The 62,346-nt window shown below is 38.0% G+C and overlaps 3 protein-coding genes across 5 annotated transcripts; all 3 read left to right on the forward strand.

The window, feature by feature from the left end:
* The first annotated feature begins 547 nt into the window (after positions 1-547).
* Positions 548-10,360, forward strand: LOC115928660 (E3 ubiquitin-protein ligase RNF170-like). The gene is made up of 5 exons (XM_030996317.1): positions 548-724; positions 2,417-2,700; positions 4,348-4,421; positions 7,506-7,619; positions 9,040-10,360. Exons 1-5 carry the CDS (start codon positions 600-602, stop codon positions 9,304-9,306), a joined length of 864 nt encoding a protein of 287 aa, XP_030852177.1. The 5' UTR covers positions 548-599; the 3' UTR covers positions 9,307-10,360.
* Positions 10,361-20,952: 10,592 nt separating this feature from the next.
* On the forward strand, positions 20,953-31,418 carry LOC100890425 (mediator of RNA polymerase II transcription subunit 26). Of its 3 annotated transcripts, none has more exons than XM_003724196.3 (3): positions 20,953-21,390; positions 24,863-24,937; positions 25,667-31,418. In XM_003724196.3, exons 1-3 carry the CDS (start codon positions 21,328-21,330, stop codon positions 27,080-27,082), a joined length of 1,554 nt encoding a protein of 517 aa, XP_003724244.2. In that variant the 5' UTR covers positions 20,953-21,327; the 3' UTR covers positions 27,083-31,418. The 3 variants fall into 3 exon arrangements, with proteins under 3 accessions (XP_003724244.2, XP_011684242.2, XP_030852050.1); XM_011685940.2 differs by lacking the exon at positions 20,953-21,390 and adding an exon at positions 22,013-22,046; XM_030996190.1 differs by lacking the exon at positions 20,953-21,390 and adding an exon at positions 23,819-23,842.
* A 646-nt stretch (positions 31,419-32,064) lies between these two features.
* On the forward strand, positions 32,065-50,395 carry LOC115918080 (UV excision repair protein RAD23 homolog A-like). The gene is made up of 9 exons (XM_030996220.1): positions 32,065-32,288; positions 38,854-38,932; positions 40,234-40,313; positions 41,057-41,262; positions 42,470-42,629; positions 44,984-45,071; positions 46,146-46,285; positions 48,338-48,637; positions 48,842-50,395. The coding sequence occupies exons 1-9, from the start codon at positions 32,223-32,225 to the stop codon at positions 48,941-48,943; spliced, it is 1,221 nt and encodes a 406-aa protein (XP_030852080.1). The 5' UTR covers positions 32,065-32,222; the 3' UTR covers positions 48,944-50,395.
* The last annotated feature ends 11,951 nt before the right edge of the window (positions 50,396-62,346 follow it).

Genomic DNA, 62,346 nt, shown 5'->3' on the forward strand with positions numbered 1-62,346 from the left:
CTACTCTTTACCTTTAAATGCATCTTAATTCATCATCACATCGTCACCATCTTATCATCATTGTCGTCATATAACGATTATTTGTTTGGCAAATCAGCATTTACAATGTACACATAATGCCAACATATACTTTAATTAATTGGGAGAAGTTGAGAAGAAAAGAAAGTAAAGAGAGCAGAGAGAGAGAGAGAGAGAGAGGGAGTGAGAGACAGAGACAGAAAGGAAGAAAATGGATGATGCATGTGAAGATTTAATTTTTCTTGACCTGATTCCGACCCCCCCCCCCCCCCCCCCCCCCCTATAACGATGCCCTTTACATGTGTTTATATTATATATACTGGTATTGAATTTCTTTCGGTCTAAGGCTTTGGTGGGGGAAGGGGGAGGGGGATCAAGGTTATGTAAGCATGATGCGATGGACTGGAAGATGTGAAGGGAATCTCCCTGAACACCGCATTATATTTATAGATGATGTCATCGATACGTCATATATAGACACGTCACTCAATCATTAAACAGGGAACTCGATTTATCACCCGTAGACGACGTTGACCTGCGCCTTAGCTTGGCGCCTGTGTTTCATATTGTCATTTGTGTCTATGACATTAGAAATGAGCCAGCCTGAAAGAGGAACGATTGTTGAAGGTATAGGGGATGAGTTCTTTCAAATCCTTGGTTTAATCATCGTAGTTGCAGTGCCTTTTTTAGTCGCCTATCGAAACAGGTACGTATGGTGGAGTTACGGGCAACCGGGATGAAACTCACCCCCGATGGTTCGGGCGATGGCGATGGCATAGTTCCGCTCACTTGTACTTACACAAATTTGAACGTATGGGATAGCCTGAAGTCAAGGGCCAGGGCTAGGTTATGATATTAAGAGATATCATTTTGATATCACCTAGCAGTAAAATACAATCAATTCAAATCACGGATGTTGGGAAAATTACTCTGAAAATTTAATTTGGAAATCTATTGTCAATCCTGGACAAAATACGTCCTCAAAAATAAGGATCGTCTGCATTTTCGCAGACGTTTTTTTTCGTTGGCGGTCTGCAGGTTTCGGGATACCGAACCGCCCGCTGTCAATGCGAAAAATGGATTCGGCGTAAGAAAATAACCCTAGTTCACCGTCTACTTATATGGGTTGTCTGATTTCCCGAGGATTTATCGTTCATAATGTGAAACTCTCTGTACAAAGTCAAAGTACAATTCATCAAGCCAATCATCAAGGAATTCTTCTTTTGCATCGCCAATGCACCGATCAGAAATATGAAACGTCTGCGAAAATGCAGAACGATCTTTATTTTTTAGGACGTATCAGTCTGCGTTTACGAAAACGATCCTCCTTATTCTTGGACCAGCGCGCGCCCCTTCTGGTGAGGAGCTAGTACTTGTTGTAGGAACCGCTTTGTATTCATTGTGATTGTTTACCTTTCTTGGTCGCTACCAAAAAAATAAAAGTGCAAGCACTGAATCCCTGATATACACAAATTTGGTGGTAAAATGCCTTGTTTATACCTTACTATGTGGGGCATACATAAAAACCCGTAATTTTTGCATGGGCACGAAATGTAACGTAGGGACCGAGTTGTGGTGGTCGATTTTTGATTTGGGTAAATCATGTCTTTCATGAGATGAAGCTAGACGGTTCGACACCGCTAGTGAAGTAGGCCATGACCACAGAAGAAAATCAGCTACTTCTCTCCCAAGCAAGCCGGTCTAAATTGTGCTGAAGATCTTTCTGAACAGCAGGAGAGGATACTGTGTCGTAGGTGACAGTGTTATTTGCTAACAACCTGACGTGGGAAGAAAGCGGGTCCTGGATAATCATTGTTATAATATCCTGCATACTGAGAATCTTGCAATCTGATTGGTCTAAACGAGGTCACATGATCAACTCCCTGCGATAGTACTTTTGTACAGTATTTTTTTGCTGCTGCCCCACTTGTCCCTTGAAAGTAGGTTACGCAAAATGTCAGTTTTTTTGTTAAGGCCAAACTAGTACAAGTCAACGACGCTTAATTTTAAGCGTTGGAAAAGTCAAATGCTGGAGCTAAACTGTCTGCAGAATGAGGACACCGCAAGCGAAAACCTAGTTCTTTTAATTATGTAAAATTCACTTTGAATAGACATTGCCGATGTGGGATATTATAAAACAAATATTAACCTCGTAGTCTGTTAATATTTTCTTAATATATATAAGGAGTAGTCAGGAACAGGGTCCTAAAACACTGCCTTGCAGAACCCCTGACTTGACATTGACATAGTCAGATCTAGCCCCATAGATGAAAAAGCAAAGCTAAGATGGAGTTTGGAGGTGCGTGCAAGGTATATACTGATCAACTCATTTAGACCCTACTGACTGTAGCTGACTATGAATTTATGTTTTGTTTATTTTTATGCTTTTCACTTCCAGGTTAAGATCAATTGCGACAGGGGCTATACACCCTGAGAGTGAAGCCCATGTCCAGCATACACGCACCCAGCTCCGCTATGGCAGACCCAATGCTGATGACCATGCTGCATCAGCCAATGGGCAAGCTACGGGGGAGTCAAACGGTCAACAAAACGGTGAGGGGCAGAGCAGCGATGGACGGCATGGCATGAGTGCCCAGCCATATAACGGAGATCGACCTTGCCCTATTTGCCTTGATGAGAAAGAATGTGCAGCTGAGACGAACTGTGGACATGTGTTTTGTGGTAGGTTTCTGGGTTCTATAGATTCTATTGCAATTGTCATTTTTAAGTTCTAGCAATGGTTTAATGATAGAAAATTTGTTTGGATAATTTGCCCCCCAACACAAAGAGAAGGAGAAAAAGAGAAAAAGGAGAAAAATAAAGAAAAGAAGAATGAGAAGATGAAGGGAGCATAAGGAACGAAGGAAGTAAGGAAAGAAGAAGGAAGAAAATTAGAAGAAGAAAAGAAAAGAGAGACAGAGAGCTATAGATAGAAAAGCAGGATCAGTGATCACTATTTCACGGATACAGTACAGAAAGAGAGAGAGATAAAGAGAGATAAGGAGAGACTGACGGAAAAAGAGAGACAAAGATATGTAATCCTATTAAAGAAAAATCCAACCTTAATAGACAACTGCTCTAAAAGAAAGCAGACAAATCAGAGAGGCAGACTGGTGTAAATTTTAACGAAATTGGGTTAAAAAATAACAAAGATATGAATTTTCTAAAGCTGTAATCAATGTTCATATGAAATTGGCTGAAAAGATAATGTTACTGCGACAAAATGCTGGACTACTTTCCCATTTTCCCACAAAAAAAGACTAACATTTTTAGTAGTTCCCCCAGGGAGAAGGCACTTAGAAGAAAAACAGATATTAATGATATTTTTTGTACACAACAAACGGGAAAGTTGTCCATGACTATGTCACAATCCACTGAGACACTGACCAATTTGCAAATTTGAGATTGGCATAGATTTAGTGATCTCATATTTCAAACATACATAACTTTCTTATTAACTCATATCCTGCCATGAGACTGCTAGCGCACTATTGTTATAGTGCTTTGTGCACGCGAGCGTGCTATCGATTGATTGCTATGTTCATGCTAGCGAGCCACCGCTTGTCTGCTTTGTTCACACTAGCACGCATATGTAATAACAGTTATTGTTTATGCCCATTGCACCATGCTGAGTGCTTTTGCAGCGCTATTGAAAGTACCATCGCTTGCATCAGATTATCGCAAAATTACAAATTCATGATATGATGTTGGTATCAATGGAAAGAGGGTGAAATTTCCTACAACTTTTATGTACAATGTTTGTTTATATAACATAGGAATGAGAAGTTATAGTGGATCAAACATAGTAAAGATTTAAAAACCACGCACTTGAACCAACCCTAAAATTAACTTGGCATACAGGGGATTTGTGGCTGGCACAATAGGGATTAGCACTGTGGCACTGGGTGCATTGTATGAGTGGCAGCTTAAGAGTTAAGGGCAATCCAACCCTTGCAATGAGTTTGATTTGTATGAAAGCAGAAAAATAGAGATAAACAGAACAGCGAATCTATAAAATAAATCAGACCACTAATAAGAAAGTTATGAATGTTTGAAATATGAGATCACTATGATTATTTTTAGTCATATTTAATTCAAAGTTTCATCAGCCTGCTTTTCTATTTCTTTGCTTTCTTGATATTTAATAGTAGTCTATCAAGGTTGGATTACCCTTTAATGGTTGGATTTATTTCAAACTTTCGCCATTATGTTTCTTCTAATTTTCTGCTTTTATACAAATGAACGTTGTACAAATGATGTATTGCCTTTAAAGACTTGAGGATCAACTCTGTATTTTCACAATATGATGTGTTTCTTGTTTTTTGCAAGGTAACTGTTTAATTGCATACTGGAGACACGGTACATGGCTTGGTGCTATAAGCTGCCCTGTGTGTAGACAAATGGTAAGTATGGAACCAAACTAGTGTTTATTTATGTAGTTAATGAATATTTTGTTAAAGCCCCACTGCACTACTTTGGCTACTTGCGCCTTCTATACATATAGCAAACAATGCCTAATCGGTGACCATTGGTCCCCCATGGTCCCCTTTTTCTTATGTTAATTGAGAGCTGATTTGATGAGATAACCACCTGTCAGTGACCATGCAGGGAGGTCTAATCCCTCCTGTCCAAACTATTGCAGAGGGGATTTAAACCATGAATAGGGATATTTTGGAGGCTCTTTTTGTTTGTTTTTGTTATTAGTATTATTATTTCATTATTATTATTACGGTACTACTGTTGTTATTATTATCATTATAATTATTATCATTTTTTTTTTTTTTTTTTTTTTTTTACATTGAATATGAAGGAAGTCCCTTCGTTTATTGACCATTTAAAACAACAAAATATACAAAACAACAATACAATAGAAGAATGATATCAAATAACAACAAACAAAAGTAATAATGGTCAGGGTCCCTGAGAAGCAAGACTGCTTGTAGTCGGGACCCTATATACAAGTACATTATAACATTAATATAAATTTAAATGCACACGCACGCATAACAAGCAAGCAAGCACACGCACACACACACACACACAAACACACGACAGAATGGAGCAAAGATATAAGAGGAAGGAAAAATACAAGATAAAGAGCTACGAAGAGAGATCGAGATTATTTAAAGAACTGAATAAACGTAACTTACACAATACTTTAAATCTGGATAGTGTTGTGCTATTTGTAATGTTACTACTTAACAAATTCCATTCATACACCCCTGTGAATCTAATTGAATTGCGAACATAATTGAATCTAGAGAAGGGTTTATGTAAATCTTGATGTTGTCTAGTTAAATGAGTGTGGAATTTTGAGTTTGTTTGAAACATGTTAGAAAAAACTTCTGGAAGGGCGCCTTTATTATATTTATACATAAAAATCCAGGTATTAAATCTTATCAGTTCGAAAAGAGGCATAATTTTATATTTAACAAAAAGTGGCGCGCTTGGAGTCATATAATGAGAGTTGGTCAACAGACGAACTGCTTTCTTTTGTAAAATAAACAATTTTGATAAGTTTGATTTAAAAGTATTGCCCCAAATTATAGTACAATAGTTCAGATGAGGAAGTTTTAAAATTACGATATTATCATTCTTGTTGTTCATACTGTTAGATAGATAGATAGATAGATAACTGGTTTATTAATGAAAAAACATCATTGCGGCATAGCCGAATTGCGATTATTTTACAAATATTCCTTTTTAAAAATGACATAAATACATTTGTACAAACGTTTAAAATACATTTGGAAATATAGATTCAAAAACATATTGCATATATTCAGACTGTTTCAAAAATTGATATTATTGTTATTATGATAATACTGTGGAGTAGTAGGATATAAGTTTAGAGTTTAAATTTTAATAGATAAATACGGTAAAGAAAGTTAAGTAAAAAAAAAAAAAAAAAAAAAAGGTGTAGGAAGAAGATGAAGAAGAAGGGGAAAAGGGAACAGGAGAAAAAGAAGGAGGAGAACAAGAATAAAAATAGGAGAATAAGAAAAGGGGAAGAAGAATAAGAAAGGAAAGTAAAGAAAAAGAAACAAGAACAACATATTGCCTGGATATTGGTTAACCTCCCTCCACAGAAAATAACAGTGTATCTATTACTCATCCCCCCCCCCCCCCCCCCCCATGTGCACACACATGCATGCACAAATGCACAATCTGGCTGAGTGTCGACCGCAAAACATACTGATACTAAACATGCTAAAGGGACCTTTGACAGTTACATGTCAGTTACATGAAAAAGAAGGCGAAAAAATTATTCAACATTTTGTTTACGTTTACTTAGAGTTCATTTCACATGTTTATTTAGAGTTCACTTCACATGTTTACTTAGAGTTCATTTAACATGTTTACTGAGTATGGGATAGGGCTGTCCCTGAGCCTGTTTGTTCTGAATTTCATTTGCGGGACTTTCATTCTCTTTCTTAGTCTCATTTGAAAGGCAGTTTCCGGTGCCTGAGGCATCAGGTGATGGCAGGGTCCTGTTGGTTTGTTCAACTCCTTAGCAAATTGAAGACAGATCTGTTTTCGTCGATCAACAAGGGTACAAATATTCAGCAGGGTGAGAGCGTCATCATAATGTGTGAATTCACGTCCAAGGATGATTTTCAGTGCCCTTTTCTGGATGTTCTCAAGTTTTCGGGCGTGTTCCTTGGTGAGGCCTGGATTCCAAACAGGGACGGCGTATTCAACCGTTGGTCTTATATAACTGTTGAAGACGGTCAGGAGATCACTTGTGGGGACGTTGTGATGCTTCAGTAGTCGAAGCATATGGAGTTTTCCATTTGCTTTCCTCAGCATCTCATTTACATGTTGGTCCCACTTGAGGTTCTGCTGAATGAACACTCCAAGGAGTTTTACACTCTGCTGTTGCGCTATCACTCCATCTCCAAGGACAACATTTGAAGGGGGAGGCGCATCTCTCATGAAGCACACTTCCATAGATATACATTTCTGGGGGTTAAGTCTCATTTGATTGCGTAGTGACCAATCTCTCAAAGATGTTACGGCTGCTTGGATGTTGGAGTCGTTCCTTTGATCACGACACTCCAGGAGAGTGAGGTCATCCACATATTTGTACCTCCTAACGGGATCGACAATATCTAAGGAAGCATCATTGATGATGGCTAAAAACACAATTGGGCCGAGTTTTGTGCCTTGGGGAACACCGGCAGAGATTTCAGTCCATTCAGATATGGCTGTGTTGTACCTCACACACTGACGTCTACCCATCAGGAAGTCTGATATCCACAAGACAAGAGATGGATTCACATTGAGAGACAAAAGCTTTTTTACAGCTATGTTTTGATCGATGCGATCGAACGCTTTGCTGAAGTCAGTTAGTATCAACGTGGATGTTGTTTTTGGTTTGTCCGAGTTCAGACATAGATGGTGAAGGATGTCAACAAGACAATGGACATTCATTAATATAATTTTCAGTATTATTTCCCATGAATTCATGTCGTGCTTTCTTTCAGGTAACAATCATCCTACCAGTCTTCCAAGAAGATGAACAGAATAGCGGTGATGGGGGAAGAATTATGGCCGAAATCAGGGACTATAATCGAAGATTCTCAGGAGAGCCCAGACCGGTGAGTTGGTGGAGGAGATTTTCAAGATTCTGGCAGAAGTTTTAGATTAGTTTGATAAAAACCATAGAAGAGCAAGCTTTGAAACGCCAAAAATTGCATCCTGTAGTACCCTATATTTGCCTCATTCTTCATAGAGAAAATCACAAATAAAAATATTCAATTCAATTCATTTATTTTTCATTAAAATTCAAAGTTAACAATACATCACAAATGAACAGCAAATCGGAAGGACCCCGAAATGAGCAAAGCTTGTGAGAATGGGGACCTGTACAAAAATAAACGTACAAGCAAATTAAATAACAAATATTGTAAAACTGATCAAAACAAACATAAACCCGCCCTCATACATTTACATGCAAACTGACACATCAACACACACTGCAGGCAAAACACATATATCATTATAGATCATAGCCCAGTTTCATAAAACTTGTTATCAATAACAAGTTACATGTAACTGTTATAAGCTACTGAAATCATGGCATCTGATTGGCTTAGAGCAAATTGTCTTAGATATTTAGCATTTGTTATTTAAAACAAGTTTTATGAAACAGGGCCCAGCTGTTGCAACTGACTGATGATTGAATTGAATTTATTCACCATTGAAACCAAGATACATATAAATTTACGATGACAATGTCAATATAACATAAATACATGACATGAATTATAAAAATACATGTTCTACACCGATATACATGTACATTATGAAACTATTAAAAAATAGTTATAAGTAATATTAGTGTCAAGAGTAAAACAATAAATGACTATTTATAATGAGTTTGTGATACACTGGGTAACTATCTATAGACTCTCGGCAAGACTTTTCATGTTGCATATGTTTTTGTTGTACCTGTGTTGAAGTCAGAGGCTAATAAAAGTATTCTCCTAATCCAGGTCTAAACCACAACTAAATTGGTAGATTTGTTTCACTGTTTTATGTATCGCCAAGAGTCGACCTTTTCATCCTGTACAAATTACCATCATTCTGTTTGTAAATAAATAAACGAACATCGTGTAAATATGACACATCATTTTCTCATATTCATTTATTGACTGATTTCATTTTGTCATAGTAATTTAATTTTGTATAGAATAAAGAGCTTGAAAATGATCTCAGTGGAACTAGTTAAACCAGGGCCCCGTTGCATAAAACTTATCATTGATGGTAACTTTGCCATCAATGGCAACTACATGTACCATGGTAACAGGGCTCAACAGCCAATTCAAAATCAAGGTTTCCATGGTAGTTACCATTGAAGACAAAGTTACCATCAATGGTAAGTTTTGTGCAACGGGGCCCAGGTCCAACTTTGCCACCTTTATGAATGAGCCAATGTTCATTGAAAGACATCATAATTTTTTTTGTTGGTCATATCCCCAACTTCCTTTTTTCTTCTTCTCTCATTGCCGTTTTTAGTTTATGGACTACATCTATGATCTTCCAACCCTGCTACGTCATACGGCCCGTGACTTCTTCTCGCTCCACGGGATCGTCTGGATGTTCCGTCTGAGGATCGTCTTCTGCTTCGCGGCGGCCCTCCTGTACCTTATCTCCCCTCTGGACATCATTCCCGAGGCTGTCTTTGGATTTTTTGGATTCTTTGACGACATCTTTGTGGTCCTTATCTTGGCTATCTATGTCACGGGCATATACAGGGGCATCGTGGCACAGAGGATGGAATAGAGGCGATGTCAAAGGTCATGAATTCTGCACGATGCACTGCTTAGCGTTGTGACGTTTGAAGGAACTTCTGGTGAGACCTGAAGGTTTAAGGGAGTGTAGCATGACGAGACTACATGTCTTTCTAGTGGCCTGACTCCAGGCCAATCCGGTATAATACGACCACGGACAAAGCAACCGCAGCAATCACATGCATTCAACATACGCGAAACCGAAGCGTCCATATAGAGATTAAGTCGCTGACTACTGTTAATATGCAGTTGTCCAAAAGAAGACGTAGATAACCAGTATTTGCCAAGCTACACTCCATTTAAAGGAAGGCAGATGGAATGAGTGGACCCAATATTCTTCAGGATACTCTAGGCCTATGTAGTAGCCAGGGTCCTTGCCTGTATGTAACACACTGGTTCTACAAAACTTCTTCCGTCGACACTTGCTATGCTTTCAACAACCCACACTCATCAAATTCCTGCCTTCAACCCTTGATCAAACACTATACCTGATCTTATCTCTGAAGACCTGAAACCTGATTGCATAAAGTACAGGCTGGAGCAATGATCGTGTCAAACTTGGTGATAATACCAGGCATGGGAGACTCCAAACAGAGAAATGACAAAAGATACTTGACAAGTTGATATACAGTTAACAGCTAAATTATTCATACCCTTACCAAGTTTACATAAAGGAAATGGGGCACTAACAAGGAATACAGCACTTATTAGAAAGAAAAAGGGGCACTTATCAGAGGTTTAAAAAAGGACCAGCCCGCACCTGAGAAAGGGCACTTATTAAGAAAGGGTAAGGGGCATTTATTACAAAGGAAAAGGGGCACTTGTTGATGTAAAAAAGGTACTTATCAGAAAGTGCTAAGGTTCACTTATTAGAAAGAAAAGGGGGCACTTTGGGGATACTTGAAATAGTAGGGGCACTGTGCCTCAGCACCCCCTCCCCTCCTCCATGAGTGCTGCCTCTGGCTTGTTCGTAATAAAAGAAAGGGACAATTTGTGGGAAATAGTAAGTGATAGGTTGAAAGATGAGCAGCAGTCAAGGAGACACATAATCAAAGGCATCTACCTGATTTTTTTTTCTTTTTCTAAAGTCACATTTATACCTCCACTCAGTTCTTTTTTTCTCAAAATCATGGCCTTATATATCTCTATGGAGTGCCTTAACAATCGTTAAAGACTATATGAAAATGGAAAGCAATGCCGTTATTTACTAATTACTTACATGTTTCAGTTACAGTGTTTAGTGAAACTTGATAATACATTGCCTAGTTAGCAAGCAATCCTGTGATGTCCTGGGGGGCGTTTCACAAAACTTGTCATCAGTGACAAATGACAGTCTTTGTTAAAGCTACTGAAATCCTTGCTTCTGATTGGTTATCAGCAGATTTGTCAGTGATTTTTGTCATTTGTCATTGAAAAAGGGCTTTGTGACACGGGCCCCTGGTCTGTTTAACTGCTTTGATGTACATGTATATCTCATTGTATATTCATGGTGATGTTGACCATGGGATGACATGGGGAAAAAAGGGCTCTGTTTTTTTATTTTTGTGGTCCACCTCGTCACCCCACCTAAAAATTTGTGTAGCAGGGTAATTTGTGGTGCTGAATTAAATTTCATATGATAATGCAGGTCATAGTAAGCTTCGCACACAAGGAAATTAATGCATTGTGTTAATGTTAGATTATACAAATATTGCATGTTTGGGCTTTCAATGTATGAAATTATATAAACCAAGAAGGAGGTTGAAATATAATGGTATGAGGGGAAGTATAAATAATTATGGTCATATATGTTAAAACAAGGAATGCACTTAATATTTAGGATATTACAGTGAAAGTATATTTGTGATCTCATACATTTCTCCATTGAAGTTGTGCCCTCTCAAATACATTCAGTCTGCATTTGCGTCAGATTATACAAATATTGCATGTTCCGGCTTTCAATATATGAAATTATAAAACCCAACAACAGTTGAAATATAATGGTATGAGGGGAATTCTAAATTTGTTCATATATGTTATATTAAACAAGGAATGCACTTAATATTTAGTATATTAAATTGAAAGTATTTGTGATCTCATACATTTCTCCATTGAAGTCGTGCCCTCTTGCGTCAGATGTGTACAGATAAGACAATGCTAACAATGGGTATGCGCAGGGAAGAGACGTGCGAAGTCTAATTCACTTTTATACGCTTGTTACCGTGCAAAAAATGTTATATTGCATGCTCGTTGAGTGTCATGTGACACCTTTTAAGCTAATAGGATACCTTTTGATAAATTGACCCGACTTATATTGTTTATTGGCTACGGTATGCAACAACACCATGACTATCAGTAAGTGCTTCAGCTTAAAGTTGACTTACTAAAGTAAAATACTCATATGTGATCTGGAAAAAGATGTTAGCCATTTTACCTAGCCAAGCTTGATGCCAACTGAAATACTGGCAAAATTCAAGTATTGAATTGAATACTGGCCCAGAACCATTCTTTAAGACACTTTGAACTTGGGTCAGGACTTTCAAAATTTATCATTCTGTTTCATCTGCATGCTGGTACTTTGTATTTATGAGCTGTAAAATATTACTTCTGTTCCAAAGGTATTATTACTTCTGTTTCAAAGGTATTATTAATAATAATAATAATAATATTTATTTTTTATATAGCGCTTAATAATACAAATGTCTCTAAGCGCTTTACAAATATACTATTACCCCGGTCATTGGATTCAGTGCTAGCCTGACACAATGTGTGCACAATCTCCACTCCCTGGGGAGTATTCCTGCCAGGCGTTACTTGACGCTCAAAAACTGTTTGACCAACAATGACGGCCGCATCCTACCGGGTACCCATTCGACACCTGGGTGGAGAGTAGCAAGTGCAGGTTAATATCTTGCCATATTAAAATGAAATAGAAAGTGATTTGCAAAGAGACAAGTCCACACACTTGCATAATTTCTTTTGGGGGCCTACTTGAAAAAAATTGAGTTGAGTTCTGTATTCATCTTATCATGTTTTCCTTTACACTATATAGTGTGAATATCTCTTACAGATTTCGACCTCGATTTTGATTTGTCCCATGTAATCATGAAAGTTCATTGCTTGTTGACAGTAGTCCAATTTTGCAAAGGACAAATTATAAATATTAAAGCACACATGAATGACGGTCCTTATATCATCAACAATTCTGTTGGCACTTTGTTCCGTTTAATGTAGTTTTGTAAAGATGAGAGATAGCCTGTAATCATGCCTAAGTCTTTTGGTCCTTTGGTCGCCCGTATAGTTTCCTTTCCTGCGGCCACCATCAAGCTCTAGCTTAAGATGGCAGTCTCCAGCATTTTTCAATTTTGAAATGATTTTTCAACTCTGTGGTGTTTCTTTTTAAAGGTATACTTATTTAATTGATTTATATTATAATATGATTATATATGTATTTTGAATGAAATAAAATCATATAAAAAATGATCTCTTTTGGAAAAACACTGTGGTCCAAAAAAGGTGAATTCTTTTGTGCATTTACTTCTTTTGTTCATTTTTAGCTCTTTGCCATTGCTGTTGTAAAAGTATAATTTTCTGGCACTAATTTTCATTCATTTCATTTCTTTTCTCTTTTCACTTTCCATATATTTTCCCATTAGAGCTCTTGTGCATGTTAACTCAACACGGTTGCTAGACTTGTTTATAATCCTGGGAAAGTCCGAGCTAGATGTATTTTGTCCATTACATTACCATTACCATCTAAACTTTGAGTATATCTTATTATTCTGAAGCTTAGATCAGACAAAATACGAAGAAGAACGACAGATTTATTGTGAATTCATGTCCAGAACTCTTCAATATGTATGGGACACCAAATGACCAAGGACTTGCCCTCTTATTTCTATACATTTTTTTTTATGAGAAGGAAATGAAGAGCTTGATTCCAAAAGGAGCTAAATCCATATTTTACCAAAACTGAGTTTTTTGTCTTAAAATAATGGTTTCCTACATGGGAACAAAATGCACTATATCACATTCTAAAATTTCACCAAGAAGTATGAAATTTTTAAGTTACAATATCATGTTTCATTCCAAAAGGAGCTAAATCCAAATTGGTTTCATTCCAAAAGGAGTTAAATCCACTTTGGATAAATCAACTTTTTTGTTTCTCCATTTTTCCTTCAGCCATGTACCTTCATGTTGTTATTTATGTTAAAGGTGTCGCCCTGGACCAATACTATGTGATAAGAAAAAAATCTACCAGTTATTTCTGATTTTTACTAAATTATTAAAATTTATGGATTTAGCTCCTTTTGGAATGAAACATGGATTTTAGCTCCTTTTGGAATGAAACGGATTTAGCTCCTTTTGGAATGAAACAGTGATATGTTGTTTACTTTCTTTTCCAAAGGTATTTTTAGATGTGATTTCACTGTTATTATTTAAAAGGAAAGGTTTCTAAAATTTCACAAATTTTAAGGTACAATATCATTTTTCATTCCAAAAGGAGCTAAATCCACGAAAAATAAAAATCTAAAAATTAATAAAAAATCAGAAAAAACTAGATTTTTTTAAATCATATATTATTGGTCCAGGTTGACACCTTTAACATATATAACAGCATGAAGGTACATGGCTGAAGGGAAAGTGGAGAAATAAAATAAGGCGATTTACTCAGAAGTACCCAAAGTGGATTTAGCTCCTTTGGGAATGAAACTCTTCAAATCAACCTGGGTTTATCCTAAAAAGGGAATAAATAACTCATATTTCGTCTGTGTAGTTAAATGTCAACAAGAGTTTGCCCTCATTGGATGAGTACAGTGTAATTTCTTATTATTAGTTTATAATAATTACTGAGTATAGTTGGTCAACAGGAGTTAGCCACCTTCTACACAGGATTTTTTCAAGGGGGTGGGGGGGGGGGTTAAAATCGACTCAGCCAGCCGCTGAATAAGCGGGGGGGGGGGGGGGTGTAAGAGGACACTTTTTTTTTGGAAATGTGAAAATTTGACATTTTGTTCCGTGGGGGGGGGGGGGTAAGGTCACCTTTTTTAAGTCGGCCATTGGCATAATTTTTTTTAAATATTTTTTTTATTAAACAAACAAAACAAACAAAAATCAAAAGGGGGGGTTTCCCCAAAGAAAAATACACAAACCATACACATTAAAAAACTCAAGGGGGGGGGGGGGTTAACCCCAAACCCCCCCCCCCCTACGTACGCACCTGTGTCAAAGATATACAGGTTCCATGAAGAAATTTGCGGAGTATGACGATATAACATTTTGACATATGAAAGTACTGGAACTTTTTCTTAACTTGTCATCGAGAAGGAAAAAAAGGAATCCTTGAAAGAAAGAAAAAATTAAATAATCAAAATTAGGAAGTATGAGTTGATTTTGAAAATAAGTTCTGTGAACTGGATTCCTAGTGTGTTACATCTCAAAAATTATAGATCATCATAATTTGAGGTCAAATAATTGTAAACATTTATGTTCCATTGTCACCATTCATATTTTCTTGCTTTCCATAGCCTACGGAGATTTAACTCTCTTTTTTTTTTTAATTACTTTTTTTTTTACTAAAAGATGAATAGTATTTGTAAAATGTTATTTAAAATGTGGTATGTTTAGTTTGTTGATATATTTCATGCAAGGCCACGCTTATTTTCAGATGTGATCACAATTTTGTCTTTCTTCAGTTTTCTCTTTGAACAATAATTTAATCGAAATGTATTTTTTTCTAAATATGCAAATCCTGTACTATAATTTATACATTTTGTATTGCTTATTAATAAAGAAGGAAATCTTTAGGAAACAATAACGTATTATGTTGAGTGTTCCATCGCTTGCTGTAATATCAAAGCATAACATTTAATGTTGCCTATGGCAACCTGCAATGATTACCGGCGAAATTAACACTAGCCAATCAAATGCTTCAAAGGTGAGAAAATGTATTGCCCATTTAAAAGCCTGTGTAAGCACTATTTTTGTTTTGCTCAACGGGGGGGGGGGGGCACTTTTTTCCTCAACATCCACCCTCTAGAGGGGGGGGGCATAGATAAAATACAGATGAAGGTTGTCTTTGAAACTCTAAAATACCCCCTAACCCCCCCCCCCCCCCCCCTCGATACGCCCTTGGTCCGGGCGTATTTCCCTTTTTCCACGCCAATATTTACCAAACAAGGTACTGCATGATGTCGATGGATTGCAATTTGGATGTTCAAAATGGCGTTTGTATGTCATCTCTGTTTTTGCCTATTTATCGAGATTGAAAATGTTGCTTGCAGAGAAAAAAATCTACATCTCAGAAGAGGAAAAAACAATCTTGATGGGGTTTTAGAATTATCTAATTATGAAATACTGAAAAGACCTAAAATAAGTAACATAATTATATCAGCGAGCTTGGGGGATTATAGAAAAAGTTGCTCTCAGTCGCTTTACATTTTTAAGGGCACATGTAATCGCACCCACCCCCCCCCCCCTGACCGCCAGGGGGGGGGGGCTATCTCCAAAAAGAAGGTAAAATTAACGTGTTTTACACGTTTTTTCACAGGGCGGACCCTTAGAAACTCGGGGGTTTTATAAATCAAATTATCGTCGGCTGAGTGTAATTTTATACCTTATTTGTTACACTGGCAGGTCACGAATTGGCGTGGGGTCCAGAGGGCGGAGCCCCCGGAAGCTCAGGGGTTTTGGGCAATAAACAACGGTCAGATGAGCATGTTTTTATACCTTATTTGCGACACTGGCAGGACACAAATTGGTGTTGGGGCCAGGGGGGCGGAGCTCCCAGAAGCTCAGGGGTTTGGGGCAATAAATAACGATCAGATGAGCATATTTTTGTATCTATTTGTGACACTGGCAGGACACAAATTGGTGTTGGGTCTAGGGGGCGGAGCCCAAGAAGCTCAGGGGTTTTATACATTACATTATCTCATTAAATCTCATTAAATTAATAAGCTCAGGGGTTTTGGGCAATAAATTACTGTCAGATGAGCATGATTTTATACCCTATTTGTGACACTGGCAGGTCACGAATTGGCGTGGGGTCCAGGGGCAGAGCCCCCGGAAGCTCAGGGGTTTGGGGCAATAAATAACGGTCAGATGAGCATATATTTATACCTTATTTGTGACACTAGCAGGACACAAATTAGTGTTGGGTCCAGAGGGCGGAGGGGGTTTATACATTAAAATAATTATCGTCAGATGAGCATATTTTTTTCCATATTTGTAACACTGGCAGGACACGAATTGGCGTGGGGTCCAGGGTCGGAGCCCTCATGAGCTCAGGTGTTTATACATCAATTTATCGTCAGATGAGCATAATTTTATACCTTATTTGTGACACTGGCAGGTCACGAATCGGCGTGGGGTCCAGGGGGAGAAGCTCAGGGGTTTTAAGCATTATAATTACCGTCAGATTAGCATCCAGCCGTCCGCCTTAGGGCCCCAGGGGGCAGAGCCACCGGAAGTCAAGGGGTTTTAGGCATTTCATTACAGTCAGATGAGCATATCTTGAGACCTTTGATATCTTTACCCTTTTATTTCCTTTTTTCCCTTCTTTTTTGCCAGGGGGGGGGGCGGGCCCCCCCCGGCCCCCCCGGCCCCCTGGATCCGCCACTGCATGTAACGGAGAAGGGAAAGAGACACTTTTTAGAAAAGAAAAGGAGCACGTGTTGAAATAAACGGTAATTATCAGAGGTGAAAATAGGGCACTTCTCAAAACTGGATGAAAAGGGGCACTCGCTGGAGATGAAAAGGAGCTTTTATAAGAATGAAAAAGGGGCAATTATTTTTAAAGGCACACCTATCGGGCATTTATCAGACTCTGAAGTGTAAAAAGGTCGTTTATGAGAAGGAAAAGGGGCACTTCTCAGAAGAAAAAAGAAAGCACGTGTAAAAGTAACAGGGGCACTCATCAGAGATGAATAGTGACTATGAAAAATTGTATACCTTACCCTAAAAGTTTTCTGCACACGATTGTGGCATTTTCCTAGATTAACAATTTAACAATGTAATCTGCGTGCTCCTTTTTGTGTGTATGATTTGTGAATTATGTATCCTTTTAACGTAATATAAGCTATGTGTGATTTAAACACCTTTTTTTCTTCAAAAATGTGGTTGTTTTGTATACCCTGAATGAGTCGGCCTCCAATGGCAATACCCTTTTCCTTCATGTGTGTGTACGCGCATGGTGTACAAGCTGGTTCATTACCACGGGAATCAATAAATGCATTCATTATTTTAGGATTCATTGTTTGAGTCATTATGACTACTCGAGTACTGGTATCTTTTATTCACAAATGTTATAATTTCAGATCAAGATTACTTAAAGTGGCACACATGTTTTCATTATGATCATACTAGTTCTGCATTTTGTAGATAGGCCTACATATTAGTTAGATATAAATTTGAGCGTTATCAATCGCATTCTTGTGTATTCATTTTTTTTGCGGAATGTAATATGTATGGAAGGTCCAAAATCATGATGGTAAGGTTATTTCTATCTTTAAATATCTTTTTCTAGATAAAGAAACTGATAAGTTTCATAAAATTACTTGCTTTAAATAAATTTTAGCACGGTACTATGATAATCAGGATATAGAATGAAAGACATTTCCTTTTTGAAAGGGATCTTTGTTATGGCTATACTTACCTTAATGCCATTAGTGTGCATCTAATATTTTGACTTAACTTGAAGCTGATGGAAAACATTCCTAAATGTCCCAAAATGTTTGAAAATACCGTCTATTTCACTACTAAACCCTTTATTTGACAGTAACTAATATAAGGGATACTATTAGTCTGTGTTGTAACGTATTTAGGCCTATGTCATATCCAAATGCTTGCATTCATTTCGATGATACTAAAGCCTGTCATTCCTTGAAGTATAACTGCATATAATCTGAGTCTAATATGATGTTGTTTAGTGACGTAAGGTTCAATAGCGTAGCGGGGGGGGGGGGGGGGGGGGCGTGTCCCGGGCGCCACTTTTTAAAGGGGCGCCAAATTATCGGTGACAAAGAAGAACAAAAATCAATGATTGGTAATGGTTAAACTGATACAGTTTTTGTTATAAATACGACATTCATCTTCCACACGGGTTTTCTAATACGGTTATCTTTTTCGAAAATCGAAAGCTTCCGTGACAAAGTCACCCCATGATCTTTTGAAACGATTTGGAGTGAAATGGATGTTATCTTGTCGTAGCGACTGTTCATTAAATCAATTAGGCCTATGAGAAAAGACTAGCCTGGCTGCCCGGCTATCGAAACTCGAACAAAGTCAAGGTAAGTATAGGATATAATTAGGCCAACGTATTACTGAAACAAAATAGAATAAAGAGCCCTTATCAACTGAATTTTCAGCAAAACTGGTTTGACAAAATGGAAGAAAATCTAAGCGTTTTAAGGTCTAAAAACCCAAGAGCCTTCCGGTGGCCTGACCCTGGACTCTCTCTGGGCTTTGCCCATGGACCCAGAGGCGGCGGAGCCGGGGAGGGGGCAAAGCACCCCTTTGTACATATAAAAGGTTCCCCCTTTTATTTCAGATAAATGCCCTTTAAAAAAAATTCAAATAGGTGCCTGTTCTACATTCCTATACGTGCCTCTTACCACACTTTACCTATATAATTGCCCCTTTTCAAATCTGACAGGTGCCCATTTCACTCCCGAACAAGTTCCCTCAGTTTATTTTGCAATAAGTACCCCCTTTCCCTTCTTATAAGTGCCCCTTTTCATCTTTGATGAGTGCCACTTCTCACCTCTGATGAGTGCCCCTTTTCTTTTTATACTTGCCCTTTTTTCTTCCTTGTAGGCTAAGTACCCTTTTTCTTTCTGATAAATGATTCTTCTAAAACCTCTGAAAGAAGCCTCTATTAAAATTCATAGACTATGAAATTTTATTTTGTCGAAGGAAAATGGGAACCTGGTTCTTTTTTAAAAAGTGTCCTTTTTCCCTTTGGAAACGTGCCCCCGATTCTTTTCACCATAAAATGTGTTCCTAACTTAAAGCAACTGGTAGCAAATTTTTCTTTAATTTCACCCACAGCTCGCACGCACTTTTAAATTGATATAATTTTGTTTCTTAATTATCAAACATAATTTTAGTCTTTCATGATGAGATTATAATCCTGTATAAATATTGCGATATTTTATGATCTTCAAAATGTTCTTTCCTCGTGGAAATACATAGCGGTTTCTGATATTCTATTTTCACGAAATTGACGTTATTTCCAGATAAATTTTAACAAAACTGAATTTCTTTTGCGGCACCTCAGGGTGTCACGACACCCCGGTTAAAAGAACGCTGGTAAAGGCCATAATAATATTTCCCGACGGACCCTCCATGATCCTTGAATAATGAACCAACTTAACCTAGATATTAGGGGTCCCCCCACTCGATCCGGGAACGGAGGGACTGCATTCATGTTCCCCAAATCTCCGGCAAAGGGGTATTTTTCACGCAACAAAGTCTGGCTCGTAATACACTAAAAATCGGTCGGTATTGACTTTACACACCAGACTTAGGGGGGGGGGGGGGGACATACGTTCACCCTAAATAACACTGAGTGTGGGGGGGCAGTGGTGGATCCAGGGAGGGGCGGAGGGCCCGGTCCCCCTTCCCTTGCCCGAAAAGCATATAATTATAACCTTTGTGAAGAAAAATAAGACGGGCCCCCTCCTCCTGGCTAAAGCAGGAGGGGGTGTTAATTTTTTTTTAAATCACGAACTGCGGGAGGAAAAAATAGTGCTCCTTAACCCCCTCCCCCTGCTTATTCGCCGCTAAATATTCACCACCAATTGGGCCCCGCTCCCTTGCCACCGGCTGGATCCGCCCCTGGGGGGAGGGGTCCTGGGGTTCAGATATACGGATAGAGATGCTATATTAGTAGGTATATAACAAAAGAAAAATACATGCTCTTCCGCTGTCGGATTGAATTTTTGATGAGGGTTTATTATATGCCTTCACAGTTAACAGTTGTTTTAGTAGAATGTCTTATATTACGTTTGTTTGATAAATTCCTGCCAAGCCAGTGAAAGTGTCTCCACAAGGACCCTAGACTTTAGAAACCTCCTGGGTGGGAAAAACTAGTAATAAATAGATAAATAAATTTAATTCTAAAAAAAAAAAGGTGTGTGTGTGTGGGGGGGGGAAATCTATTTCTTTTTATCATGTTTGATGAATGTTCAACTACTTACCTCCTGTATTGTATTGTATTTGTCAGCTTTTTGAATTTGATTTGTTCATCATTCTCTAAATTGAGAAATTGGAGGCGGGCCTGGGGTATTCAAGTTTTGACTCTTTACGAATAGAGATGCTTATTAGTAGGTATATAAAGAAGAATAAAAAAACATGCTCTTCCAACTGTCGGATTGAATTTTTGATGAGGGTATATGCCTTCAAAATTAAAAATTGTTTAAGTACGTCTCATGTTCGTTTTATAAATTCCTGCCAAGCCGGTGAAAGTGTCTCCACAAGGACCCTATTCTTTCGAAACCTCCCGGGTGGGAAAAACTAATAAAGAGTATGAAAATTTGATTTAAAAAAAGGCATGTGTGTGTGCATGTAGGGGGGGGGGGGGGGCTAATTCTTTTTATCATGTTTGATGAATGTTCAAACTAATGACCTCCAGCTAATTACTTGTTTCCAGGTTTTCTTAGGAAAACGGCCACCGAACAAAGTTGTAGTTGTAGAAGCACAAGTATGAACCAAACAATTTCAATTTTCAATACTTGTTTAGCCCCAAAGGTTTGTCTATGATCAGGGATGATCAGATGGAATGAATATTGTATTTGTCTTTTTGAATTTGATTTGTTCATCTATACTTTAAATTGAGAAATTTTCTTTCTGTTTCTCATGTGAAAATTCAAGATGTGGCGCCTAAACGTGACGTCACATCGCAAGTTCCTGCCGCGATTTCCCATAAATCACCGCGCTGATCTGTGTGAAAGAAATATATCCGCGATGTCTAGATACTGCTTCTCGGGCAGGACTACGGCACTAGGGCTCCGTTTGGCTGCTTAGAAATGGTCTAATGCCGCCAACCCCGAGCCAGATAAAGGAGCTGCTGCTCAGTGCAATCGACAAAGATGAAAATGTAAGCATTACTTTTTCGTATTTTTAAGACTTTTCCTCTAATTTCGACTTTATTCGCCAGTCTTTCAACTATTCGAGATCGCAATGGTAATCCGCCATAGGCGCCCGCGTGCTGTCCACGATCCATTTTTCGGAAAGAAATTTCGCTGATTTCGGCAAGAATTCATCGCAGGTGCTGCTTGTCAAAAGACCTCACAATATTCAGTTTGTAGCTTGACTTCTGTAGACAAAACTGGTATATATTCCAAATCAGCTGAAGGTAGATTTTCGGTCAAATTTAGCATCGTTTTGAATGTTGTCACGATTTTGTGGAACGACGAGGGTCCATGTACACGGTTAGCTCGCCTGCTGCAGAATGAATTGTTGACCCATTCGGGGCCTATGAGAGGTCTTGCCGAGCGCATGCGCAAGTCAGACAGTATCCCACGTCGGTGAATGCAGTAAGGGGGCTCATTATGCAGCGATATCGGCGAACATCACTGCACAGCCAGCCACCTCGGCATGATCAGCCACAAATGTACCGCAGAGTTGCAGGCGTACACGAAGAGCATATTCCACCCTGTTGTTCCGTGCAGCTAGTGTGATAGGCTCTGCCGCGCTGACTCGTCATGTAGACCTACTGTGCACAAGACTTTGAGTTACCTGGCTGGAGTGGAGGTATTATTGTCAGAGAATGCAGCTTAATAAAAGCGAAATAAGATGAAGAAGAGAATTAGATCTAGAGCCTAGATTCTACCATGATTGTCTTTGACCCTGACTGACTCTGTTGAGTTTCATATTTGTTATGTCTTGAACTATTATGAACTAAAAATAAAATGATCAACATTCAAATCGATGCAATACTGATTGTGTGGCAGTGTGGGCTGAGTGATGTGTGATTTGTGTTTGGGCGACTAGTATTGGGTGTCCTTTCAAAAGATAAGGGGAAAAAGAGAGAAGGTGATGGGATTCCAGTGGCAGTGGTATTTAATTGGAAATCCAACCTTGATAAGAGTAAACAAGTTTATAAAAAGAAAGCTGAAAATATCAGGAGAGCAGACTGGTGAAAGTTTGAACAAAATCGGACAAAAGATAAGAAAGTTATGAATTATTGAAAGTTGTAATTAGATCTAAGTCACTATGACTATGACAAGTAATAGACTGGGAACTTTAAATCGGCTGAATCGTATTGTCACTGATATAGTGCTTGACTTCTTTCTGACTTGTTCCAAAACAAAAAAATGTAGGTCTCAGGAGGGTCTATTCTATAGGACCTATAATGATATTAAGTAGTGCCCTACATGTAGGCGCTTAAGGAGAAGGCACTTTAATAGTTGGGAGAAAAACAGAAGTTAACGATATTTTGTAGTTGTGCAAGACAAATTATGGGAGAGTTGTCTGTGACTACATGTACACCACAATGCACTGACCAAATTGCCAATTTGAGATCGGCATACGTACATGTAGTGATCTGAAGCTTCAAGCATTCATTCTCCCTTGGGGCACTACTTGAAATATAGTATGGGTAGTACATTTATTTTCATTGTACATGTAGGTCCTTTAAAAAGAAAAGAGTAAATCGAAAGACCCCCCTTTAGTCATACATTTTGAACAAAAATACAATTAATTTCTGCTCTTCTCCTATAAGCGCCTTCTCCTGATCCAGGAGCGCTACTCATAATATATCATGGATATCATAGCATTAATATTACTATGGGTCCTCTAAATAGAAAAGACTTTCCTAGTCATACATGTATATCTTCTTAAGCAACAACCTGTGTAGAAAGACCATCCTTTTATGATGTATGAACCAGGGCTCAAATTAATTTTTTGTCCACGGGGGCTCTTCCAAAAAAATAGAGCCCCCGTGAGCCTTCTCACGGGGGCTCTTTTAGTGCTGACGGGGGCTCTTATTTTAATACAAATTTCCATTGAATTGGTTCCCATGAAACTCCAAAATTCCTTGGTATTTTATCATCAAAAATCAGGCGATTTTTTTTGTGCCATTTTAAACCCCTGTTAGTGATGTTTTCCTGGCATCTACTGACATCTACTAATACTGTGTAGGTCTGGACACATGATAACATTTTTCTATGCCCATCACATTTTCACTTGGCAGCCAAGGAGGATGGGGGGGGGGGGGGGGGGAGGTTAAACCACCTAAACCGCATAGATCCGCCCCTGCAACATCTTTGGTCTTCTTCTTTTTCTCAATATTGATTTACTGGTCGAGTTACATTATTTGCTGGTCTTTTAGAATTCCCAGATTTCAGAGGATTCACACTTTTCACAACGAAAAACTTCTCCCGTTTCAGGCCTTGCGCGATCCAGCTCCACCAGATATTGGGCGTCAGCGTGCACACTCCTGACGGCCGCACTAGCTGCACTGCGAGCTTCCGTACGTTGTTTGTATCGGTAATACTCATATAGATGGGAGAGAAAGCGCCATCTAAGTTCCATTTCATTGGTTTAAGGTTTGAAAATTGATACTCAATATTGTGTTAAAATAATATCAACAAACATAATGTTTATTTTATAATTCCACGGGGGCGATTTTTAATTTTGCAATCGCCCCCGTGAGCAACCTGACGGGCGATTACGGAGCTCACGGGGGCGAATCGCCCATCGCCCCCGTGTATTTTGAGCGCTGGTATGAACTATGAAGTATATATTCACTAAGAGGGGGACATTGGAGAGACATGACTTCATGGGCTTTTTGTTTTGGTCAAAAGAAGTATTTCTACAGGGTTCCATGAAGGAATTCAAACAAAGAAATATAGAAGGAAAAAACCTGGATGTGGAGAGTAAATACATGATTTATCACATCAATACCTAGCAACAAATTACAGGGTATTTTGCAGATGCGCTTGGTGACCTGGGAAATTTCATATTATTACAGAGGGTCATGCAGGTATTGCACATAGGGGTCTACTTTGTATTTTTTTAACATGTATTTTTGTTGTGCACTTCAAACTTTTGCAATACATGTATAATGAATTGAATGATATGTTCGATTGGCCAAGCAAATCTGAACATCTTTTCACGAAACAGTCATAAGAACAAGTTTACTGACATCTCATTAAACCATTAAACGTGTGTTTCATTTAATACACATGTTTCAGTGGGTTTTCCGCAGACTCGTACTTATGACGGTAACGTTATCTTGAAACGCTGCCCAGAAGTTTTTTAAATGTTGACAAAGACATCAGGGAAGTTTTAAATTGACTTAGTGACAGAGAGAATATTGGTGCCAACAAGGGCCTTACTATGAAAATGACCTTCCCTGAAATTCACTTTTTTTTTTCTCTTGGAAATACATGTACACTGTATTAATTGCTTTCAATAAGCATTTGTCATCTCTGTTGTATATTCTTTATCTACAGGTTTCACTGTTGTACCTTTCAGCTAGTGGTGAACCAGGTAAACCTTTTTCTATCTTATACAAAAAGAAAAACTAAATCTTTCCTCCTTCTTCTTATCCATCTTTCATGCAGATTGTTGACATGGGCAGTGTTACAAAAGCAGTCTCTCTTCTGGAGAGCAATCCAATCACCAAAGATGCTCTTGAGGTAAGTTTCTCTGACTCTTCAACAACGGAATGCCACTTGCTGTCAGCCAGCATTGTGAAGTGTCATGCTTCTTAGAATAGTATCAGAAGAAATTTTGTACCCCTTTCCCTTTTCACTTCAGATCATTCTTTAATCTTTGTCACAATGCTGATGGACTGAGTTTCAAGTAGGATGTGATTCTGAAATCCCTTTGAGTGAAAGTTCAGAAGGTCTTTGAAGTATGTACACTGTAGGTAGAATTTTGAGATCCTAGGAATACTTTCAGAATGAGTGAACCGACACTGGTGCCACATATATTGAAATAATTATTAAAAAATAAAAATAAAAATAAATGTCCATATGCATACGCAATCACAAAGAGCTGTACTTTTTTGAACCAATTTTTTATAGGTGGACCCCATTATTTGATAGGAAAAAAGTAAGTGTAATATTGGCTGTTGCAATATGCTGCAAAACATTTCTCTGCTCAGATGCAGTTACTTGAATAGATTTGCTTATGTAAATGGACATTTTATCTGTTGGTTGAATCTGGATTTTGAGCATTTTTTTCTACCGAAGGTGGTGCCCAGGTTTGTCTGATTGTCCATCTCGCTTCTCATTGTTCCTATATATCAATTCATATTTCATATGGTTATTGTTTTTTTTTAATTTTTTAAATTTTCGATATACATTATCTCACTAAACGTTTGTTTTACCTTTTTTTTACCCCATATTTGTCACGATCTTCAGGAAACCAGACTCGGGAGGCTTGTCCAAATTGTGCGTAAGAAGGCTACAACCAGTAACCTCAAGAAGCGATGCACAGCCTTGATAAAACAATGGCAGTCTCAGTTCCTGCCCCCGAGCGCAGTCAAACCTCCAAGGACTGAGTCCCCTGTACCTCATCAAGAGGAGGTCAAAGGTCAGGAAGGGTCATCGACCTCCGATGGACAGAAACCAAAGCCTGCAAAGCAGACAGTAAATGCCACCTCTGTTGATAAGAGTAAAAGTGAAAATCTTCGAAGGAGAAAAAGGCAGCCGGAAAACTCACCATCAATATCTCCTTCATCCCAGGCTCCCCCTTCTAAAAAATTAATATCATCATCTCAAGGGCAATCCCCATTATTACAAGGCGAGGGAAATGGACAAGATGACTCTGGTCTTAATGGGATGTCCTCGAAAAGGGATGTTGACTGTGGTAGAAAACTTATCAAAGATTCAGTAAAAACTGCTTCTCCAAAGTCCAGTGTTCCTTCGCCTAAATCTAAACCCAACATTAACAAAGACAAAGGTTCATTAAAGAAGTTAAAATCAGAAAGATCAGCATCTCCCAAACCTAAGAAAAAGGACTCGTCATTAAATTCAGTATCTCCTGCACTGCAGCCCAAAGCAGAGAAACATTTGAAACCCAAAGGATTATCACCTAGTGTTGCCAAGGCAAAGTCTGATAAACGAGTCAAGGTTTCACCAGCACCTCGTGTTGCCATCGGTAAGAAAAGGAGTTCTTCCCATGATCGATCGCCTAGACCCTCCAACGATTCGTCTGCTTCCAATTCACCAGCTGTTGTGGGTGGAACCTCTCTGAAATCCACCGGTACTTTCTCAACGGACTGGGACACTGCCGGTTTCGGCTTTGGGGATAGCGGTGGGGAATCCTCTCGGAGTGCTACACCCCAGAATGTGTGCGACGCCCCTAGTTCTTCAAAGCCTTTCTCTATTTTTGATTTAGATTTCACCGATGCTGTTTCATCTCAAGTGTCAAACACCAGCCTGTTTGACAGGTCAGAGTCACCTGCAAGCTTTCTAGATGAGCGACCCTTTACACCAACAATAAGTGCATTTTCTGAAGAATTTTCTCAGAGGACAGAGTATAGTCATTCTCCTTCTGCTTCAAAGGAAGAGGAGGATGAAGCGGAGGAGGGGGAGGAGGAGGAGGAGGAGGAGGAGACATCAGTAAATGTGATGGAGACCCTTGAAGATGAACCTGTGACTCCTCCATGCCCGGTGCTGGAGGGGGATATAGATCGCATTCATGATGACGAGTGGGAGGGGGTGAATGGTTGCTATAATGATAAAGGCGAATGGTTTGACTGGATGCAGTGCCTGACTGTAAATACAGATGTGGAAAATTCTATACAAATTCTACCCTATGTATGTATTGATTAGGAAAATATGAACATGCTCACTGTAAGTTATTTTTTATGTGAATGCTTGAATTGAAAGAGTGAACCATCATAACATGTATTTTTCTCTTGTTGTTTTCCTATTTTTTACAGATACTTTCTCGGTGCAAATATGATGTAGTAAAAGTAAATTTATTTCATAAGTTTATATTGAACGGAAGAGACAGGCATGAATTTTCATGTACATGTATGCATTGGAACTGTTTAAAATTTAACGCTGAGCAAGTTCCTTTAATTTGACGTAAAAATTACCATGAATTTTTTTCTGTTACCTAATATTGAAAATTGTGGTCAGGCAGAATATTAGAAATCTTCGTAGATAGTAGAAGTCGAGTACATCATATTGCTAAAGAGGTAACATCTGTAAAACAGGGTTAGAACTAAGAAGATTTTCTATGGGCCATTATTTGAGCAGAAATAATTAACTATTGCATTGTAATCAATGTCTAAAAATGGGGTAGTTTTGTTTTGGGTCTAATTTCTTTAAAAGCTCTGCTCATGCATGCATGGGTAATGCATGCATAATTACAATTGTTAAAGCCCTTAACATCAGGGTGGACTTCCGTTTTAACGCTTTAATAGGCTATTAAAGCCTTAAAAGGGAAGTCCACCCTGATATTAAATTGGTTTTAATAGTCCAAGTAAAACAATGAGAGGAACAGGTCAGTGAAATTTGAGCAAAATCAGGTTAAAAATAAGAAAGTTGTGATTTTTGTAAGTTGTCATCAGTGAAACACACATTAGAAACTAGGAAGACTGGCGTATCTTGCGAGGTCCTCTCCAATTTGCTCAGTACAGAAATTTCATAATTTTTCATTTATAGCTCACCTGAGCCAAATGAGCTATTGCAATCTTTTTTGTTTGTTGTCCGGTTACCCTAAACTTTTAACATTTTTAATTTCTCAAAAAATGCTTAACCAGATTTTAACCAAAGGGGGCTTGGAGTAGCCTTCAATATCCACCATCCAAACAGCAATACGAGCACAGGAAACTTACAAATGATGAAATATTTAGAATTTTCTTATTTTTAATAAGATTTTGCTACAACTTTCATTGACCTGTTCTGTTCCTATCATTTTGTAATGCTTAGTATCAAACCAACTTAATACCAGGATGGACTTGCCCGTTAAAGGAGATGCTATTATCTCCTATTTCAAAGAATCATTTTGGCATTTGTTGTGTACATGTGTAGGTGATATGCATTTAGCTCAAAAGTATGTTAATGACGGTCTTGCCTTTAGCGGTACGAAAACAAACACATGGCAAAATAGTCTGTAGAAAGTGCTACAGTGTTACTTTGGGCATGACATTGAAAAGGTTGCATGAGTACAATTTTGTTGTTGTTACGATTCCAAGCTCTGGTTTATAATCGCTTTCTAATCATATTTAATGTGCCATTGGTTTGTAAGCTCTGCCTTACGCTTCATGTAAGTTGGGTTTCACAAAAGGAGTTAAAAGTTATGTACAATGTATACAGTGTACACTCTTAAATCAGATTAAACAAAACAAATTATACACATGTAAGCATTCTCTTGTTAAACATGACTTCCATGTAGCTTAGAAACATTGTGGGGTTTAACTTTGGTTTCGATCAGTGTTTTGTTCTTATGTCTTTGCTGGGAATTATGTCATTGGAACAGAAAGACCACTGCAACTTTCTTAACATTGAATCACTTAGAAAACAGAAATTTAAAAAAATGAAATATAAAGATTCATCCAATAATATGTGCCAAAGTTTACTTTTCATAAGTTTTGATGAGTTCTTAAGTAGAAAGAATATGTAAGAGGATAATTGTGGGTCTTTATTCTCATTGTTCATATGCAGGTCTACTTATATTTTATCAACCAAATAAACAGATTGTTATGATAGAATAATATTTTATATATTTAGATGTCGGCTCAAAAGTTTATGTTCTAAAATGTCAATTTGTAGAACCAGATTTAAAACCTCTCTAGTATACATGTAGGTCATATACTGTTTGTGTCCATTATCAGCTACCGTATGTAAAATTGTAAACTGAGACAAATGCAATATATTATTATGATGGTGATCAAATGTGGAACATGTTTAAGTAGGAGAGACAGTTTGTTTCAATTTAAGGAAAATTGTGGTAAATATTGCGTACTTAAGAATTTTCATGAGAATAGGAATGGTGGAATGAAGTCAAACAACAGATGTTAGAATGCTGATATATATATATATATAGTAAGGCTTGTACATGATAGTAGAGAGATATATATTATCTTGGATGTCTTATGAAAGCCAATATGACTGCTAACAATGATGCAAAATATGAATTTTCTTTTCTTGATTTAGAATTGACTAAACACATGATTAATGTAGAAATATTTTTTTTTGATCATGTAAGATCTGATAACACATCCCTCATCCGTTCCGACTTGTTCTCATTATTTATTTTTGTAAGGATACTGTACTTGACTTTGAAAAGTATTTTGTTAGTTTGTTAAACAAAAGAGGTATTTTTGTACTTTTGTGTGTGCATACTTTAAATTGTGTATTAGGTTGGCAAGAGCTAATATGTGCAGGTTCCACAAGGCCGCTGTTAAAAGGAAAAATCAAACCATTGATCTTTTGAAAGTGGCAAGTTGCCGCAAGTACAATCATATGGAGATCAAAATAACGTTGTGAAGTAATACCTTTCTGTGATACATCTTTCCCTCGCCAATAACATTTGCAATAAAATGGGTGCAGTAATATATCACAAATTCTGTGAGTTTATATACGCAAAAATCTAAGATGTCACGACTTGTATCCCCCTTTTTTGTTATTGGGGTGGGGTGGTGGGCTAGTTAAAAGATATTCTGAAACAATATTTGCAAATAAATTTTATAAATTCTATTGTTCTGAAGTGATTTACTAGGCATGAGAAATTCACTAGTATCCAAAATACATAAGCATACCCCCCCCCCTCCCCACACCCTTGCTGTGTATACATACAGCTAATATGAAGTCTGAACTCGCAAGTTGTGATTAAAGGGGAAATGTAAGAAAGGCTTCACGATTGCTGTGTTTGTTGGAGAAAAACAGGTTTATTTCCACATGTTGAGTTGATGCCAAATATCTTCAATAATTAAATTCCTAATATAAAATACATTCCTGTCGATGTGATAATGCAGTAGACATTTAGTGGAATAGGAAATCAGATATAATGCTAGAATGATTTGAAATGTCTAATGATGATATTAATCAAATGAAACATTTTTGTACTTTTGTATATTTATTGGTTTGCAATATAGGTCTCAACGTCCCTCTTTAGTTATAGGATGCCAAGGGAAAGAGGAAACCTTAAAAAAAATAAAAAATAAAAACACCTGACAAATATAATAAGTGCATTAATTTTTGTGAAATTAGTACAATTTAAAGTTTCGACAAATTATGTATTCAGTTTGTGTAAGCATTAAACTGTCTTAAAGTCTAAACAAGGTTTTGAAGGAGAAGATCAACAAATTTGTTTAAAGATAAATGAGAATAAAAAGTTGATTTTCTATTTTCTTCAAGGACAACATACATTTTGAAATAGAAAATACAGTATATTTACTGGTCTTATTGAATACTATATCTCACAGAGGCTAATGTATTATTGCAAGGGACACACATGGTAGTACATATACATGTAAAATTTAAATGGGTGAAATTATTTTGGTGACTTTGGTCAAAATGACTAAGGTCTTATGGGGGGGGGCACTTTTTCTCCCCTATCATCATATGTGGAATATTATACAAGTATAATAACTAACATCATATATATTCCACTTCCAGTAAATGATTTTTCGTAAAAATTTCATATCCCCTTTGATAATATAATTAAGGTCGGTATCTATTCAGTCTTGCAACATTGTTGTCTTTAAACAAACAAATAATTGACGATGAAAAAGTAATGTCTGAAAGTTTGGAAATATCTGTATCTTTAATGAAATGCACTCATTTGTTTTCCCTTCGAAAATAAGCAATATATGTTACTTTGTTTGTGCCTTCTTTAGATTAATTTTCCTCATGAGAAAAGAGGAATGCCACATATGTAACTAGTTTTAATTACATGTATTTTTTTCATAGAATGAAATGTGTTCATTCAACATTTCTTCATTATTTGCATGTTATGATTATCATTTTTCAATTTTTCAATTTTAGTGAAAAAAGGAGCAACAAACCTGAATGTTGCATGTGTAATGAATGTGTGAAATGGATTCATGTGAATGGTACCCTTATGACAAAATATGGCTCTAAAGAGCGTTATTTCTAATCATTTTGATTTTGGATCTTCATTTTGAGAAAAAAATTAAAAGAGTAAAAAATACAACAAAAACAATGCCTGCTGTTTCAGACTCTTGTGCTAAATTTTTGTTTTTTCTTTTACTTCAGTTGAATCTTTTCTATATTTTAAGCCCCCCCCCCCCCCCCCCCCCCCCCCCCCCAATCCCCACTTAGCTGTGTATATAGTGGAATTAGATGAGGTCAGAAATTTTGGAAGTAAACACAAGGGGCCTCTTGATTAAATAATGTAAGTTGTGGATTTAGGGTGGGGGGGGGGCTGTCCTATTACTCCATACAGGAGGGGCGATGACACAGTAGTAAACCAGTGGTCTTGTAATATGAAGGTCCATGATTTTGAAATGCCACGGATGGGTTAAAGTGCTATTACCCTTTGGTGAGACTAAGGTAATTTTATCATTCCATGGACATTCTCGCTCACCTCCCTGCAAAAATTAGAAGGGGGGGGGCTGGTGGTGGTGGAGCTTGTGATTATTTTAACCTGCAGATCTTTTACTACCTACACCGCCCCCCCCCCCCCCCCCCCCCCATGAAATTATAAGTTATGAAAGTAAACATGAGTTTGAGAGATAAAGACAGTGAAAGAAACGGACAGAGACTGATTTGCATGTGCTGTTCATGTACAGGCTAGGCTGGAACTAACTGTGCATGTTGTATACATGCATGGCGTCATATGGGCAACAGATGGCAGTATTGAACCTGACGTCACGTTAATGGCGGAGAGCGTGTGTTTCTGAGCTGAGAATCCCCTTGTCGAGACAAACTTTTTTCTCTCATAATTAGAGTATAAATCACATATTTACCCTGTTTTAATATCAGGGAGGCCACCACCATGCTAATAGTACTGAAAACGTTACAACAGCAGACTTTCCGTGTGGAAATAGAGGACAGTGCAACGGTAAGTTAGTCTCGATCATTCCATTGACATGTCCATTGTCATCGGGCTGTGTCATCTCCCGAATTATTTTGTTTCTATTTCACTAGCTAGGCCTAGACCCTAGTCTAGTCCTAAACCACATGCTCAATGACTGTATGAATATTAACAAATTGGAGTGAATTTCATATAGTGTAATTGATATGTTAACTGTTATTGTTGAAATGAAGGCCATGATATTATTCCTTTTCATTATGACTGAGACTTTGTTCTGAGTGATAGGCCCCTATTGATAATTATTTTTGTTCAACAATGGCAATGCAAATGCAATGGTATTGATTAGAAAAAGGCTAACTAAAGAAAATTAAAAGAGTTAGAATTGGGCCTAGCCAGGTGGTCACAACTCTCATTTCAATGATAATAAATAAGGTTTAGATCTAGTCTAGGCTACTTTGAGTTTGAATCATCGGATCAGGTCATCCCGTATTCCCGTTAGGTTGGGTGGTCGCATTACTGTGATATGTAGTACTAGTGATATGGCCCTTTATTTTTATTCACAAAATGTAGGGCCACCGGCTCGGCCAGGGGTAATGTTTGTGAAATAGTTGTGATCTACAACAAACGGTCTAGTCCAATTTACAGTAGGGGCGCTGGTCCGAGAATAAAGATCGTCCCCATAAAAGGATATCTTCGTAAACGAGAACATCGCTTCCTAAAAAATAAGGATTGTACTAATTTTTGCAGACGTCTTTTTTCTTTGGTGCTCTACAGTTGTACAGTTGTACAATCTGCAGATTTCTCTTAAAATACCCCTAGGTCTAGTTCACCGTCTACTTTCACGAGTTGTCCATCTTCAAGAGTATTTATCGTTCATAGACTCTAATGTGAAAGTCTCTGTTTATACTATAGTGCATCATGGAGCATCATCAAGGAAGCCGTTTTTCGCATTGCCAAGGCGGGGATTGGTAACCCTAGAAAAGCTATAGACGTCTGCGCAAATGTGGACGATCCTTTTTTTTTAGGACGCGATTTGTCAGCGTTTACGAAGATATCCTCATTTATACGGACGATCCTTATTCTCAGACCAGCGCCCCTACTGATTTACCACTGTCTGTAATACCAGACACTTTGTGAAAGCCCTACAGCAAATCTATGAAAGGTTGCGTGATCTTCCAATTTCGTTTCACAAAAGGTCATGTAACTAATCAATCACCTGACCGGACCCAATGAATCACCTGACCGGACCCAATGACCCGATGATTCGAGGTAGTCCACAAATAATGGAGAACCAGAGCCTCCGAGTGCGACGGCGAGGCTATGCATAATGCAGCTATATTGAAGAGTTTGAATTAAAACTGTATGAATATTAACAAATTGGAGTGAATACAATAACAGTATTTATTCTCTTGTCTTGTCTTTCCCTTGACACCCACAATAAAAGGAGGTGATTTTTAATATGGCCCGTTGAGGTATACTGTAGTGTAGACAGAAATAACCGCATGGTATGGCCACTAGTCTATGAATTCTTTAGTAAATCTAATTTGTCCGTCCTTCCTCATACACAGACAGTAACCCATGCCGCACACACAAGGGGGGGGGGGATTAGCTAGCTTATTTTTTCGACGGAACCTGGCGAAAAGTGTGCCCTTGGGTTTTTCTCTATCAAGACTTAAAAACAGTTTGATGAAGAGAAACTGATGATTGTCCTGACTCCTTGGGAAGGAAATATATCTAAATTTTCGTACCCAGAGGCCAATCGTTGTCCGGACGGGTCGTGTATCCGGACAATTGATTTCAAACATTTATTTGAAGAAGTTTACAATCAATATTTCAGAAATCTTCTAAGGCTTATGTTTGGAAACATGATGATTAGTGCTACATATTTGATGAATATATTTCGTTAAATCCAAAGGTAAAAGAGAAGGTTTTATGTTTGTTTAGTGTCCGGGCACCCAACCCCCATCATAGTCATACTACAAAAATAAATAAATAAATATTGTTAAACATCACAATATATTATAGAGACTCACTTTCTGTCCGTTTTCTTGAAGCTACTGCACTCAAATAGATCGACAATCACACACACACAAACTACATTGCGTAATCTCCCCTCACTAACCCGTACATGTACTTCAATCTCTGTATAGAGGCGGTCAGTGGAGCCAGTCAGTGTAACGAGCGTCATTATCTGAGACGGATGCTTTCGTTTTAGTTGATGTGTAAACCTACCGGTAGGCTATTTACATGTCCTGCATTGCCCTTTCATAACATACTTTTTGTATGATGGGGCCCATATTTCTGCCCACCTAAAATGTCACTTGAAATTGACAAGAATTTTTCATGGTATTCCCCCAATGCCTGATCTCATCTTAATCCTTATATTCTAGAAAGGAAGTATGCTGAAAATCTTATGTTCTTCTGGGTAGTAGGGTCCCAAACGCAGGGGGTGTACTCAAGTACCGGTATTACATATGCTTCATATGCTCTCTCCTTGATGGTTCTTGATGGTTCTGGAGCTAACTTTCAGGTTTCTTTGAAGAAAGCCCAAGGTCTTGCTGCCTTTGCTGCAAATGTTGTTGATATGTGTAAGGCGTTGGATACCTTGTTTGCGGTGACTGAATCATCAGAAAAACAGCGTGCCTGTTAACTGCTTAGTAGCAAATCATTGATATATGCTAGGAACAGGCATGGCCCCAGAACAGAACCCTGTGGGACACCTGATCTCACATGGATGAAGGATGACCTCTTACCATTCACTATAACTACATGTACCTTGGCCCAAATTCACAAAGGAGGTTTGTCGACAAACCTTTTGTTACGACAAACCTCCTTTTGTTATTTACAAACCAGGTTTGTAAAAAACGTGTCAAAACGCGTCATATGACGTACATAAACCTTGGTTTGTCGACAAACCTCCTTTGTGAATTCGGGCCATTGTGTCTGTCAAAGAGGAAGCTGGAGATGCACAAAATGGTGGCACCATGGAAGCCATAGCATTGGAGCTTGTGAAGCAGTAAGCTATGGTCCACCTGGGGGGCGTTTCACAAAACTTGTCATCAGTGACAAATGACAGTTTTTGTTATAAGCTACTAAAATCCTTGCTTCTGATTGGTTATCAGCAGATTTGTCACTGATTTTTGTCATTTGTCATTGAAAAAAGGCTTTGTGAAACGGGCAAAGTCCATTATCAGGATATCTGTCTGTTTCCCAGTCTCGAGGCGATGAGTTAGTTACTCCTTGAGCTCCAGCAGTTGAGTGTCACAGGAACCATGGAACTCATGTTGGTTTTCTTCTAACACATCATGTGAACCAAAGTGGTCCATGACTTTGGTGACTATTATGTGTTCCATGATCTTGCAGGATACACATGTAAGAGAAACTGGTCCATAGTTACCAGGGTGATAATGTTCTCCTTTTTAGAAGATCAGTGTCACATGAACATCTCTCTGGTCTGTACTATGCCTCTTGCAAGGGATGACTGGAAGATAGTGGTCAGGGCAGGGGCCAGCTGTTTTGAAAGTTCTTTCAGCAACCTTGAACTTCAACCATCTAGACCACATGCATTATAGGGGCTGAGGTTCACCATTAGTTTCTTCGCACACTGTACAGATATCACAATATTGTCCATGGTGGGGGTACTCGATTCTTTCATTGACGTCTTCCGCCGTGTAATTCTTGCAATCTCCAAAATCTGACTTGAACCGATGGTTAAAAAAAATCCTCTGTCTGTTCTTTGGGGTGAGAGGTTAGGTAAACATATTTCTACAGCAGTGCAACCTCTAAATTGGTTGACCTCTTGTTTTTATGCCTCTGTTACGAAGTAGCCGGGGGCATTATGTTTTCGGGTTGTCTGTCCGTACGTCCCGTTCTCGAGATGGCGTTATCTCAAGAACCAATGGATGGTTGATGTGGTTCTTCCATTCATTCGTATTTTGATATTGCATGTACTTTTATCTTCCTCTCACTCCCTCATTCCTTTTTTCTATTCGAACTTGCTTCTTTTCAAATTTCCTTTTCTCTTCTTCAGTTCTGGCCTTTCCTCTTTATTCTTTATTTTACTCCCATTCCCTCTCTCTCAGCTCTATGTCTGTCTCTCTGTCTCTCTCTCTGTCTCTCTCTGCCTCTTCCTCTTACTCCCTTCATCTCTTCTTCCTCCTCTCTGTTTCTCTCTCTCACTTTCTGTCTCTCCCTCCTCTTCTCCACCTCATTCTCTTCTGATGATGTTTTACAGTACAACATTCTTTAATTATCTGCTATTCTTACTGTAACCAATAATACCTAAGGAATTCCATTGTTCTCATGTGCAATATGTTTATACATTATACTGTACTCATATCACGCTTGTGATTAGCACACTGCCAAGACTCCAATTGTAATACTTTTTAATACTTTTTAATACTTTTTAATACTCAATACTCAATACTCAATACTCAATACTCAATACTTAATTACAATTTTTCCAATGTTACAGTTAATTGAATTCAAGTATCTGTATACATTTTATTTGTTTATATGTCAACATTTATTCATTTTTGCTAGCAATATTTCATATCTTGTATTTTTTTTTAAAATCTTTTTTTGTTTTGTTTTGTTTTTGTTTTTTTGTTGTTACTACTTTAATGTTTTAACTTAAAAATGTATTCATTGTTATATATTTGTCCTCATTTGCTATGTTATCTTTATGTTTTTGAATGCTTTTTATATTGATGTAAACTTGCATTTTTAGTCTTCGGACTTGTTGACAAGTAATGAATAAAACCTTATTTGAACTTGAACTTGAACTTGAACTATGTATGTCGACTCTTTGTCGAGAAGTGCTTTTTCTTTCCAGTTTGTTCTGAGAAGTTATCATACAATGCAAAGTTGATTATCAAGTTAATGTATTTAAATTTATGGATGCTTCCTTCCCAGGTGTTTGTCATGAAAAAGGATATATCATTCACCTGTTTTTGTCCTTTGTACTACAAATGTCAGAACGCAAATTGCATAAATAAGTTGGTGCTCTTCAGGGGGTCAAAGTTTCAAATAAACGAAATAGATTTGTCAACTACTCTATTTGATTATTTTTTAATCAACAAGTTACAATTATTCCCCTTTTATATATTTTTCATCACTTGTAATGTTTTACCTTCTCGTCTATGATTTTCCCTCATTGGAAAGTAAAAATTTTGTTATTGACTTAAAAAGGTCTTTCCAACTAAAGCTTGGTGCATGATACATATGTACAAGCTTGCCTGGTACATCACATTATCAAGAAAATGGCTGTAGCTCTCAATTTGTTCTCTACTGAAATGGTGAAAATAGAACTTTCCTTGGTTTTTTTTAAAGATATGAGCTTTATTTCAACTATTTTTTTTTTTTTTTTTTTTTTGGGGGGGGGGGGGGGAGGCAAGTTTGGGGCAAGTAAAAATGAATGTGATAGATACACTGTACATGTATGTACACTGTACATGCAAGGTCAAGTTTAGAGAGAATAATGAATGCATGTGTAATGTATTGTACAAAACAAGTGGATAACCCCTTACAAGGGGTAAACCTGAAATTTGTGTACCGGTATGCTCATTCTGGGACAACTTTAAATAATCATTAACATCTTTCAGATTTTCCTTAGAATTGAAGTTTGCCACTTCATCTGCTGCTTTTCCAACTTGTTGCCACAATGTATTTTCCCTAAAGTTCTATGTCTGCTAAATTAGCACCATTAGTAGTATTACGCGGAATATGGGCTTTACAAATTTTAAACTATTTAATTTATCCTTTATTAATGTTTCTCATTCCGGCTCTTGCAGCACAAAAAAACTAAACCTTGCTGGGTTGGCAAGGGTCCCCCCAAGAAATAGAAACCTCTTGTAAATACTAGTATTGAATATAAAAAGCGTTTACCTTTTTGGCCCAGGGTAAAGTCTTATCATTTCCATTTTTTTAATGTACAGGACAGTTTAATTGAATCAATCAATTTTGTGTTAGTTAATGCATGTGTGCCTGAGTCTGATATTACCCAGCGGTATAATAGTTTCACATATTGCTCTTGTCACTTTGGCAACCTTGAGCTGGCTTTAAAGAGCGATTAAAAACCTCAGATATGACCAATGCAAGGCCAGAGCAAGAACGAGTTGGCGCAAGGTTGCTTGCAAAATCTGCTGAGTCTTACTCATGCAGCCTGAAAGGAGGGAACGCAATGAGTTGGCGTCTTCCCTTCCCCCTCAACTCTTGTTTCAATCATGTGAGTTTGTCGAATGTCAATGCTACACTCATGTTCAAAATAATAAAAGGGTCGGAATTATCTTTTGATTACTCTTCGTTTTAAATTTCCACTGTAGTTGTAACATTCACAACTGCACACAGTCGCACTTCTGTAAAAGGAGTATGTGTCACATGTGTGCACCGTAGTGACATTGTAACAGCTCTGTTTCTTTGTGAGTTTGAAAGGTTTAACGCATGACATACCGGTACCTTTTCTAAGTGTCAATTTCCATGTACATAGCTTGATTCATTACCGGTACATCCAAAATTGTGATTGCTATCTCCGTTATAACTAACAAACATGTTCATATCTCTCCTCATTTGTTTTGTTTTGTTTTGACTACAGGTTAGGAATCTCAAAGATGAAATTGAAAAGACACAAGGGAAAGACTTCCCTGCCTCTGGGCAAAAGTTAATTTATGCAGGTAAGAAAATCTTAGAACTTTGTATTTCATTTTAGATTTAGTTGCCATTTACGAAAACTTGCTTTAATAGAATTGTGTTAAAGCAAGGAGCTTAGACATAGGGCGAATCAACAATTTCTTTACAAGCGAACTATTACACAACGAGCAAGATAATGATCAAGATCAGAGTGCCGCTTGATGTATTTCGCAGCTGTTTTGCTCCAGGAGATAGCTGACTCACTCTTTGAAGACGTAGGTTTCAAGCGTCGCTAAACCTTGGTAGAGAACAATTTTTTTTCTTCAAACATACTCTCAACCCCGGTATGGATGCTCAAGATTATTTACACAGCCCCAAAAACATTGTTTTTTGAACTACTGGGAAAAAACAGTTGTTTGCTCGTTCCGTTTTTGTTAAAAATTAGTGGTGAGCATGTGCAACTTGTGGCTGCTTTGCGTGCGATCGCACAGATGTTTTGAGAGCGAGCATTTACTCTGCAAAAATCTGTGAAATTTCTGCCAACATTTAAAAAAAAACACTCAGGGGTGGGTTATTCGTCTTGTTTACTGTTAGTTGCCAAGCAACTTCTGACAAAACAATAGAATATGAGAAAAATCAACCTGTTCTTTCTGACTAATCACATGGTAAATTCTTCATCACACTTTGGCGTCAAACTAATATAACTTATACCTCAATCCCACCCCCAAACCGATTCCAAACTGACTGATTGTTGGTCATTCAGGGTAATGTTATCTCTTGTTTGGTCTGTTGTCAGTCTAATAAAGGAGGTGCAATAGCTCAGTTGGTAGAGCAGTGGTCTTGTAATCCGGCGACCCGGGTTAGACACCAAGGCGATGCGCTAGTGCCCTTTGGTAAGGCATTAATCCTCATTACCAGGTCTTTCAGAGAGGACCTAAAGCCATCGGTCCTCTGGTTGCTTACTAACAAGCATTTATTCTTTCTTAGCAGTCAGGTAAAATAACCACCACCACCATCACATGTTGGTTTTGTTGGTGTAACTTTGGTACTATGTAACAACTGCAGGTTTTTACCTTTGGTGTAATTTTTTTACCACCACAAAAGTTGCCCTTAACCTTTGCTTGTACAATAATATTTTCTCTGTATTACACTTATAGCATGAATATCATCATAGGTCATCTCAGTGATGACTGAGTACACAATGCTAATTCATATTAATGAAATGTATTTCACATACATGTATCAATGGGACCTCTTATGTATTACATTTTACATTTGTGATGGTCAGAATTTGTTGAACAAACCATCTCTTTTAATGTTATCTTATCTATTTCTATTTATCCAGGTAAAATCTTAAGTGATGACAACCCTTTATCGTCTTACAATATAGATGAAAAAAGCTTTGTTGTAGTCATGGTTACAAAGGTGAGTCCAAACTTTTCGTTTCTTTCTTGTTTATAGAGAAGGAAAGCTAAGCTTTGTTATATGTTACTAGATAGTCACGTGATACAGTGTTTACCTCACTTTTTCACTTGAGAAATAAAAGATAATGTTTTCATTCTTGGGGGCTACCAGATTTTTCGTTCTTAAAATAAATTTGAAATTGTTTCCACAAAATGCTTGGGGAGGAGATGGTCCTACTCCTAGGGGGCTACCAAATCCAATGGCTTACTTGCATTTTAATTTTACTACATTTTGGTATGATACAATTTTAGCTTTTTTATTATTATTATGATTTAATTTTATTTGAATTGGGTTGAAATTTATATTCCTACTAAGTATTAACCTTAACTGTTTTTTATATACCAATAATACCGGTAGTGCCTTACAAGTGATAACATAACAGACAAAGAGTTATTACAGTACTATTACCCTGGTCGCTGGATTCAATTATAGTTCAGTATATGAATGATGTCGAGTTAGCATCTAAATGATCCATATCCCTTATAAATTTGATGTATTTTTTGTTTTTTTGTAACTCAAGAATAGACGGTGGACTGGTTAAAATAGGGCCTTTGTTGAATACTTCTAGATGTAAGCTTTAATGTGTCACATTCTCAAGAAACTAACAACAGGACAAACCAATTTTTCACATACAGGTACTTGAGAAATTACTAAACTTGGTAAGGGGTATGAATAATTTATTTGTTAACTGCATACTTGTACAGAGGCTGCAAACAGAAGAAAAAAAAGAAGAGAAGAAGGAGGAGGCCAAACCACAGGAGACTGCTGCAGCAGCCAGTGCATCAGCCAGTAGTGCCCCTGTGGCTATGGAAGAGGGCACAACCAAAGCAGCTGAGGAGAAGAAAACAGAAGAGAAGGCAGCAGAACCAGCAGCTGAAACAAAAACACAAGAGGAGAGTTCAAGTGGACTGTAAGTTTGCCATGCCTAAACCGATGACATCTTCATGGAATTATCTTCTCGGGGGTGTTTCACAAAACTTGTCATCAGTGACAAATGAGAGTTTCTGTTATAAGCTACTGAAATCCTTGCCTCTGATTGGTTATCAGCAGATTTGTCACTGATTTTTTTTGTCATATGTCATTGAAAAAAGGCTTTGTGAAACACCCCCCTGTTCTGTGAAATGTAATATAAGTTGTTTGTGGGCTAATATAAAAACAGTTTACCCAGATGAAGTAATTTAGGAAACTACGACAATTGGTTAATCCATTCCAGAGGACTTGACCTCAATACCTCACACTTTTTTGTCCTCAGGTAGTTTTAAAGAATGTAATATGTTGTAGTGGGTCTTGGGTCTTGGCTCATCAGTGCGACTGGGATATTATAAGAACTACCCCACTAATTGGGTGTTGCAAGAAAGTTGCAATCAATTGCAAATCCCCAAAATTAAGCGTAGGTCTTGCGATTATTTGCAAATTTGCAACTCCCCATGCAACGCCCCATTAGTAAGAGAAAGAGATAGAGAAAGGGGGAGAATAAAAGCTAGATCTAGTTTATACTATATTTAAAGATAAACTTTAGTACTGGTAATGCGATTGCATTGTGAAAGAAAAGGTGTAGAAAGGATCGGAAACAGTTGATCATGTAGCATGTAAGTATTGGTGTGCACTGCAAGGTTCTGGAGTCATCAAAATCATAATAAATTTGACCGAGTCTTGGTAAAGTAACAAGCACTCACATAGAAAGCTATATATGGGACAACACACATGGTGTCGGGGCTAGTACTACCTTGATTTCCTTGTCTTTCTATGCTCATTACTCAGCCAGTATACATTTTCTTCCAAAATTGTTTGGCACATGTCATTTATTTGTAATCTTGAACATTCAGTGTAAGTTTCGTTTGATTCTGTGAGAATTTTTTTTTTTTTTTTTACCAGTACTGGAGTTTATCTTTAATTGTTAAAAACTTTAATCCTAACAAAATCCTAGGAAATTTAGGAGACTAGTGGGGCATTGCAAGAAAGTTGAGTTGCAATCGATTGCAAATATCAGTAATTTGTCGCAACTTGCAATCAATCGCAACTTTCTTGCAATGCCCCATTAGTGTTACTGCTAACCCCCTACTTTATCGCCTCTCTGTGAAAACCTTCAAGGAACACCTTTCTCTCTTTTGTGACAGTCAAGCCTTCCACAGCGCAGAATCCACCCTGGTGACGGGCGAGGAGTACCAGAACATGGTCACCGAGTTGATGAGTTTGGGCTTTCCGAGGGACAAGGTCATCAGGGCGATGCAAGCAAGCTACAACAACCCCAACCGAGCTGCAGAGTACCTTGTAGTGGTAGGTGCATGCCTGATAATTGCCTGATTTAAATCAGTTTCCCAATTATTTTTTATTCCCGATTTTACCCTTATTATGCCTCCGTTACGAAGTATCCGGAGGCATTATGTTTTCGGGTTATCTGAAGAACCGATTGATGGATTCCTGCCAAACTTTGGTCATGTATGTATCTTGCAGAGCCGATGAACTGATTAGATTTTGGGGTCACGAGGTCAAAGGTCAAAGGTCACAGGGCTCATTATGTATCCAAAAACAGCTCGTGATCGCGTTATCTGAAGAACCGATTGATAGATTCCTGCCAAACTTTGGTCATGTATGTATCTTGCAGAGCCGATGAACTGATTAGATTTGGGGTCACGAGGTCAAAGATCAAATGTCAAAGGTCGCAGGGCTCATTATGTATCCAAAAACAGCTCGTGATCGCGTTATCTGAAGAACCGATTGATAGATTCCTGCCAAACTTTGGTCATGTATGTATCTTGCAGAGCCGATGAACTGATTAGATTTTGGGGTCACAAGGTCAAAGGTCACAGGGCTCATTATGTATGCAAAAACAGCTTGTGATCGCGTTATCTCAAGAACCGATTGATGGATTCCTGCCAAACTTAGGTCATGTATGTTACTTGCAGAGCCGATAAATTGATTAGATTTTGGGGTCATGAGGTCAAGGCCAAAGGTCATGCGGCTCATTATGTATGCAAAAATAGCTTGTGATCGCATTATCATTAGAAGAGATTGATGGATTCCTTCCAAACTTAGATCATGTATGTTTCTTGCAGAGCCAATGAACTGAGTAGATTCTTGGGTCATGAGGTCAAAGGTCAAAGGTCATGGGCTCTATTATGTATGCAAAAATAGCACGTGAACGCATTCTGGATAACTATTTAACTCAGGACATCTTGCAGAGCCAATGAACTGAGTAGATTTTAGGGTCATGAGGTCAAAGATCAAAGGATCATATATGTTTATGAGAAATTGCTTGTAATCACAATATTCTGAGAACTTGTTAATGGATTATAATTTAACTTACATTTGAAAAATTTCTTTGTTTGGTTTGTAAAATTGCTCTATGACGGAGGCATAATTTTCGACTGCACACAGTCGAAGTTCCATCTAGTTTTCCCTTTCTTTCCCCATTTGTCCCCCATTTTTCCCCTATTTTATTCCAAATTTCTTACTCAAAAGGCGGAGAACGTTGTTAAATGCCATTTTTTTCCCCTGAATCTTTTTTGTTTGTTTTTTTACTCAAGGGGGAGGTGGTTGAGGGAAGACGAAAAACAATTTTTTTTTTTAGTACTCACTATCACCCCTGTAGGTGTGACCCTTCTAATACAAACACACTTTCTTTGTGGCCCATCTACCTAAAAGAAAGATGCTGCTCTGAAATACTATTTTAATTTTTTATATTTTTATTTCTACCACTGACAATTCTTCCTACCGCATATGGTGCTCTACTTTTACTAGCAAATTTTATGGGATTTTGGGTGATTTTGGGTCACTGGATGGAAAAGGAAATTGAGATTTCCAAGGTTCCGACAGTTAGTGCAATGATATACTTTTTGAATAGAATATGATTCCTATTTTATTATTTAAAAAATTAAGATGTCGTAAACATATTGGATTGAAAATCATATTAACATTAAGTTTTATGCAACATCCCATTTTAACTGCGGCAGTTTCATGGTTATGAATTATGGTTCAGACATCTCCCTTAGACGTTTACTTGCAGACTCAGTTGATAACTACCAATACACATCTGAGGTGCCTGAACAATAGAAAACTGTCATATGTAAATTATAATTGGTTGTGTCATACACTTCAAACTTATTTGTAGTTATTCAAACCAGTCTGATAAACTGGTTCAGCAAAGAAGGAATAGTGTTTGCTGTACTTCTGGAATGGGGCATCTCGTATTGCCTATTCTCCCAAGACACTATAATGAATGATATGCTGTTTAGGATGATCAGAAATATGCACCAACAGCATTTGCTTTGAGCTTTATTTCATCAATATAGAGATAGATTTAGGGTTGAAGTTTGGAATTTCAAATTGTTTCAAAGTGAGTTCTGGGCCGTGTAACACAAAGCTTGACAGCTGATTGTATGATTAATTTTGCATTAATCACCATGTGCAATCAATCACAAAAATCAATTGTACTAGGCTTTGTGTTACAGGACCCAGAGCAGTTGCCATTTCACAGTTTTTATCATATGTGATTTTTCACATCCATTATTCTTATGTTTTTGTAAAAATATTAATTTACCATTTTGAATGAGGTTTCCTAAACTAAAACAAATGCCATTGCAATCACTGATAATTCCACCATATTTGGTCATGATTGCTTACTTGTGCAGGGTATTCCAGATCCACCACCTGAAACGCCGGCAGACCAGCCACCTTCACAACCGTCTCTACAATCATCACAGTCCTCATCTCAACCAGGTCAGTGACACTTATGAAAAAAAAAAGTGTTTCAGAGGTCTTTATGAACATTAATTAGCTTATTGATTAGAAGATACCTGATCCATGTGCCATGTTTCAAAATTTCTTTAGCTAATATCCTTGCTGTACACATTTGAGGTGTCTGAAGCATAGAATACCATCAGATCCCTGTTGGAACCCCTATTGGGTCCTCAGATCTGAGATCCTTGAATCTAGTTTTATCCAAGATCCAACAATAATCCATTTAGATTCTTGCTCTAGCCTTGTTGGATGGTGGATCCTTGGACCTTTCTTGGATCCTTCTTAGAGCCTTGGATTTTGGAACTTGAATCCTTGAATCTTATTTTCAAGATAATGCAACCTTGTAATGAATTTTGCACAAAGTATTTAGAAGTGTCGTAGTCGAGTGGTTTAAGGACTTGACTTGAAATTCAGAGGTCTTGGTTCAATCCCAGACATGGCGCTAATGTCCTTTGGCAAGGCATTAATCTACATTTGCCACTCAATCCCCAAGAGAGAAATGGGGACTCGGTAGAATGACGAAAGCATTTGTGTTAGTAATTGCCTATGCCCTCACGGTGACCATGTGGTAGGAACACTCCCCAGGGAGTGGAGATGGTGCACATTGTGCTTAGAGACGGTACTCTGTATTAAACGCTGTATAAATCCTGATTTATTTAAACATATTTGTGGCTCACACCCAGTAAATAAGATCGATCTGTATTGAAAAACAAGTCAAAAAAAATCTTGGAACCAGTGGGACTTGAACCTGCATCTACTGCTTGCCGGGCAGCGACCGTACCACTAGGCCATCACTGGTCCATGGCACAGTCAAGATGAACTAGAGTCGCTGCCCGGCAAGCAGTAGTTGCAGGTTCAAGTCCCCTTGGTTCCAAGATTTTTTCTGACTTGTTTTTCAATACAGATCGATCAATCAATCTTATTAACTGGGTGTAAGCCATAAATATGTTTAAATACTTGAAATTTCTCCCAGGAAACATTACATTTATAAAATCCAGATATATTTATTTATTTTGTTTATTAACTGTTCAATCATAATTTTTTTCTTTTCAGGAGGTGAAGGTAGTCCTTCATTGGAATTCCTAGATCAACTTCCCCAGTTCCAGCAATTACGGGAAGCCATATCCTCAGACCCAGCCATGCTCAGCCAATTTCTCCAGTCTCTAGGTCAATCAAATCCACAACTTCTCCAGGTAAATGATTTCCTGTAAAGTTAGCAATATTTGTGGTACATTAATTTTCACGGATTTTGCGCTGAGATCAGCAAGCACGAATTTTAGAACTCGCGAAAATATGAGCCTGACTTTTTATGCATGTTTTGAACGGGCTGAATTGCTTGCAACGCGAATTTAAGAACCAGCAAATATGTTTTGGGGTCGCTCAGCTTGAAAAATTGATCACGCAAAAATAACTGCGGTTAAAGCAGTTTTATACCTTCAATTCCCTTTCAAATAGATTTAGGGAAATTAGACCCAAAACAATCACTTTTTCCTATGTTAACTTAGCCCTATGCATGTACCTTCATGGTTCATTGTGATTATGAAAGTTGCAGCATGTATTTTCCCCCTAAAAATGTTGCAATAAAATTGCAGAAACACACGAGAGGAGATGAACATTTAGCCATTTGTGTAAATTTTTGAAAGTTTTGAACATATGATGTATGATTTCAGAATGTGATAATCTCACTTTTAAAACTCAACACATTATTTTTTATTTTTCCAAATGAAATCTGTTCTTTCAGGGTTTGTTGTGGGGTCAAGTCAGGGGCGTACGCAGGGGGGGGGGGGGTTTGGGGGTTAAAAACCCCCCCCTTTGGTATTTTTATGTGTGTGAACCCCCCTAAAAAAAACTAAACCCCCCCCCCCCCTTTGTTATTTTTTTTTTTTTTTTTTTTTTTTTTTAAATATTTTGGGCCAGATTTTAAAACCCCCCCCCCCTTGAAAAAATCCTGCGTACGCCCCTGGGTCAAGTACAAACAGATTTATGACAGTATTTTGATGTGCTTCCCTTCCCTTAAAATGGTATCAAAATGTGTGTAAGACTTGAGGGAAAAAAGTCATGAAACAACAATTCAAAATTCCAAGCGGTTGCGGCGCAATCTCCAAAAATGTCGAGGGGGGGGGGCCTCTCAGGCCCTCCCCCCCTAGTACAGTAAGGTTTAACCCTTACTGTACTGGGGGGGGGGCCTGGGAGGCCCCCCCCCTCGACATTTTTGGAGATTGCGCCGCAACCGCTCGGAATTTTGAATTGTCGTTTCATGACTTTTTTCCCTCAAGTCTTACACACATTTTGATACCATTTTCGTAAAAATCGGATATACCTGTAAGGTGTTACATAACAATTAGTATGCGCATGTCATCAAAAAAGTGCTATAATTGCATATATTCATGTACAAGCAGAAATGTGAAGCTATGAATTGATATCAAATTGCTTTTATGTGTTTCTCAGAGTAACTTAATGTATTTCAGAACAAAAGAAAACAATAGATATAATAAGAAATAAAAAACAATAAAATACATAAGAAAATAAATAGTTGAAAATCGCATCAAATTTGCATAAATTATCATTATTAATTACTTCAAATAACTTTTTTGTGATAGAAAAGAAGTTTCATTTGAATAATGAGTAACAACATTCAAGAAGTGGAGTCTGACAATTTTTGTAAGGATTCTAGTTCCCAATATATATTTCCGGATTTGATATTCATGAATGCATATTCATAATTTATGCAAATTAACCTATTAATTTTCAAATATCATGAAAATAATGAAACCTCATGAATAAGAGATGAAGGAAACACTTATTCAATACATTTTCAAGATTCTTCACAATTCTACGGACAAATATGGAGAGTTTTCTGTAAAATGCATAAAATTAGCATTTTGCATAATTAATTAGGCTATAACGACAAAAATTTGCATATTAGCGAAAAACTAATTATACCATCTTGTTCCTTACGTAAATATCTACAAACATGCAAATTTTCGCGTTCATCGGACATTCGACGGCCGAGATCATGGGGGGGGGCTCCCAGGCCCCCCCCCCAGTCAGAGAGTGCTCGAAATAGCCCACTACAGTAAGGGTTAAGACAAGTTTTGAATTGGTCAACAGTTTGACAGTTTTTGACATTTAAGGGTAGTCTGTTCCAAAGTTCAGCAGAAGCTTTGCAAAAAGAGCAATAACCTACTGATTTCTCTCTCCCAACCCCCCCCCCCCCCCCCCCCTCTTACCCTGAATGTGATTAGATCATAAGCCAACGGCAGGAGGAATTCATCGCCCTCATCAACCAACAGCCTGATGCAGCTGCACAGCCTGCTGTAGGAGGAGGAGGAGGTGGAGGATCAGGAAGAGGAGGGAGTAGTAGTAGCTCGTCTCTGACCTCAGCAGCACAGCCAGGAGGACAGCAGTCATCATCACAACCCGCCAACCCCCCAGCCCAGCAGGCAGGGGGACAGGGTGGGGGACCAGGTATCAGGATGTCAGAAGAGAATCCAGGGGTTGCTTACATTGAACTCATGCCAGAAGAGAGGGACGCAATTGAAAGAGTAAGTCCAAATTATGTCCAACTATCCAGTTTTCAACAATTCTTTGCTCTCAGTTTCATAATGTAAGTAACAAAATTAATAGTAATAATCCCTCTAATGATATAACAATGGTGTTATAGGGAATGATATGGTATCATTATTATTATTAAATCCATACTAATTCTGTCATTTCTCTCTCTCTCTCTTATATTTTTCTTTCCTCAGTTGAAGGGGCTCGGTTTCCCTGAAGAGTTAGTAATACAGGCCTACTTTGCTTGCGACAAGAATGAGAATTTAGCCGCCAATTTCCTCCTTCACGAGAACTGAATCACCTATAATTGTTTTTCAGAAGTCACGTCTATTGGCTCTTGGTGATCAAGGGTCCTTATTTGTAATATGTATGTTTAAAAAAAGACTAAAGTTTTCAACGAAGAAGACTTTTCATAATCAACTCTCAAACTTCGTAGGGGGATTCCAAATCTGCACCAGTGTAGTATAAGTCACATTAATTTTCTAACTTGGAAGGAAATAGTCTCTTTTTTATATACCTGTAATGGCCAGTTGTAGTTTAGTGTAATTCTTAGCTGCAAATGCCAAACCAAACCAGTCGCCAGCAGTATTTTCTCATACCATGTCATTATGTTGTGAGTTCCTCCAAATTAAACATCAACTGAAACAATATGGAGCACATCTGCAAAATATATGTAATCGTGGTCAACACTGAAAGTGCTACTGCAATAAAAGAAGAATGTATGATTGAAATTTCTTTTACATTACATTTTAGATGATTAATAATCTCTGGGTTTGTGTATGTACTGAAAGAAGTTGCTTTTATATTGCTCAATTCACAATAAACTCAAAATCATTTACAAAGGTGATCCACTTTTGTCACTGCTGCTAGAATCAACCATTTGTGAGCACTTGAAAATACCAATATACCAAGATGCAGCAAGCTAGCTACTCCAGGTTCAAACTGCTTACCAGATAAAATGGCATGAATTAATCTCTTCACTGAATTTAGGAAAGAAAAACCTCCTTTTACCCATAGTACTTCAACCCAAATTGGTTTTAAATGCCTGATGAGTCAGCGATAAAGCATTTGTACAGTAGGTCTAAGTATAAAAACTCTGTATGTGATGTTGCACATACGAGTCTTTGTGTGAATACCCATTTTATTATTTCACTACCAAAGTGGCTGGATTACATTGAATTAAGTGAAGATTGAATACCCACCGTAATCACTTTAAACTCCTGGAAATCTGACTTTCATTAGTTTGTTTCTCCAGAGGTAATGACAAAATTGTGATATATATTAATTTCATTAAATAATCTCTCTTTAATAACAAGCTTACTGAAAATGACCCTTGACAGATTCATGGTTGCTACCAACTATGACTTAAGTCCTTACTTTCCCGATGGCCATGTTGAGTTGCGGAACGTTATGAATCCTTTCCCTTTTCTCCAACCAAACCAGTGCCATTATAACTTGACTGCTGCATTGTATCAACAAGTTAGATAACACTTGCTGCTTGGCTCTTGGTATTCACTCCAAGACATTTGTACTATTAACCAAGTAATAGCTCTATGGGATGAATAACGGTGCTGCTTAAACCATACTAATCACCTGACAAATATTATGTATACAGCTAGAATGTATCAAATCAACCTAAAAAAAAATTCCCGGCTTTCAATGGTCTAACGAATAAGAAGGAAGAAGAAAATAAAGAAATACATAAAACACACTGCGCAAAATTCCTGGCTTTCAATGGTCTAACGAATAAGAACGAAGAAGAAAATAAAGAAATACATAAAACACACTGCGCACGGAACCGATGTTGAACTTGGGTTCCGTGAGGGCCTTTAGGTGCAGGCCCTATTCTACATATGTGGACCCGTACAGGTGCGTTGAGTAGTCTACCTACCAGTCCCTATTGTATTAATTTAGAGTGTATCTACTCTTGCAGTATCTCTTTATTGAAGCAATATAGGAAACTCATAATTTCAATACTGTATGGCAAAATATTACCCTAATATAATAGGGCAAAATACTTTCTGGTCATTGGTACATTTTAAGGGGAAAATCACAGCCTGGTTCATGAACATGTTGCTATAGATTAAGTGTTACTTGCACTTGGTATTAACTTCATGACATTATATTCTACTGTATATGCTTAATCAGTTTAACTATGGGCTGGAGTGTTGGCTCAGTCAGTAGAGCGTCCGCCACACAACCGGGAGGTCGTGGGTTTGAACCCCGGCCGCGTCATACCAAAAGACGTTAAAAGATGGGAGTTGTTGCTACCTTGTTTGGCGTTCAACAATAAGGGATAGAGCAACACTGGCGCTGCTCAGTGGCTGCCGGGCTCACGATCAATTGGGCAAAAAGAATTTCCGTTTCGGTTTAATAAAATTTGGAGTGGACTATTAGGCTATTATTATTATTATTATTATTATTATTATTATTATTATTTTGGTTAACTAAGGATTAGCTGCAAGGGATGAATACATGGTAATGGAGATGTGAGTTGATCTCACATTCGCCTGCAAACTGGCTCAGGTGACCCTGGTTCGAAAATGGTAATGTTAAAGGTCGGTCCCAAGATAATATTAGGGACTTTTAGATTTGCGTGGACTGATACGTGTGACGTCCATTCAAGGCAGTGCATTAAAAGGACGTCGACCGTAGCAATCAACATTGTCTTCTTGCAAATCTAAAAGTCCCTAATATCTGATGGATACCCGTCTGTAAAACACACACACAATGTGTGGGGTTCAATAAATGCTACTTGTATCACCACATAAGTCATAACTATCATTTTTGATTACATTTTTTTAAACCTGACTTTGGCTATATAATTGCATGCTCTGTAGAATTACACTTGTCAATTGTATAATCAACCTACAACACCAGATTAAAATGTAATGGCCATCAACTTTCTTTGCATGATCAAAATAACGAAGCTGGCAATGTGTTCCATGCATACTACGCCGTTCATTGTTGGCAATACTGGGAATGTTCAATGTTTTTCTTCTATGCCAGCAATTATTATTATTGTTTATTTGTTTGTTTGTATATGTTTTATAATATTGTACAAAGTATTGATCAAACAAAAGGACTGCTAGTAACTGGAAGAGTGCCAAGTGCTAAAGTGTCACTCCCGGATGATATGCAAACCTATGGCCATGTGAGGGTACAGTGTAAAAGCAGGGTGCTACACACTACATGAACTCACCTTGCCCAAGGCAACTGATTACAATTATTCTTATACAGTTTGGGAAACCCATAGTCTAGTTCTCAATCATTATTTTCAATCATTTTTTAACTTAACATTTCTGTCAAAGAATCAGCAAATAGAATTTGCATTTAAGTTGGTATTGTAAAGACTTTGTTGACCCAAGCTGGAGATATTTATTTCCAGTAGCATCCAACGATCAATAGATATCTTTCTTACAAACATTATCCTCATTCTTTACTATTCTTTTTGTCTATTTTGTTTTGGTTCAATTTTAATTTCAATCAGATATATCTCTCTGGTATTTCAATCATTATGGGATACTTTAAAGGAAATTTTCTGGAATATAGGTACCGGTACAGGTATTCAATATGTATTTTGATTTCCAGCCAATGGTGTTTAACTCTTACAACCAAGTAATATGCTTGACACTATTGCCTCAAAATGACGGAATGAAAACGGCTGGAATTTTGGGAGGGAAAGATAGTAGCTCTAATTTTGCTTGCTTGCCAATTTTGTTTTTGAATGCTTGGTATGAGCTATTAACCAAATGTCATTTGAAAGCTATTTAGTTGTCTTTTCCACACTTCCCCTCTTGTGGTCTTGAAGATGTGACCGATACTAATACCAAAGGCGTTTAAATAATAGAAAAAGATTAATTAGTGAAAATTCCACATTGCCAAATTTTGTTTGGTTCAGACTTCTTTTAAGAAATCTCACACCCCATTATCCAAACTGAAACAATTAGCGTAGATAGGGCTTTACATTCGCTTCATAGTATTTCCATTTACAGTTCATGTTTCCATATTCCATCCCCCTCCCTCCCCCCCCCCCCCTTCTTTATGAATGATGATGATGATGATTCACAGCATTTGTATGGCGCCATATATCTGTTTAAAAAAACATTCAAAGGCGCAAGCTCCTCCAATAAAGTTAGCATTTAAATGTCTGAAGGAATTTGACAAAACCTACATGTATTGAAATGGGGCATCATCATGAATACTCTGCAGATAAACTTTGATAAATTTTGTTTACTATTGTTGAAATTATTCTAGATGGGCTAAACTGGTGGTATACAAAAGAAAAACATGTTCAAATCAACATTATTCCCTTAGATTGAAATTGTTACGAGCCATACTAGGAAGAATCTTGTCTTTTTGTAAATTAAGAGTTGCATGTGTATGTTGTGTACATGACACAGTCATTTATTTATTGTACATGTACGAAATTGGACCTCACTTCAACTTTTTCTCAAAATTGTGAGGATATAATATATATGTACCTGTATAAGCTTTGTAAAGGTACACGTACAAACAACACTTAATTTTACTTCTCAAATTAAGTTAGTTTAATTACAAGAACTACAAAATTGTATTATAAGTTGACTGAAAAGCAAGTTTTATTTCAATAAAAATGTCTCACAATTTGCCAAGGGTCTCGGATAAGTCTTGTTTTTTTAATATTCATATATTTTATGAGAGTTAGCTGAAATCAAAGACAAAAGAATATCGGAATATACAATGAAAATTTGCAAATTAGTCCTAGTACATGCAGTACCTACTCAAAGTATACCCGGTAATTGAAATGGCTGTTTCACGAGAAATGTACATTTGTTGGTATATGAAAGACTGTTTGATACTTATGACTGCATATACATGTATATATCTCAGAATAAAGGCAAATTGATCTTTTTCTTTTTGCTTAAATGAAATCTTTGTTGCACATCTTTATTTTATTTGTAAACGGCTAGTTCTTTCAAATCAAGTTTGCTGAGTACATTTCTAGTGTAAAGCGACTGACACGAGCAACGTTTTGGACACACTGTTACATAAAACACGATATCAATATTACGGTTCACAGACATTGACATAAGTTAATAAAATGGTTGCATTTGATTGGAAATGTGAGCAAGTTTGTGGCAGGCATTGTAATATCAGTTTGTGGCATGAATTGGAGCTTTCCAAAATTGAATATTGACTTTCTTTTACTTCTGCAAATGAGGATGGTATAGCCATTCAGTCCTTGGTATGATTACTTGGTATGATTCTTCAAAATCTGTTAATATTATCTGGTAATAAAAGTGCGAGATAATCTTACAAAGTCACAACTGAAGGTCCTTCAGTTAATACCATTTTACATAGTGAAAGTAGTGGCACTGCAATATGGTGGCAACATACTAAAACAAATAATTGATACAGTTTAAATTATTCAACAATTTTTGTTTTCAATTCATATTTTCTTTATCATTATTTTTTATTCAAAGTGTAGGGTTGCGGTTCTAACTAATTCCTAGCACTCTTAAGTACACAGAGGCAGCCCAGCAGACATGTTGTACGATTGATAACTCCTGGCTAACTGAACAGGTTTTAATGTAGCAAAGCATTACAGCATTCTATGTAGCATTCCACATACATTCCATGCAAAGTAGAAGAAACCAATACATATTCATTTAGTCCCATACAAGTATAAATCAGCATCACAAAGTATTCTTGAATATTCAAACATAAACAAAGGGTATATATTGAATATTCATGGTATATGTAAATTATACTATAAGCTTGACTGCATCAGGTGAACATTGAAACCAATGAGAGAGAGAGAGAGAGAGAGATAGACAGATGAAAGGATGGTGGATGAAAAGGGTGAATGTGAATGAGGGATGACCTATTAATATGAAAGGGATGAATCATGGATATGAGGGGGAGTTTCAGAAGTTCAAAATAAATCCCTACAAACTAGTCTTCCCCTTACAAATAAAATGTCCTCATTTTATAAGGCATTGTCCTTTCTTCGATTACCGAAACATCTAACACATTAAACATCTTTCAAAACGATATTTTCTATCCTTTCCTCTTGTAAACAGAGAATCACTATCAATATATCCTTTTGTTTTCCTTGAAAAGAAAAACTAAACCTTACTACCTGTAAGCATATATATATACAATTGTACAAAACAAATGAATCTTACTCGTATATGACCTATGACTCAAATGTACAGAGTATTAGCTTAATATACATGTATAAGCCGAAAAGAAAAACAAAAATCTGCAAAAACCAAATGATTTTATATATTTATCTGAGCTCTCCCGCTTCCAATCTGTTTCACTTTTATCTCGGGGAAACACTTCCCGATTCCAATGGTAAAATAGAAACAACTATAAATACAGTGTATCTGCCTTTCTAAAAAAAAAAAATTGACTCAAAAAGTTGTAACAATCCTAACAAAATACTTTTTGTTCAAACGCCGTTTCCTTCGTTTCTAAAGCCAAATACAGTTCCAAATTTGCTACGTTCTCATTATTTCGAGCAATTGGTAAGGAAATGAAATCATCTACAGCTGAATAATTCTTTCAACCAATTATTACTTCTTCTTTTTTTTCTTTTTTTTACCTTCTAGAAATGAAAAATTCTATCACTTGGAAATTTGAGATTTTCCAGAAGCTATCCATTACATGACTACAAATACATAACATTCATATTCCTATCATCATAATAACCAGACATAAGTGATTATATCACATTATCATAATATAAAACATAAGTCATTTTAGAAAAATAGTTTTCAACAGTATCCTTGCTTTTGGTTAAGTAAAATGATCCCTCAAAATATAAAACATTTCCAACTGAGATCGAGCCAGTGTCTGCTTCGTCATTTGTAACTGGCAAGATTAAATCCACAAAAAAACATTATCAGGTCAAACATCTCGTACCCTTCAATAACATTGTACCTCTGAATAATACATAATGCATGAGAAGTGGTCACATTCAAATGTAATATTTGTCTTTTCTTTTCGTCAAAAATATCTGGATCGACCAAACAAAATACAAACATATCCTCACACCAAGACCATAATCAATCACATTTTTTTCTGTCCGTCTTTCTTTTTTTTTTTTTTTTTGTTTGTTAAACAACTACCAAAATAATGATATTTCTCTCTTGACAATCAACAAATGTCCATTTACTTTGTCAAGACGCATGCAAAATTAAGAAAATCCATATTTTTCTTGGTTTTGTCCTTACTTCAAGAATTTCAAACGCTATGAATACAAACAAAGAAAAACCAATCTAGCATAACCATCACTAGACATCAATTGAAGAAATTTGTAAAAAATGTATCTCGCAATAGATGAACACTAACAAATATACCGATATATTCTAGATATTTCACTAAATGCCTAACAATGGTCCATGTGCTTTGTATGAATCATTAATAATACACCCACAAATATAACTCAAATTTAGAAGTTCTGTAATTAAACAAACATTCGCGAGAAATGCAGAAGGAATTACAGTCCATTCCAATTCTTATTTGTCTAACGCTCGAAAATCTTAGTCCATAATTCTGATGTTCTGACCCGTACAGAACTCATGAAATTCACAGTCCATTCAATATCAAAATCGCTCAAAATTGTTGCTGTCCATAAAGACAAATATATCGAACAGTCCAGTTTAGCATTTAAAGCATGAATGAGTCTGAATGTCTCTGTCATTCATGACCACAGTCCAATCAATATTGTAATTTTCCATAACCGAAAGTTGACAGTTTAAACGTTCTTTTCTTCGGACGGAAATGTCGACTTCAGACTAATAAAATGTTCAATACCTCTCCATAACGGAAAATAGTCACATTTGGTAATCGCTATACTTCTGAGGTTTGTGGACGCGTCTACCAGAGCGAGTTTGAGGTAACTGCGTCCTGGTGTCCTCTTGCGTCGTGGGGTCTTCTTGCATAGTGCGGGGTGTATGTTGGTTCGCTGATGCACCAGTTGATGGCTGAGTGGTGTGTTGCTGGTCGTTGACCTCGGGGTTGACCTTGACCCCGGGGTTGACATCAGGGTAGACATCGGGGTTGACATCGGGGTTGACATCGGGGTTGACATCGGGGTTGACATCGGGGTTGACATCAGGGTTTTCTCTAGAGGGCCCTGGTCTATGGAAATGGTCAGGGGAGTTAACCTGTCGCTCTCGAGTCTGCCGTTGTATGGATTGAGTTGATGACTGTCCATTAGACGCCTCTGACCAAGATGGCTGGTCAGAATTGCCTAACTCAGAGTGGATTGGTTGTTGACCCGCTGGAACCTGGAGGTCTTCTGGCGGCCGGAACTGATCAGCTTGTGTTGGAGTGTTAGTTGACCATGGCATCTCTATTGAAGAGTGAGATGCCAAATGAGATGAAGGAGTTATGTCAGGCCTTGCCTGATTACTTGAAGGAGTACTTGAGGAAGGAGGGATAACTTCAGGTCTTTTCTGACTACCTGAAGGAGGACATGAAGTTGAAGGTCCTTTCCCTTGTAGAAAAGCTCTAGATCTGAAGAGTTTGAGTCTGTTGTGATGGACTAGTTTCTTTGCACTTTCATTATGAATGTCGGCTATCAGATAGTTAAGGTTATCTGGTGAGGATGAGACGATGATGAAAGGTCCCTTCCAGTTGGGCTCCAGTTTGCGTCTAGCATTGACGGGATTGTGTAACCAAACTAGATCTCCTGGTGCATACTTGATGGTCCTAGTTGACGCATCATAGTCCCTTTTCTGCCTGAGTTGAGCTTGTTCTGCCTTCTGTCTGGTATGTTGGAAAGCCTGTCTTAGCCGGGAACACACATCAGTGACATACTCTTGAGGAGAATCATATGACTGAGTCATGATAGGACAAGTGACACTAGCTGGGGTCCTTGCTTCACGACCATGCATGATGAAATAGGGTGTCATGCCAGTGCTTGTATGGACACTAGTGTTGTAGGCTAGCTGCAATTGATGTATGTGCTTGTCCCAGTCACCTCCTTGGTCTGCTATGTACTTAGCAAGTTGTTCTTTGATAACTCTGTTCGCTCTTTCAACGATGCCAGCTCCCTGTGGGTGGTAAGGGGATGATCGAGATTTGCGAATGCCGAGCCTCTTGCAGAGATCCTGGACTAGTCTGGATTCAAATTGTCTTCCTTGGTCTGTATGTAGTGACTCAGGAACTCCATGCTCTTTGATGTATTCTTCGAACAGGTGTCCAGCCACAGTCTGGGCGGTCTGGTCTCGCATGGGGTAAATATTGGTGTATTTACTAAAGTGATCAACGACAACCAAAATATAGTGGTACCCGCTTCTTGAAGTAGGCAGCTCGGCTATATCAGCGAAAACCATTTGAAGAGGGTGATCGGTCTTTATGCTCTGGAGTGGAGCTTGGTGCTTAGGACTTGGAGATCTAATCGACTCACAAGCAGGACAAGTTCTGCAGTAGTCGGTTATATCCTTGTGCATGAATGGCCAAAAGCACATAGATTCAGCCCTGTGTAGTGTGCGTTGAACTCCGAAGTGTCCAGAGGATGGATTACCATGTATCTCTTGCAGGACCTGAGGGATAAGAGATTCAGGCACAACTACCTGAAGAGAGGACGAACCTGAGTTGTCTTGTCGTCGTCGGTATAAGAGATCATTCTCTAGTACAAGACGAGGGAGTTGCCATAGGAGACGTCGTAGACGAGGTGATTGTCGCCGGACTTCTCTCACTGTTGGATGACGGACTTCCTTGATGTACTTGATTATTCTCTGAATGTCTTCATCGTGTTGCTGATGATACTGTAAATCAGCATGATGGCTAGCCAGGATAAAGTTCTCGGGAGCTTTATCAGCCATAGAGTTGGATGACTTTGGAACGGTTGATTCCTGGACTGGTTGAGTGGTAGAGGAGCGTGTGTTCACCATACTAACAGGGTGTGTAACATCTTCCGGCATGCGCGACATTGCATCAGCGTTTTGATGTGCAGTGCCCTTCTTGTGAGTTATGGTGAAAGAATATGCATTCAACTCTACAATCCATCTTGCTCTCCTTCCTGTCGCATCGTCTTGGATAGGTACACTGTTGTAGCCCAACAGAGGGCGATGGTCAGTGAGAATGTTAAATTCTTGGCCTCTAAGATAATGTCTGAAATGGCGGATAGACGAGATAACTGCCCACAGTTCCCTATCGTAGGTAGACCATCTACGCTGGGACTCTGTAAGCTTCCGACTGTAGAAAGCAACCACTCGGTCATTACCATCTTGCAACTGAGAGAGTACGGCTCCAATAGCATCTTGTGAAGCATCAGTGGCTAAGCTAAACTTGTTGTTGAAGTCCGGGTATGCAAGGATTGGTGGGCTTGTGAGAGACGACTTCAGTTGGTCGAAGGCTTCCTCACAATCATCAGTCCAGATGAACTTCTTGCCTTTATGAGTCAAGTCAGTGAGTGGAGATGCTACTTGAGCAAAACTTGGCATAAAGCGACGATAGTAGGAGGCAAGTCCTAGAAATGCTCTCACTTGGGTTGGAGTCGTAGGTTGAGGCCAGGATGAGACTTTCTTGGTGTTGACAGGATCGGGGCGAACTCCAGTAGTACTGATCACATGTCCCAGATAGGTTACTTCCTTTCGAAAGAATTGACATTTCGAAGGTTTCAGCTTGAGATTGGCTTCTCGGAATCGTTGTAAGACTTCCCGGAGATTGTGTAGGTGATCTTGAAATGTCTTGCCGAGAATAATGCAATCATCTAAGTAGATAAGACATGTTGACCAATGGAGACCATGGAGGACGGCTTCCATTACTCGCTGGAACGTCATTGGCGCGTTGACTAAACCAAATGGCATGACCTTAAACTGATAGAGGCCAGTTCCAGTGGTAAATGCGGTCTTCTCCTTGTCTTTCGGATCCAAAGGGATCTGCCAATAGCCTGAAGATAGGTCAATTACACTGAAGTAGGACGAGGAGGACAAAGCATCGATAGAATCGTCCTGTCGTGGAATCGGATGCGAATCCCGTACCGTAACAGCATTCAAAGCTCTGTAGTCAACACAAAACCTGTAAGTCTTGTCCTTCTTTCGCACCATAACGATGGGGCTTGCCCATGGACTAAAACTTTCCTCGATGATGTCTCGACGAAGTAGCTCATCAACCTGGTTCTGGATCTCGACTCTCATAGTTGGTGAAGTCCTGTATGCCCTTTTACGGGTTGGTGTCTCTGTTGATGTAGTGATGTCATGGTAGGCGAGGTTAGTCTGTCCAATATCCTCGGATGTGCTGCTGAAAACATCAGAGTATGAATTGAGTAGACTTTCAGCAGACTCATACTCGGTCTTGGACAGACTAGAAGTAGGAAGCATCGAAGAAGCTTGAAAAGACGAACTTTTCTGTGTGCCAGCTACAATACTGTCGATGATTTCATATTCTTCCTCACCGTCTCCAGTAGTAGAATAGAACTGCCCAAGGGTGGTGTCTGCAGATAATTGCACTGTCTCAGATGAAGGGTTGATCAGCCTGAGTAAGATGATACCATCTTGCGGTCGAGATAGAGACCTTGCACCTGCTACATGGAGATGTTCATGGATGGAGGGCTCAAAGATTCCATCGTAGTCTTGTGGAATCACATCAGGCTGAGGGGGAATAAGGCGGCCTTGGACATGTACCTCACTCATCCCAGGAAGAGTTGCCTTTCCTATCAGCGAAACATTGCACTTGAGTGGTACTTGATATTGACGACGGTCGACCAGTGGAATACTCATACCAGGCATAGTGAATGTCGTAGTAGATAGAGTGGCATCAATGTAGGGTTGCGGTTCTAACTAATTCCTAGCACTCTTAAGTACACAGAGGCAGCCCAGCAGACATGTTGTACGATTGATAACTCCTGGCTAACTGAACAGGTTTTAATGTAGCAAAGCATTACAGCATTCTATGTAGCATTCCACATACATTCCATGCAAAGTAGAAGAAACCAATACATATTCATTTAGTCCCATACAAGTATAAATCAGCATCACAAAGTATTCTTGAATATTCAAACATAAACAAAGGGTATATATTGAATATTCATGGTATATGTAAATTATACTATAAGCTTGACTGCATCAGGTGAACATTGAAACCAATGAGAGAGAGAGAGAGAGAGAGATAGACAGATGAAAGGATGGTGGATGAAAAGGGTGAATGTGAATGAGGGATGACCTATTAATATGAAAGGGATGAATCATGGATATGAGGGGGAGTTTCAGAAGTTCAAAATAAATCCCTACAAAAGCAAGACATCTGAGTAGACCAACATCCCACATATTTCATTAAAACAGAGACCATTATTGTTTTACATATATATACCAAATAGGACCGAAGGAATATTTCAAACTTCCTATTTTCCCCTGAATTTTGTGATCTGTTCATTCATTTTAACCAGTACTCAGTTATAGGATATTGCAAATAGGTCTAAAGTTTATGGGGAAAGTTGTGTAAATCAAGATGGTTGCAGCATGTAATACATTGTACATTTAAAACATTAATCAGGATCTGCTTTGCAATTATGTGAAGTTGTCTGTGTTAAAATTATTTTGGTAAAATTAAAAAGATTATGTACTGCACATGGTTTAAAATATGGATTCACTGATGAAGCAAAAAGACACTTTACAACTTTACAACTTTACAACATTTATGTTTTTTAACTGCTCTGGTACATGCCCTTAAAGGAAAAGACCAGTTTTGGAAACGCCCCCCCCCCCCCTCTCAAAAAATGAAATGGAAGCTCTTATTACCAATGTAAAAGAATGTTTTTGACTAATACACGATCATACAAATTTTGCTGAGAAACCGCCTTCTAATATATTTGGTAAATTATTATATCTACCAGTATTTGGACCTGATAGATATAACGCTCGTGTCGCGCATGTGTCGCGTTGTCCCATATACATCTTTCTGTTTACAGTGCTTGTAACTTTACCAAGACTGGGCCAAATTTCTTATCATTTTGATGATTACAGAATTAAACTTGCAGTACACACCAATACTTATATGCTAGATGATCAACCTTTTCTGATCGATTCCACAACGTTGGTTTCTCAATGCAATCGCATGACCATCATAACTGGTCTTTATCTTTAACTTGGATTTTAATTTTTAGTGTTAACATACTAAAAATTTGAGTTTGAGTATTGAATGACAAACTTTACAAAATACAATAAGAAACACGTTTTCATGTAAATTGGATGTTTTTAAAAGTTTCAGGTAGAGGCAACCGCTCCATAGGTGAATGTCCTTATTCTTGGTACACCGCATAGACTGTGACCTCACCAAACCAACCCTTGTTTTGTTTTGTCACAGATATAAACCCATCTGTCTGGGTGTCCCAGACACAACGGCTTGAACTGACCAAGTCCTGTCCAGATTTCAGGCATATCGTTGCCAAAGAGATGACCTTGTAGCGTTCCAACCGCTCCAGCTTGACCTGGTGTTTGATGGACTCAGCCAGCCTGTTTGAAGCACATGCAGCCTCTGTTGCAGTAGTTGATGAGTCGGCAGAAAGATCGTTGAGGGTGTTTTCCAAGTAGTCTTCCATCATTGTGCGGATGCTTCCCTCTGCCCGGTGAAAGTTGGTCCTAGGTTCCATGCGATATGTTTTCTCGTACTTCACTCCCTTTTCTTCCGAGGACTGATGGCACTGCCTGCCCCTGCTGTTCTGTCCAAAATAGTTGTCCCAGCTTGAAGAATTCAGGCT

Source organism: Strongylocentrotus purpuratus, unplaced genomic scaffold (assembly GCF_000002235.5).
Source record: "Strongylocentrotus purpuratus isolate Spur 01 unplaced genomic scaffold, Spur_5.0 spur5_scaffold_3, whole genome shotgun sequence".
NCBI lineage: Eukaryota > Metazoa > Echinodermata > Echinoidea > Camarodonta > Strongylocentrotidae > Strongylocentrotus > Strongylocentrotus purpuratus.

Coding starts and splice junctions, on each gene's coding strand:
- LOC100890425 (XM_003724196.3), top strand. CDS start 21,328: ATGCCGCCAACCCCGAGCCAGATAAAGGAGCTGCTGCTCAGTGCAATC. Junction 21,391..24,862: donor CAATCGACAAAGATGAAAAT/GTAAGCATTACT, acceptor TCTTTCATGCAG/ATTGTTGACATGGGCAGTGT. Junction 24,938..25,666: donor TCACCAAAGATGCTCTTGAG/GTAAGTTTCTCT, acceptor CACGATCTTCAG/GAAACCAGACTCGGGAGGCT.
- LOC115928660 (XM_030996317.1), top strand. CDS start 600: ATGACATTAGAAATGAGCCAGCCTGAAAGAGGAACGATTGTTGAAGGT. Junction 2,701..4,347: donor CTGTGGACATGTGTTTTGTG/GTAGGTTTCTGG, acceptor GTTTTTTGCAAG/GTAACTGTTTAATTGCATAC. Junction 4,422..7,505: donor GCCCTGTGTGTAGACAAATG/GTAAGTATGGAA, acceptor GCTTTCTTTCAG/GTAACAATCATCCTACCAGT.
- LOC115918080 (XM_030996220.1), top strand. CDS start 32,223: ATGCTAATAGTACTGAAAACGTTACAACAGCAGACTTTCCGTGTGGAA. Junction 32,289..38,853: donor AAATAGAGGACAGTGCAACG/GTAAGTTAGTCT, acceptor TTTTGACTACAG/GTTAGGAATCTCAAAGATGA. Junction 46,286..48,337: donor CAAATCCACAACTTCTCCAG/GTAAATGATTTC, acceptor GAATGTGATTAG/ATCATAAGCCAACGGCAGGA.